The sequence below is a fragment of the Triticum aestivum genome, chromosome 2B (assembly GCF_018294505.1).
Source record: "Triticum aestivum cultivar Chinese Spring chromosome 2B, IWGSC CS RefSeq v2.1, whole genome shotgun sequence".
Classification (NCBI taxonomy): Eukaryota; Viridiplantae; Streptophyta; class Magnoliopsida; order Poales; family Poaceae; genus Triticum; species Triticum aestivum.
Genome location: NC_057798.1, coordinates 493548925 through 493621013, shown reverse-complemented (window position 1 = coordinate 493621013; position 72089 = coordinate 493548925). Strand labels below are relative to the sequence as shown.

The following is a 72089-nucleotide window of genomic DNA, read 5'->3' as shown; positions in this document are numbered from 1 at the left end:
GGCACACGATCTTCTTGGCCTCATCAACACTAGTAGGACATAGATTACCTGCGGGAAGAACATACTTTAGGTACTTGAGATGCTCATCGAGGCTAGTGTCGGTCCATTTGTTTTTAGCCTTCGTCTTCAGGAGTTGGAGCGTGAAACTCAAGCGGGTCACCTCAGGATTGCAACCATCATACAATGGAGTGTTCGAGTCTACCACTAGTTGCTCCAGCTTAGCCTCCTCTCTAGAAGCAGCTCTCTCAGTACTCGTCTCCTTGCGAAGCAATGCTTGAACATGAGGGTCCCGCACAATTGAACCTAGTACCAACGAACTCTGCTGCATGGAGTCCATGTCATTCTCTCCGCCGCCATGTCCGGCCCCTTCTCCTCCGCCATGTCCGGCCCCTTCTCCGCCGCCATGTCCGGCCTCTTCCCCGCCGGCATTATCGATCATCTCTTCGTCTTGCCCTGTGTCATCATTGCCTGCCCCGTCGGCATCCTCAACATCGTCATTCTCATCTTCAGATATCCACCGAGTATAGCCATCCATAAAACCAGTCATGAGGAGGTGCGCTTCGACACGACCATCATCATAGGGGTCGAGCCAAACTATTCCTTTGCATTTTCGACATGGACATAAAACCTCTGTCAGGTTATTTTCTTTCATGTCCTGCACCGCCGACCGCAACCACCTGTCCACCATCGTTCCACTGACCATCATGAACGTCTGCACAGTAATAATAAAACAAACTGATTATAAAAATGTGTGCATGCATCAAAGTCATACAAAAATTCGGCATGACCTTCCCTAAAAATAGGACATATATGGATCTACAGTTTGCCCGGAATTCGTCGAAATAGGAATAAATCGACATTTCGGCAAAACATAGGCAACTCAAAAGCACAATTTGGCATCAACTCATGCCACACACATAATTTCCACAAACATATCACACACACATAAACATATTTCCATTTTTCAAAAGCATGAAAATTTCATCACCTCTATCTCGAGATCGAGCACGGTGATGAGATGATGATGTAGGGAGATCAAAAGTGCCCAAAGCTCTTCTTGACAAAGATAGATCTAGTTAGGGGGCAAATAGGTCACTTAAATAAATGCCACATCTACCTAGCTACGTAATTTGGGAGGAGACAACTTCAACTAGTGGAGGGGGAAGGAAAAAGAGAAAGGAGATGCATTAATGGAGATGGTGTAGTTAGGTAGGCGTAATGAAGAGAGAGAAAGGTAGGTAGAAGAGGGAGAGTAATGGGGGAGAAGTGTTGAGGAAGAAGAAGAGTGAGAGTGGGAGGATGTGGGAGGTAGGGGAAAGGGAAGAGAGGAGGGGGAGGGGAGGGGACGGGTGGGGAAAAGGTGGTGGGTTGGTGCGGATTAGCAGTAGCGCGGGACGTAAAACGCGCTGCTGATAAGAAAGTAGTAGCAGCGCGTTTTCGGCAGAAGCGCTACTGCTAACCGGGACAAAAAGTGTGTCCCATTTGAAAATTAGCAGCAGCGACCTCAGAAAAAGCGCGGTACTACTAAATCCATAGAAGTAGCGCGGCTCGCGGAACCGCGCTGCTACTAAATGGAGTTTGGGGGCACTGTCGGTCGATATTTGTAGCAGCGCGGTGTAACGCCCCGGATTCGATGCACCAGGTGTCTGCCAGTTATTCACCGTCGTTGCCATGTCATTTGCTTGCGTGTTCCATTTTATCATGTCATCATGTGCATTTCATTTTGCATACGTGTTCGTCTCATGCATCCGAGCATTTTCCCCGTTGTCCGTTTTGCAATCCGACACTCCTATGTCCTCCGGCGTTCCCCTTTTTTCTCTCGTTGTGAGCGGGTGTTAAACTTTCTCGGAATGGCCCGAGGTTTGCCAAGCGGCCTTGATATAGCACCGGTAGACCGCCTGTCAAGTTTTGTGCCATTTGGAGGTCGTTTGATACTCCAACGGTTAACCGGGTAACCGCAAAAGCCTCTTTTGTTTGCAGCCCAACACCCCTTCCAAAGTGGCCCAAAACCCAGCAAACTCCCCTCCATGCTCTCGGTCATTCGATCACGATCGTGTGGGCGAAAACCGCTCCTCATTTGGACTCTCCTAGCTCCCTCTACCTATAAATATGTGCTCTCCCCGAAATCCCGCAGTCCAACCCTAGATTTTTCCCCTCCGCGCTGCCGGACACGTCCGTCCCAAGCCGGACGTGCCCACCACCGCCGCCACGTCGCTCCGACTAATCGGAGGACGCCACATCACCCCCCCGCCGCCCGCAGCCAGTGGCGCGCTGCCACGTGGCCGCCGCCGTCTCTCTCCTCCGCGCGGCCCGCGGACCCGAATCGGGCCCGCGTGAGCCCGCGCCGCCGCCTCCGTTCGGCCTGCGCCTCCGCGCCCGGCCCGCAGCTCCGCCGCCCTGCCGCCGGCGCGCCGCCGCGCCTTGCCTCCCGCCGGCGCCGCCCGAGGCCGCCACCTCCGGCCACGCCCGGCCCCGCGCCGAGCTCCGCCGCCCTTCCCCGCGGTCGCCGCCTCCGGCCGCGCCCGGCCCCGTGTCGAGCTCCGCCATCAGCGCTCGCCGGCCGCCGCCCCGGCCTCCTCGCAGGCCGAGTGTGCCCCCCCCTCCCGTCGGCAGCCCCTCCTCCTGCCGGATCCGGTGCCCCCTCGCCGGCCCCCTCCTCTCCGGCGCCCTCTCCCTCATCTCCGGCCGCCGCAGCCCGTCTCCAGCGAGCTTCGAAGTCCATGCCCCGATCTAGAACGAGGTTGACTTTTTCCCCTTCCCCGATTTTGCTTGTCCCTAATATTTTGCATAATCATGCCATGTGCATCGCATCGTATCTCTGCATCTGTAGCTCCTTTTAGTGCGTGTAATATGTCAAATTGTTTGCCTCAACGGGTACTTCATTTCGTTCCATTGCATCATTTTCATTTGAGCTCATCTTGATGCCTGAATCATCGTTGCAAGAGTGCTTGTTGCTGTTAATCTGCTGAAACTGTTATAACACGCTCATTTGTCGTTTTTTCCATGATTGATGTGTGCATCCTATGAGGTTGATGTCTACATGTGTTTTTATATATGCCATGTCTTCTTTACAGAGGTGCTTACCATGTATTTTTGTGATCTCTGTGGTGACTAGCACAAGCATGCAAACTAGGCCTCGTGATGTTGTTGATTTTAGTCCCTGTTCTGCTGTTATTTTGATGCCATGTAAACTTGATGCTATAGAGAGATCCATGCTTATTTTGAGATACTACAGTAAGGATGTTTTGTACATATGGTTATAAGCTATCCATTCATGCCCCTGGTTGCATTTATAGCTTGACGTAGATTATTCATATCTTGCTCCAAAGTTGCTAAATGATGTTGCTGTTAGCCTGTTAACATGAAGTTCAGTTTTGCCATGTGATTTCCTAGTGATCCATGCACCCTATGAACTTGTTACTGCCATGCTTAGCTTCATAAACATGTATTCTTACTGTTGGTTGCCTTGTCATACCATGTATTGCTCTGTGGTGAGTGGTTCAAGCTCACCAACATGCCTACTTATTGTTGTTCCTGCCATGTATGAATCTGTCATATAACTTGCCATGTTTACATGGGTTCCATCATATTTTCTGTACGTTTTTGGCTCTTGGTCAGTAAGGGACTTTTGTTCTATGCTATTAGTAGATTCATGCCATGCCTTTGTTTGTCATGATAAGTTCCTGAAACATGTTGTTTGATAGCTCTAAACATTGCAACCTGATGTTATTTCTGCTAAAGTCTGGAACTGTTAATATATGCAATCTTGCCATGTGTGTTTGAGCATGTTCTAGTGATTTCTGGAGATAGTTCGGTGTTCATGTTTTGTTATGCTTTACCTGTACTTCATGCCCTTGCCTTTTGTTATTACGTTGAGATGTTGTAGCTTGTTGTTTTGGTGCTTGCAAGATGCCTAGTTGCTGTTTTGGACAGATTGTTGTTATGCCTTGTATAGAGTGTATGTGTTGCACCGTTGCTCCGTTTTGAGTGTGCTCTATATGAAACTTGCTTGTTTTTGCATGTAGCTTCATATTATAATGCTGCATCCACGTTTTGAGAGTGTTTGCTTGATGTTTGTATGCATTTTGCATCAATGCCATGTTTAACTTGTTTTGCTCATATCTTTTAGGTCGTAGCTCTGACCTAAATGAACTTTATATGTAACTTGACTAGAATTTCGTGTAGATCATCTTGGTGCATTTTAACTTGCTGTTTAACAACTTGAACATAAGGTTTATTCAGATCTGGACCAATTTTGCATATGAGGACTTACCTGAATTGTTATATGTTGTTCCCGGCCTCATTTAAACTTGTTTTGATGTGTTGTTCTTGTTTGCATCATCTCTTGCCATGAGTAGCTTTATGTAGCCTTGTCATGCATCATGCTTGTTGTGCATCATGTCTTGTCTATGTGTGGTGTGTTTACTATGGTGTGTACTTCTTCTCGATAGTTCTCGTTTCGTTGCGATCGTGAGGATTCGTTCGTCTACGCTTGGTTCGTCTTTGTGGCTTCATATTCTTCATGGACTCGTTCTTCTTCCTAGCGGGATTTCAGGCAAGATGACCGCTACCCTGGATCTCACTACTATCATTGCTATGCTAGTTGCTTCGTTCCATCGCTTTGTTGTGTTACCTATCTTTTGCTCTTCAAGCCTCCCAAATTGTCATGAACCTCTAACCTTTGACACCCTTCCTAGCAAACCATTGCTTGGCTATGTTACCGCTTTGCTCAGCCCCTCTTATAGCGTTGTTAGTTGCAGGTGAAGTTGAAGATTGCTCCATGGTGGACAGGATTATGTTGGGATGTCACAATATCTCTTATATTATTAATGCATCTATATACTTGGTAAAGGGTGGAAGGCTCGGCCTTATGCCTGGTGTTTTGGTCCACTCTTGCCACCCTACTTTCTGTCATACCGGTGTTATGTTCCCGGATTTTGCGTTCCTTACGCGGTCGGGTGATTTATGGGACCCCTTGACAGTTCGCTTTGAATAAAACTCCTCCAGCAAGGCCCAACATTGGTTTTACCATTTGCCTCACCACCACCTACTTTTCCCTTGGGAGTAATTAAGCCGAGGGTCATCTTTATTATAGCCCCCCCCCCCGGGCCAGTGCTTGTCTAAGTGTTGGTCCGAACTAGAGCCCTTTGCAGCGCCCCCTGAGAGAAACTTGAGGTCTGGTTTTAGTTGTACGGATTGCTCATCCGGTGTTGCCCTGAGAACGAGATATGTGCAGCTCCTATCGGGATTGTCGGTGCATCGGGCGGCTTTGCTGGTCTTGTTTTACCATTGTCGAAATATCTTGTAAACCGGGATTTCGAGTCTGATCGGGTCTTCCTGGGAGAAGGTTTATCCTTCGTTGATCGCGAGAGCTTATCATGGGCTAAGTTGGGACACCCCTGAAGGGTATAATCTTTTGAAAGCCGTGCCTGCGGTCATAGGCAAATGGGAATTTGTTAATGTCCGATTGTAGATAACTTGACACCAGATCTGAACTAAAACGCATCAACCATGTGTGTAGCCGTGATGGTCTCTTCTCGGCGGAGTCCGGGAAGTGAACACGGTTTTTGGGTTATGTTTGACGTAAGTAGGAGTTCAGGATCACCTCTTGATCATTGTTAGCTTCACGACCGTTCCGCTTGCTCTCTTCTCGCTCTTATTTGCGTATGTTAGCCACCATATATGCTTATTCGCTGTTGCAACATCACCACTGTACCCCTTCCTTTCCCTTTAAGCTTTGCTAGTATTGATACCCATGGTAATGGGATTGCTGAGTCCTCGTGGCTCACAGATTACTACAACAATAGTTGCAGGTACAGGTTTATGCAATGATCATGACGCGAGAGCGATGTTTGCTTGTTTTGGAGTTCTTCTTCTGCTTCTTCGTCGATCAGGGGATAGGTTCCAGGTCGGCAGCCTGGGCTAGCAGGGTGGATGTCGTTTGAGTTTATGTTTGTGTTTCATCCATAGTCGGATGGTGCTTTTATGTAAGATGATGTTGTATTCGTGTGGCATCGTATGCCTTTTGTATGTAACCCCATCTATTATGTAACGTTGATGTAATGATATCCACCTTGCAAAAGCGTTTCAATATGCGGGTCTATCCTTGGTGGGACCTTCGAGTTCCTTTTGGATAGGGTCGCATATTGGGCGTGACAAGTTGGTATCAGAGCCTCGACCGACCTTAGGAGCCCCCTTGATTGATCGTGTAGTTTGGTCGTTGTTGAGTCTAGAAGAAAACTGTTTTCTGAGTCTAGTTATATCGGAGAGTAGGAATTCTTTTTACTCCTCAGCCCCTTCGTCGCTTTGGTAAGGAATCTTGACATAGGTGTTTTGAATTACTCCTCTTCCCCTTCAAATTTTTCTTTAGGATCACGTAGTTGGTTTTCCGATCGTTGTTCCTCAGCTCTTTTCATCGGGTGCATTTCTCGTCAAGTTGACTCGAGCCTCTTCATCTTTGCCAAGTTCAATCCTCAGTTGTTTTCTTTTCCCACCCGCCCACCCTTCTTCCTCTCGGAACCGGAGTCCGTAATCGAGTATCCATCCTACTCGTGCGAAGCCTTTGCTTTCTTTCCTCAATGATTTCAACCGGTGTTGTCTCTTCAAGATATTCGTCGATTTCCCCTTCTAAGTTGCCTTTGTTTTTCCCGCCCTCCCACCCTCTTCTTCCTGGAGTCTGAGTCTCTTTCGACCATCAATTTCATTCGTGCGGAGCCTCTTCAGTCTTCCCTCAATTATTTCAACCGGTGAATTCTCGTCTCGTTCATCATTCTTCATCTCTTTTCCGGTGGCATCAATTCAAGTTTTTCGGGTTGATCATATTCTTTTCCTCGGCTCAAGTGTTTTCCCTGCTCGTTCTCCTCTCGCCATTTTATCCTTCCGGAGTGTTCAAGACGTGTCAGGAGATTCGTTTGTGTTCCAATTAATTCGAGGTTGTCACCTCATTCAAATATTTCAATTGTTCCGGTGCTTCTTCTATCTGTTCAACAATTCTTTCCAACGGTGTTTTTCTTTAGTGGCCCTAACCCACAGGTTTTTTCCCAGGATCTTACCTGACTCTTCTAATTCCCACGGAGTTATTCTCAATTCTTTTCAAGTGTGACGTAAGAATGGATTCCATCACTCACATGCCTTCTCCAAGATCTCTTTCAAATTCTTTTCATTGTTGGCTCAACCTTTTCGGTTTTCATTATTCCGGAGTTTCTCAACAATTTATGTGGTGTTTCTTGTCGTCATTCTCAGCTTTGAAGGTCGAAGAAGAGTTTTTCCTCTAAATCTTGCCCGTTCTCTCGAAGATTCGTGGTTCTAGCTTCATGTTATCCTCTCATATTATTTCGTTTGTCAGATATTCTTTCTTACCCACCCGGAGTATGTCAGGAGTTGTTTTCCATTTCTTTTCACCGGAGGCCATCATTTCAGCTACCGTTACCCAATTATCCCGGTGCTTCATTCAAGTGTTCTTTAATCAGCTCATGATCTCTTTGTTCGTTTGCATCTAAATCCCATCAAGCATACTTGGTCTTCTAATTCTTCTGGCGATTCATTCTCTTTCGTCAGTCATTTTTGATTTCTAACGGTGGTTCGTTCAAGATTCTTTTTCCTTGATTATCATTTTAATCCTTTCGTTCTTTTAAATCCTACCGGTGGTTCATGAAGACCTTCTCAAGTTTGCGATATGTCACTTCTCAATCCTTTTCAAGAAGAATAAGTAGTATGCAAAAAATCCTTTGCTTGTCATCAATTTAATTTGATGAAGGATAAACATACAATAAATCTTATTCTTATTCCATCCAAGTGAGTAATCCCTCTTCTTCGGAGTTTGTTCTTGATGAATAAATTCTAGTTCCAACTGTTTTCATCTTTTCTTTTTTGGAGTTCAATTTCCTCGGCCATTTCGTCGGAACCTCCATCTAAATCATCGCAAGCTTTAATCTTATTCTTTCATCCTTTATTCTATCTAACCACCCTTTTGTCACTGGAGTTCTTCACAGTGGTTCTTCATGATTTAATTCATTCTTCAAGAGTTCATCAAGATCTTGTTGGTGGAATTCAAGTATCTATTCTTCTCGCATCTCGAAGTGCAATTAATTCTCCATATTCTTCTGAAGTGGATTTTTGCATTTCTTCGTTCCTCTAAGCTATCCAATCATTTCCGTTTGTGGCCGGTTATCACCTTATGATCTTGAGATGTTACATATAAGACCACAACTAGCTTATTCTTTTCGTTGTTGATTTTCTCAACAACTCCGTTCAATCCTTCCTTCTACGGATGCTTTCAATTTCATTCGTGGCACAAGTTGTCATTTTCGTCTCTGTTCCTTTCATTCAACTATTTCAATTCTTTCCGGAGGTTTTGTGTCATGTCTTCATTAAGTATCATTCCAACCTCTCTAGCTCCTGTTCTATTCATCCATGTTTTAGCCGGAGTGCTACCTAAATCCTTTCAGTCTTATTCGTTTCTTATCTCGTTCTAACCGGAGTGGTTTCATAGTCTATCTGATTCCGTGAGCTTTCGATTCCCGTCATTCTCGTCGTTCTCCTCTTCTTCTCGAGTGCTCTCAATTCTTTGCTTCTTCTCTTGAGTTCTTATTTCACCTTATCCCTTTTTCCCTTCCGTCTCGGTCCTAAGATCTCGGGACGAGATCTCTTGTTAGTGGAGGAGTGTTGTAATGCCCCGGATTTGATGCGCCAGGTGTCTGCCAGTTATTCGCCGTCGTTGCCATGTCATTTGCTTGCGTGTTGCATTTTATCATGTCATCATGTGCATTTCATTTTGCATACGTGTTCGTCTCATGCATCCGAGCATTTTCCCCGTTGTCCGTTTTGCAATCCGACACTCCTATGTCCTCCGGCGTTCCCCTTTTTTCTCTCGTTGTGAGCGGGTGTTAAACTTTCTCGGAATGGCCCGAGGTTTGCCAAGCGCCCTTGGTATAGCACCGGTAGACCACCTTTCAAGTTTCGTGCCATTTGGAGGTCGTTTGATACTCCAACGGTTAACCGGGTAACCGCAAAAGCCTCTTTTGTTTGCAGCCCAACACCCCTTCCAAAGTGGCCCAAAACCCAGCAAACTCCCCTCCATGCTCTCGGTCGTTCGATCACGATCGTGTGGGCGAAAACTGCTCCTCATTTGGACTCTCCTAGCTCCCTCTACCTATAAATATGTGCTCTCCCCGAAATCCCGTAGTCCAACCCTAGATTTTTTTCCCTCCGCGCCGCCGGACACGTCCGTCCCAAGCCGGACGTGTCCACCGCCGCCACCACGTCGCTCCGACGAATCGGAGGACGCTACATCTCCCCGCCGCCGCCCGCAGCAAGTGGCGCGCTGCCACGTGGCCGCCGCCGTCTCTCTCCTCCATGCGGCCCGCGGACCCGAATCGGGCCCGCGTGAGCCCGCGCCGCCGCCGCCGTTCGGCCCGCGCCTCCGCGCCCGGCCCGCAGCTCTGCCTCCCCTCGCCGGAGCTTCGTGCTCCGCCGCCCTGCCGTCGGCGCGCCGCCGCGCCTCGCCTCCCGCCGGCGCCGCCCGAGGCCGCCGCCTCCGGCCGCGCCCGGCCCCGCGCCGAGCTCCACCGCCCTTCCCCGCGGTCGCCGCCTCCGGTCGCGCCCGGCCCCGCGTCGAGCTCTGCCGCTCGCGCTCGCCGGCCGCCGCCCCGGCCTCCTCGCCGGCCGAGTGCCCTCCCCCCCGTCGCCAGCCCCTCCTCCTGCCGGATCCGGTGCCCCCTCGCCGGCCCCCTCCTCTCCGGCGCCCTCTCCCTCATCTCCGGCCTCCGCAGCCCGTCTCCGGCGAGCTTCGAAGTCCGTGCCCCGATCTAGAACGAGGTTGACTTTTTCCCCTTCCCCAATTTTGCGTGTCCCTAATATTTTGCATAATCATGCCATGTTCATCATATTGTGTCTATGCATCCGTAGCTCCGTTTCGTGCGTGTAATATGTCAAATTGTTCGCCTCAATGAGTACCTCATTTCGTTCCATTGCATCATTTTCATTTGAGCTCATCTTGATGCCTGAATCATCGTTGCAAGAGTGCTTGTTGCTGTTAATCTGCTGAAACTGTTATAACATGCTCATTTGTCATTTTTTCCATGATTGATGTGTGCATCCTATGAGGTTGATGTCTACATGTGTTTTTATATATACCATGTCTTCTTTACAGAGGTGCTTACCATGTATTTTTTTGATCTCTATGGTGACTAGCACAAGCATGCAAACTAGGCCTCGTGATGTTGCTGATTTTAGTCCCTGTTCTGTTGTTATTTTGATGCCATGTAAACTTGATACTACAGAGAGATCCATGCTTATTTTGAGATACTACAGTAAGGATGTTTTGTACATATGGTTATAAGCTATCCATTCATGCCCCTGGTTGCATTTATAGCTTGCTGTAGATTATTCATATCTTGCTCCAAATTTGCTAAATGATGTTGTTGTCAGCCTGTTAACATGAAGTTCAGTTTTGCCATGTGATTTCCTAGTGATCCATGCACCCTATGAACTTGTTATTGCCATGCTTATCTTCATAAACATGTATTCTTACTGTTGGTTGCCTTGTCATGCCATGTATTGCTCTGTGGTGAGTGTTTCAAGCTCACCAACATGCCTACTTATTGTTGTTCCTGCCATGTATGAATCTGTCATATAACTTGGCATGTTTACATGGGTTCCATCATATTTTCTGTGCCTTTTTGGCTCTTGGTCAGTAAGGGACTTTTGTTCTATGCTATTAGTAGATTCATGCCATGCCTTTGTTTGCCATGATAAGTTCTTGTAACATGTTGTTTGATAGCTCTAAACATTGCAACCTGATGTTATTTCTGCTAAAGTCTGGAACTGTTAATATATGCAATCTTGCCATGTGTGTTTGAGCATGTTCTAGTGATTTCTGGAGATAGCTCAGTGTTCATGTTTTGTTATGCTTTACCTGTACTTCATGCCCATGCCTTTTGTTATTACGTTGAGATGCTGTAGCTTGTTGTTTTGGTGCTTGCAAGATGCCTAGTTGCTGTTTTGGACAGATTGTTGTTATGCCTTGTATAGAGTGTATGTGTTGCACCGTTGCTCCGTTTTGAGTGTGCTCTATATGAAACTTGCTTGTTTTTGCATGTAGCTTCATATTATCATGTTGCATCCATGTTTTGAGAGTGTTTGCTTGATGTTTGTATGCATTTTGCATCAATGCCATGTTTAACTTGTTTTGCTCATATCTTTTAGGCCATAGCTCCGAACTAAATGAACTTTATATGTAACTTGACTAGAATTTCATGTAGATCATCTTGGTGCATTTTAACTTGCTGTTTAACAACTTGAACATAAGGTTTATTCAGATCTGGACCAATTTCGAACTTTGCATATGAGGACTTACCGGAATTGTTATATGTTGTTCCCGGCCTCATTTAAACTTGTTTTGATGTGTTGTTCTTGTTTGCATCATCTCTTGCCATGAGTAGCTTTATGTAGCCTTGTCATGCATCATGCTTGTTGTGCATCATGTCTTGTCTATGTGTGGTGTGTTTACTATGGTGTGTGCTTCTTCTCGACAGTTCTCGTTTCGTTGCGATCGTGAGGATTCGTTCGTCTACGCTTGGTTCGTCTTCGTGGCTTCATCTTCTTCATAGACTCGTTCTTCTTCCTAGCGGGATTTCAGGCAAGATGACCGCTACCCTGGATCTCACTACTATCATTGCTATGCTAGTTGCTTCGTTCCATCGCTTTTCTGCGTTACCTATCTTTTGCTCTTCAAGCCTCCCAAATTGCCATGAACCTCTAACCTTTGACACCCTTCCTAGCAAACCATTGCTTGGCTATGTTACCGCTTTGCTCAGCCCCTCTTATAGCATTGTTAGTTGCAGGTGAAGTTGAAGATTGCTCCATGGTGGACAGGATTATGTTGGGATATCACAATATCTCTTATATTATTAATGCATCTATATACTTGGTAAAGGGTGGAAGGCTCGGCCTTATGCCTAGTGTTTTGTTCCACTCTTGCCGCCCTAGTTTCCGTCATACCGGTGTTATGTTCCCAAATTTTGCGTTCCTTACGCGGTCGGGTGATTTATGGGACCCCCTTGACAGTTCGCTTTGAATAGAACTCCTCCAGCAAGGCCCAACATTGGTTTTACCATTTGCCTCACCACCACCTACTTTTCCCTTGGGAGTAATTAACCCGAGGGTAATCTTTATTATAGCCCCCCCCCCCGGGCCAGTGCTTGTCTAAGTGTTGGTCCGAACTAGAGCCCTCTGCAGCGCCCCCTCAGGGAAACTTGACGTCTGGTTTTAGTTGTATGGATTGCTCATCCGGTGTTGCCCTGAGAATGAGATACGTGCAGCTCCTATCGGGATTGTCGGTGCATCGGGCGGCTTTGCTGGTCTTGTTTTACCATTGTCGAAATGTCTTGTAAACCGGGATTCCGAGTCTGATCGGGTCTTCCTGGGAGAAGGTTTATCCTTCGTTGATCGCGAGAGGTTATCATGGGCTAAGTTGGGACACCCCTGAAGGGTATAATCTTTCGAAAGCCGTGCCTGCAGTTATAGGCAGATGGGAATTTGTTAATGTCCGGTTGTAGATAACTTAACACCAGATCCGAACTAACACGCATCAACCGTGTGTGTAGCCGTGATGGTCTCTTCTCGGCGGAGTCCGGGAAGTGAACACGGTTTTTGGGTTATGTTTGACGTAAGTAGGAGTTCAGGATCACCTCTTGATCATTGTTAGCTTCACGACCGTTCCGCTTGCTCTCTTCTCGCTCTTATTTGCGTATGTTAGCCACCATATATGCTTAGTCGCTGTTGCAACCTCACCACTTTACCCCTTCCTTTCCCTTTAAGCTTTGTTAGTCTTGATACCCATGGTAATGGGATTGCTGAGTCCTCGTGGCTCACAGATTACTACAACAACAGTTGCAGGTACAGGTTTATGCAATGATCATGACGCGAGAGCGATGTTTGCTTATTTTGGAGTTCTTCTTCTGCTTCTTCGTCGATCAGGGGATAGGTTCCAGGTCGGCAGCCTGGGCTAGCAGGGTGGATGTCGTTTGAGTTTATGTTTGTGTTTCATCCGTAGTCGGATGGTGCTTTTATGTAAGATGATATTGTATTCGTGTGGCATTGTATGCCTTTTGTATGTAACCCCATCTATTATGTAATGTTGATGTAATGATATCCACCTTGCAAAAGCGTTTCAATATGCGGGTCTATCCTTGGTGGGACCTTCGAGTTCCTTTTGGATAGGGTCGCATATTGGGCATGACACGCGGGTAACACCAAGCGCGCTACTGCTAAAAGCTTGTCAGTAGCGAGTTTTACATACCCGCGCTACTGCTAATTAGCAGCAATGCTCCTTTTTGAGCTGCGTTGCTGCTAAGATTCTGTGTATAGGCTTTTCCCTAGTAGTGACGCATCGCACCTTGTTTCTATTAGTTCATTGCTAGGGGTAACATGGTCTTTTATCATGTCATTTAATAACCTCTAGTCCATGTTTAGTCCCTAGAACCAAGCAGGTAGGGACTAGGGAGTTTTTAACCAAACAGGGCCTTAGATTAACAACAGCTAATGAGTTGCACCGGACAGTGGACGCACCAGCACCATGTGCATCTACCGATGTACTGTGGTCATGCACAGTCTGTTGCAACAAAGAACAAACAACCAAGGAGCATATTTGTGTTGGTCCCAGTTTTGTTATCTTTAGACACCTTTCCCTATGTGAGCGCAGCAAATCTAGTACTGCTCAAACTCTACAGCCTTGTCCCTTCCTTTCCTTTTTGAACTAGGACTTTCGCCCCTTCCTTTCCTCTTTGAACCACGTCCTAGATTTATGCGATACAACTTTCCCCACTACTTTCCCCCATTCCTTTCCTCTTTGAACCACGTCCTAGATTCATGCTATACAACTTTCCCCCTTCATTTCCTCTTTGAACCACGTCCTAGATTCATGCTATATACAAGTTTTCCCACTACTTTCCCCCACTCCTTTCCTCTTTGAACCATGTCCTAGATTCATGGTATACATGCAGCTAGAGCAATGCATGTGGAGTAAGTAAAATATACCTTAAGGTTCTTGGGGCGTGGTTCGGTGGGCGACGCGACGGCAGCGAAGAAGAAGGGGTTGGAGGCCCTCCCGCGCCACCGCTGGGTGGAAAGTGAACAGCTGCGCTAGTAGTGGATTCCCTCCCTCGCCAACGGCGACAGCGCTAAGCCTCCGTCCCTTCCCGGCGGACGGATCCTGCTGGCTCTTTGAGCAGCAGTGAGGGGAGAGAGAGAGAGGCCAATGAAGTCTTGTTTAGATCTAGAGAGGGCGAGAGAGTGTGAAGAGAGCAACTACAAGCGTTGAGGCTCCAGCAGGAGAGGGCAAGAGAGTGTGAAGAGAGCAACTACAAGCGCTGAGGCTCCAGCGTGTATATATATACTGGAGAGAGAGAGTGAAGCGTGCAAACCCTAGAAAACATTTTGACCAGTCAAAGAATCCTCCTGGCAAAAATTATGCTCAAGTGTAGTTATCGAACCCGACACCTCAAGTTTGATGAGCGAATAGGCTAACCAGCTACACAACCCTCCGGTTATGTTCAACGAGAGGAAAATAACCTTTTATACATTCCTGCATTCGTGTGACAGGCATGCCATGTTTTTTTTGTGTGTGTGGGAGTCATTAGGATTTCAATCATAATCGTGTCATGTGGCTTTGGTGGTAAGACTATCCATAGTGGTGCAGAAATAATGCAGCCTTAGTCACCTTACCTCTCTCCACGTAGTACGTTGGGTCCCACCAGTCAGAGGGTGAAACAAACAAATTAATAAGAAAAATTAAAAGCGCCAGCGGTGTATCTTACTACCTCACGCATCTCGCTACTGCTCGGGAACACTGTCCAATTGATCCCTCTGTTCGCTCACGTACTATTTTAAGTGAATCCTTATTATAACATGAACACAAATTATGGGCACTTGTATTCGACTTAAGTCAGTGTGCCACCGTATCTCGTCTACTTACTACTCCCTCCGTCTAGGTGTAATAAGTCACGTTAGAAGGTGCAACGGGACCAAGGTGCGTGCGTGTGCGTGTGTGTGTTTAACATCATGTGTGTGTTAGAGAGTGCGACAAATCGACCTACTCCTATAGAGAGATGGTGTCTAGTGTACGATTTTAGCCGCTAGAGTCGGTGCATCCTCTCATTTCCGGGCGTGTCCGGTAGGGACATGCAGACAGCTGCCACGCCCGCTCCTGACCAGCCTGGCCCACCCAAAGCCCCTCCATCGCCCGCGCGCGCTTCCCGCCCGAAACGGTCAGCGCCGCTCCAAAGAATCGGTGCCGCATTCATGCCCGGGTAGAGCGGACGCGACCTCTCACTGGCGCAATAGTGATGGTTGCTTCGTCCGTCCAACTTACTGCTGGGTCTATGTGATTTGACGGGTCATTGGTCTTTATTACTGAGGTGGTAGGACTGCTGGATATCCCACGCTTTCGGTGAAAGGAGGTAGTAGATTACAATTTTCTCCATTCTTACAGCGGAGGAGTGCAAGAGCAGTGAAAACACGCAGGCTCAGTGATTACATGGCCCACCTCACACTATCACCGTGCGATACCTAACTCTTTACATAGTACTCCCTCCATTCTTAAATATTACTAGATGAGTCCCCGCGTGTTGCCGCGGAACAGCGGTATATCTCTCTGCGCAAAATTATCGATTTCATAGAACTAAAAGAAAAACTCTATAACCGCATGACAAATGTGGTAGCCAAACTAAATAAACTCCCATCATCATTTAGATCATCCCACGTAAGGAAAAAAGACCAGCCAACTCCTACTGCATAAGGCTAGTCATAGTGGGAGTAACTTAGCAAGTAACATAGCGCATTTCAAGACAGGTTTGCTTATGTGGCATAGAGTTAATGTGGAAAGAGGTGTTTGGAGTAACATAATATGTTACTGTGACATAAGGCAACCCAAAGCAAAATGAGTCTATAATGTAATAAATGTTATCATCTATGATATTGCACTATGAAGGTAGTAACAAAGACTAGTGTCATATGCATGACACTAGTCTAAGTTACTCCCCACTATGACTAGCCTAATGGGATTATATTTTTCTTTTTGACATGTTAATGGGACTTAAAAGCTCACTTACATGCATGCTACCGGTGCATGCTTGCATGCAGACATGTTGATGTGATTTAAAACCCACTCACATGCATGTGCCACGGTATTTCTGCATGCTTGCATGTGGCTTAGTGCAGAGCCTCTCAACGTCTAGATCAGACGGCTATTATGATTGATTTACTTCATCTAACGGCTACGTGAATTTTGATGATGTGGCTCAAGGAGAGGATAGAGAATTCCTAGTAGTCAGGGCTAGCTATTACTAGTAGAGAAGTCTTTGTAGAGATTCCACTAGGTGAACTACATACGGAACAAAATGAATGAATCTACACTTAAAATGCATCTATATACATCCGCATGTGGTTCATGGTAAAATCTCTACAAAGACTTATATTTAGGAACAGAGGAAACACTAGTATAGTACTAGTACGTACTGTAATTTATCAGCGAGATAAATTTGTACAATGCTATGAAGCTTCCAGCTCTTGTTACATGTATCTTGCGTCCAAGGTTGCCCGTTGCAACATTTCATCAAATACAAAGGAGACTAACATGCATGCTATTGCATCTCAATGATTGACAGATCATAGCAAATATGTACCCCCGAACTTTCCAAAATAAGTGTCTCAACTTTGTGCAAACTTTAGTACAAAGTTGTACTACTACTAAAGTTGACACTTATTTTGGAACAGAGGCAGCTAAAGAAAAAAACGATCCATGCAGTCCCTATCCCTTGAACCGTGAACCCTGACCAGGCTTCAATTTGCTGGCAACGTTCGAGCTTCCTAATAAATGAAGTTTGCAACCTTTTGACCATCGGATCATTTTGTGCAGTTTCACCAAAATCGAGATGAGCATCCCTGTGGCAAAGAAATTGAAGAAGCGTGATTAGAATAAGATTACTGGGACTATTTGATGAGACATAAACTCATCACAAATACAGTACGTAGAAGCCAGTAGAGGTATCAGGTATGTGCGGGGCAAAGAAGTAGAGAAATATCCACAGGGAGTGATGTGGGCAGCTGGAGCAGTGGTGCAAGCCGGCTGTAAAGGGAGTTCTACCTGAGGGACGTAGCTCAACCTTGAGGAGGGCGACGGGAGGCGGCAACTGCCCATGTCATGACAGTGAGCAAGGGATGAAGGCAACCTCACCGGCTTTGTGAGAGAGAACGGCGGGGACCCCTAATCGGGACGTGCCGACAGTGGGTTTTCACCATCGGCGACGACCACCGCATCTACACTAAGCATCCAACCCTTCCCCCAGCAGACATGATCCGCCGGGATGTTAGAGATGTGGCCACAGTCGTTTTGTGTGAGAGAGTGTGAAGAGAGCAACCCCAGCAAGCAACCGTGTAGGCTGGCCCGTCCTGACTATGTATATAGTGGAGCGGTTTCCTTTTCTCTCCATATGAACCTATCATATTGCATACGTGCCACTGAAGAAAAAAAATTATAAATGACGCGGCACCTACTACTCGTTCTCCTATAACCTTGCGCTTGGCATCTCCAAAATATTAACCTTGCGATTGGCTCTTCGCCTCTTCGGGAAGTCGAGCAATAATGGTAGTGCAGTATATATTGTTCTGGCTATATGAGACCGACTGAGTTGTTGCACGTCCACCACGTGGGCGAGTGTCGAGGGGCGAGGGAGAGTGCTACTCCCTCCGTCTAGGTGAGTAAGTCATCTTAGGCTGTGCACCGTGACCAAGGAGGAGAGAAAAATGAGAGACATTAATGTCTATTTGCTAATTAATAGTATTGCATGCAATGAACTAACCATTGCATGTCGTGTTTGATAGTCTCAAGTCACTAAAAGCATGCACACCCTCATCTCTTATTGGTTGATATGTCAAGAAACAAGAAACGAGTTAGAAGTTAATGCACCGCGCCTAAGTGTTTTGGGATTATTTGGTTTTCGTAAGACGACTTACACACCTAGACGGAGGGAGTACTACATACGGAGCAAAATGAGTGAATGTACACTCTAAAATACGTCTATATACATCAGTGTTTGGAGTATGTACTAGTAGTTCATATTGAAATCTACTAAAGGACATATATATTCCAAACAATATGATATAATCTCTATAATCAAGGTAGTAGGGACGAGGAGTAAACAGAGGGAGTAGTAAATTTTTCTCCTCGTCCTGCGAGCCACCGCGCGCATGGGCGAGGGAGCGGGCGTAAGGCGGAGCAAGCTTCACCTCATCCTGCAAGCCACCACGCCCGTGGGCGGGGGAGACGGCATACTAAGCAAGCTTCTCCTTGTTCTGCGAGTTGACGGGACACATCAAAAGTACTCCAATGTATAGAGCCTTGCCTCTAAGGTAGGCCCCACATGGTTTGCCTCTTTTTTTAATTTAACATAACTCGTCAAGTCGCAATTTGTTTGTTCACCCATGGTAGACAATCCCCCCTCCACCAAGTGGACAACCAGTACACGTGCCAAATTACCACGTGGGCTGCCTTTTTCGTACAAAAATGAGCTCCACCGTGTACCCGCGCGGGTGTGGTTGGGAAAGAGACGGGAGTACGTGCACCGTGCATGCATCTCTTCTCTTCGTGCACGTCCCCCACCTACGTGGGTGTGGGTGAGAGATACAAACCGCGTTCGTAAGTGTTTTTTTGTGGTGGGGCTAGGGGTGAAAACACAGAGCTACAACAAGATAGTGAGGGGAAAACACCATATGATCCGGCTATATTAACAAAGCCCGTGATACATCAAGATCATCATATCTCAAGAACACGGGAGAGAGAGAGAGGGATTAAACACAGAGCTACAGGTACAAACCCTCAGCCCCGAGGGTGGACTACTCCCTCCTCATCATGGTGGCCCCCGGGATGATGAAGATGGCCACCAACGATGATTCCCCCCTCCGGCAGGGTGCCGGAAAGGGGTCTAGATTGGTTTCTCGTGGCTATAGAGGCTTGCGGCGGCGGAACTTCCGGTCTAGGGTCTCCACCAGGGTTTTTGGAATATTTGGGAATTTATAGGGCGACGAGGGGGTGCGGGAGGCCACCGAGGTGGGCACAACCCATCGGAGCGCGCCTCGGGGCCTAGGCGCGTCCTGGTGGGTTGTGCCCCCTCGGGGAACCCCCCTCCCAGGTGTTGCTTTGGCCCATTGGATGTCTTCTGGTCCATCAAAAATCCACAAAAAGTTTCACTGCATTTGGACTCCGTTTGGTATTATTTTCGGCGATGTAAAAAACAAGCGAAAAACAGCAACTGGCGCTGGGCACTATGTCAATAGGTTAGTCTCAAAAAATGATATAAAGTTGCTATAAAATGATTGTAAAACATGCAACAATGATAATATAACAACATGAATACTTCATAAAGTATAGATACGTTGGAGACGTATCACTTTCCAAATAAGTCTGGAAACTCACTAGAGAAGAAAGTGATGACAGTGAAGCCGGTCACATCCCAGAGTATAAAACTTTTTCTTTGCATGTGTCCCTTTGCGTCATAATCATGGACAATCTTCATCATTTAACTGGATGCTTGGGTCAGTCTTCACTATGAAGCGAGTAATTTCATGAAACTTTTCATAATCTTCTGACATGTCTGTCTTGTCCTCGACTCCCACGATGTTTCTTTTCACTTAAAGAACTATGTGGCTCTTTGGCTCATCGTATAATGTATTCGCTTCCTTATCTTTTATTTTTCTCGGCTTAGTAGACATGTCCTTCACATAGAAAACCTAGGCCACATCATTGGCTAGGACGAATGGTTTGTCTGTGTACCCAACATTGTTGAGATCCATTGTTGTTATTCTGTACCGCATGTCTTTCTTTACTCCGCCTCCTGTCAGATTGACCCATTTGCACCGAAACAAAGGGACCATCAAATCATGTCCATAGTCAAGTTCCCATATCTCCTCTATGTAATCATAATATGTGTCCTTTGGCCTATTGGTGTTTGCTGAATCAAAGCGGACACCACTGTTTTGGTTGGTGCTCTTTTTATCTTGGATGATCGTGTAAAATGTATTCCCATTTATCCCGTACCCTTTTAAAGTTGATATAGTTGAAGATGGTGACTTGGCCAGCAAGTACAACTCATCTCCAACACTGTCGTAATGCATGAGACATGTTTGCAACCAACCGCCGAATGATGCCATGTGTGTACGTTTGATCTAGGGCTCAGACTGCTCCGGATTCTTGGAGTGTACACTATCCATGTGTTGCTCGATATACGGAGCCATCAAGATGGAATTTTGTAGAAGTATGTAGTGTGCTTGCGCCCAAGAATGCATGTCCATACATATTACTGAATCCTTTCCTAGCATGCCTTTTCCACCCAGTCTGCCCTCATGCCGCGATTCAGGAACACCAATCAGCTTAAGGTCGGGAATAAAGTCAACACAAAACTCAATGACCTCCTTTGTTTCATGGCCCTTGGAGATGCTCCTTCTGGCTTAGTATGGTTGTGAACATATTTCTTTAAGACTCCCATGAACCTCTCAAAGGGGAACATATTGTGTAGAAATATAGGACCCAGAATGGCAATCTCGTCGACTAGGTGAACTAGGACATGCGTCATGATATTGAAGAAGGATGGTGGGAACACCAACTCGAAACTGACAAGACATTACACCAAATCATTCTATAACCTTGGTAGGATTTCCGGATCGATTACCTTCTGAGAGATTGCATTGAGTAATGCACATAGCTTCACAATGGCTAATCGAATGTTTTCCGGTAGAAACCCCCTCAATGCAACCGGAAGCAATTGCGTCATAATCATGTGGAGTCATGAGACTTTAGGTTTTGGAACTTTTTCTCTGACATATTTATTATTCCCTTTATATTTGACGAGAAGCCAGACATGATCTTCATACTGAGCAGACATTCAAAGAAGATTTGCTTCTCTGCTTGGTAAGAGCGTAGCTGGCAGAACCTTGATACTGCTTTGGATGCATGCCGTCTTTTTTGTGCATATGTTGCTAGTCCTCCCATGTATCCGGTGTATTTGTCTTCCCATACACGCCCAAGAAGCCTAGCAAGTTCACACAAAGATTCTTTGTCACGTGCATCACGTCGGTTGCGGAGTGGACCTCTAGGTCTTTCCAATAGGGTAGGTCCTAAAATATAGATTTCTTCTTCCACATGGGTGCATGTCCATCAGCGTCATTCGGAGAAAATTGTCCGCCAGGACCCTTTCCAAAGATCACTTTTAAATCCTTGACCATATCAAGTATATCATCACCAGTACGGTGGCGAGGCTTCTTCTGGTGATCTGCCTCACCTTTGAAATGCTTGCCTTTCTTTCTTAAGAGATGCTTGATTGGAAGAAATTGACAGTGTCCCAGGTACACATTCTTCTTACATTGGGTCTCATCTAAATAGTGCGTGCATGTGTGGTATCCCTTGTATGTCTGTCCTGGAAGGTTACTAAGAGCAGACCAATCATTGATGGTTACAAACAACAACGCTCGTAGGTTAAATTTCTATTGTTTGTGCTCGTCCCACAAACGTACACCTTTTTTGTCCCACAACTGTAAAAGTTCTTCAACTAATGGCCCTAGGTACACATCAATGTCATTGCTGGCTTGCTTGGGGCCTTGGATGAGCACTGGCATCATAATGAACTTTCTGGTTCATGCACAACCAAGGAGGAAGGTTATAGATACATAGAGTCATAGGCCAAATGCTATGATTGTTGCTCTGGTCCCCAAAAGTATTAATGACATCTGCACTTAAACCAAACCATACGTTCCTTGCGTCATCTGCAAAGTCCCCCCACTTTCTCTTGATTTTTCTCCACTACGACCCGTCAGCGGGTACTCTCAACTTCTCGTCTTTCTTACGGTCTTCTTTGTGCCGTCGCATCAACTTGGCATGCTCTTTATTTTGGAAAAAACGTTTCAACCGTGGTATTATAGGAGCATACCACATCACCTTGGCAGGAATCCTCTTCCTGGGGTGCTCGCCCTCAACATCACCATGGTCATCGCGGCTGATCATATAGCGCAATGCACCGCATACCGGGCATGCATTCAAATTCTCGTACTCCTCACCGCGGTAGAGGATGTACTCATTAGGGAATGCATGTATCTTCTGCACCTCTAATCCCAGAGGGCAGACAACCTTATTTCCTTCATACGTACTGTCGGGCAATTCGTTGTCCTTTGGAAGCATCTTCTTTAACATTTTCAGTAACTTTTCAAATCCCTTGCCAGACACATCATTCTCTGCCTTCCATTGCAGCAATTCTAGTGTGGCACCCAACTTTTTCTTGTCATCTTCGCAATTTGGGTACAACAATTTCTTGTGATCCTCTAACATGCGATGCAACTTCAACTTCTCCTTTTCACTTTCGCAGTTTCTCTTTGCATCAGAAATGGCCCAACCAAGATCATCAGCAGGCTCATATGATGCATCTTCTTCAGCTTCTTCCCCCATTGTAGTACCATCGTATTCAGGGAACCCAAGTTAGCTGTCATCATTCTCTTCTTCTTCATTCTCTTCCATTAGAACCCCTCTTTCTCCATGCTTGGTCCAACAATTATAGCCGGACATGAAACCAGACGTAAACAGGTGGATGTGAATGACTATTGAGTTAGAGTAATTGTTATCATTCTTACAGACAACACATGGACAACACATAAAACCATCCCGCTTATTAGCCTTAGCCACAGGCAGAAAAGTATGCACGCCATCAGTGAACTGGGGAGAGCGTCGGTATCATACATCCATTGTCGTCTCATCTTCATTACACAATGCCAAAAAGACCAAATTAATACAAGTTCATACATAAAGTTCATACACACTTATTCTCATAAAACAACATACAACTATCTAGCTAAAGCATTTAAATGCAACAACAAATGCGATCAAGATCGCAACTAAGGTAACAATTGATCCGACAGCATAGTGATACCAAGCCTCTTTATTAACGACATATTTTCTAATCTTTATAATCTTCAAGCGCATTGTATCCATCTTCATCTTGTGATCATCGACAAAATCGACAACATACAACTCCGGTTTCATCTTCTCTTCTCCAATTACTTTCAATTTTCCTTTCAAATACTCGTTTTCTTTTTCAAATAAATTTAACTTCTCGACAAGAGGGTCGGTTGCAATTTCTGGTTCACATACCTCCTAGATAAAAATATCTATGTCAACTTGATGGGCATAATTGTCATAAAGACGAAATGCAACAAATAGTTATAAAAGAGAATATATATATACCACATCCGAATCATAAACCGGACGAGGGCCGACGGGGACGGATATCAAAACCATGCCACTATGTGTAACAAACAATCACACACGTAAGAAAATTATACAGATAACTATCTAAATCATACAAACATAATTTTTTATATATAAATGATAAGAACAAGAGGCTCACCAAGGTGGTGCCGGCGACGGGATCGTGCGGGCGATCGACAGTGGTTAGGACGGGGACAGGAAGGCACTAAGTAAACCTCACCTACACATATGCAAACTAAGAAGTTAATTTGAGCTCAAATTGCATATAAATCAAATAAACTCCCACATAATTACTCCCAAACTAAAACCCACAAATCACTGTACTTATAGAAAATTGCACGAGCTAATCTAGCAATGAGAGATGAAAGGACAAAGTTGCTACCCTTTGTGAACACTTGGATAGATGGTGTGCATTCAAATCTTGACAAATCTTGGCAAAAATAGAGGATGAGCTCGAGCAAAGGGAAGAGAACAAAGGAGAGAAAGGAGAAAGGAGAGCTTGGGCTTGTGCTGGAACAAGGAGGAGTTTATATAGGGACATCTTTAGTCCCGGTTTGTATCACCAACCAGGACTAAAGGTCCACTTTAGCCCCGATTGGCGAGACAAACCAGGACTAAAGGGGCCCGTAGGGGCCCCAGCCTGACGCCAACCTGCAACCACCTCTTTAGTCCCGGTTGGTATCACCAACCGGGACTATGTGTCACAAATGAACCGGGGCTAATGATGCCCGTTCCCTCATCCGCTCCTTGCCGTTGGAACCGGGACTAATGGTCACATTAGTCCCGGGCCGTAATCAAACCAGGACTAAAGGGGTGGACGAAAGGTCTGTTTTCTACTAGTGAGAAGAAGAGGTCTACGAAGACTTTTAGGAAAACGTCAACGTTTGCTGGCTTATTTGGCAAAGAAAATAGAGCACGTTATAAGAAATTAATCGGTTAGTTGAATATTCAGAAGTAACTTAATCGTTCAAATTTTTATATGACAAAAATCATGTTGTTAAATTCATATTTGAGAGAAGTTTTTAATAGTATAATTTTTAAGTCACAAAAATGGTCAAAGTTTATTTTTGAAATCTGTGTGCGCCAATTCATTTGAATGGAGAAAGTAGATTCTTGCGTTTTTATCATTCTTACCTAATTCAAAGATGCCCTAAGGGCATCACCAACACCGACCCTCAAACCTCCTGCAATTGTCGTGACCGCCGAAGCCATCCAATGGGGTCCTGTATCAGTCCGGGGCTCGGTCCGGACGCGTTTTGTTCCTTAAACCGGAGAGAAATGTGGGGAGATTGGCAGGAGTCCGGACCGCTGTAACTCCCGATTTTGACCGCTTTGGCCCACCCAATACCACTCCCCCACCCACGCGTGCTTCCTGCCCGTTGCCTAGCTACCTGCATTCATGCCGCTATAGAGTGCGCCGCTCCACATTGAATGCGGCTCAGGGCGAACACGACCTCTCACTGCCTCCTCCATTGAAGCGGCGTGCCGATCGAAGGCACCGCCTGCTGCACACCCGGCTAAACACGCCTCCTTGCTGCATTAAAATGCCTCCATTAAACCCGCGTGGAAGTCGAGAAACCTACTCCAGCAACACATTCGTTCACGAGCGGGCCGACATTAAGCGCAACACCGGTCAATCTCCTCCCGCCCGCCCTCTATTTAAACAAGGCCAGACGCCGGGCAAGAATCGCACCACTCCATCGCTCTCCATGTCCTCCTTCACCATTTTCTCCACTCTTTCGATGGCATCCGATGAGCCGGGAAAGTAGTTCTCCGGCATAAAAGATGGATGGGTGGTCCGCCAAGCCAACCAGATACGAGTGAGCCATCTCGCTGCTCCACCTCCCTCGCCTAGCCCGACGGAACCAGTTGTCACCCCAAGCCGGCGCGTGGTTCAACAACTCACCGCTCGAAGCCAGCTCGTGGAGGAGTGGCGAGTTGCTCCATCCCAGCACGACGAGGAGAACGGCGGCACGGGCATGGTCGCCTCCAGTGCCTACGACCGCACCATCCGCCATCGACGTGCATAGCCGCTCCATGCACACAGAGAAAGAAGCTGGCTGCACAGATGTCGATGAGGTGGAGACCAACACGTCCGCACCTGCCGCCATCATTTAGGTGAAATAGAACACGGGAGGCCGCCGCCGCTTGTATCCCATGGAGGCCACCGCTGGGGCGTCGCTGGCTTCTACAGCTAATGACTTGTCAGGTATTTATCTCAAACCATCCTGGACACACCCGTTTGGGATTCATGGAAGCACCTTCCCCTCTGGCTGAAGCCCCCTCTTTGCCACTTCGATGAGCGGCGTAGCCGGACATAGGGAAGATACAGGGAAGGAATATGCCTCTGGGGCTCAATGCAGTCCAGTAGGGGGCTGCCGGACATGGGGAAGACAAAGGGACCCGTTGCGACCGGTTGTAGACTAGTGTAGTGTATCCTTGTCGTGGGAGTGGAGCTCCACACGACTATATATGCACATAATTTTACTTTTTTAGTTAAAATATGTCCAAAGTGCAACCATTCTTGTCTGACTTGTGATCCGACCGTGTTTGCATGAATTTCATCCGGTTTGTTAAAAAAGAGTTTGAAATGTACGCGGTCAGCATTGGATGACATCCACCCGCATATGTGTCCGTGAAGTGACCCCTGTCAGTGGACTGATGCGCAAAGAAATTTAAATGTTACCATTGGATATGCCCTAAGGAGTTGTGCAAAACCAAAGCTTCTTCCGCCGATTCATCCAAATATTTTTTTCATTGACGCACCCCCAGTTTGCGAAAGCATTTCTTTGATGAGGTAAAAGCACTAGAGGTCCTAGAACTTGCGCACAATGTGATGGTTTAGTCCTAGAACTTGCAGAAGTGAACTATATAATCCTAGAACTTGCACACAATGTGCAAGTTTAATCCTGAGCCAATCAAACGCAGCCAAGTGGCGCCAGCTGGCTCTATCGGGTCATCACTGGATATTTGCAGATACCCCCTGCCATTTTGTGATTTCAACCTGCGGTACAACCATAGAAACAAATTTCCTGCCATTGTCAATTGATTGGAACTCTGACAGTGTCTGCTCGTACTAGCTAATTTGCTATTACCACCATTGCTGCCATTCCTACATGCACTACTACAGTTAGGACACTTCATCTTTTAGTGTCAATGACAGCTGATATCTTATCTCATCTGTTTTCTTTGTTTGTTTCCTTTTAACACTGCTCACTATTTGCGATGTTACATTTTTAGAGTAATGCTTAATTTTTCAAGCATACGAGGATAGGAAAATTCGGGTCCATGAGAATTTGAAGCCAGGTGGTGGAACTGCTCGTCAACTCCTTCACCAAGGTCAGCTGGGGTCACATAGGATACTAACTCACTTTGGTAAATAGCAAGATCTAGAGTACTGCTCGTAGTATACAATCTATCTTTCTGTGCTTGCTTGTTTAGAATCTATTCATGCATGTTTGTAACTGTAGATGAAATGATTTATTCTACGCAGGTTGAAGAAGATGAAGCATCGAGAGATAATTCTAGCACTTTACATAGAATGAGCAGCTTTTTTGAAAAGGCATGCCAGTCTTCTTGTGAGGGTATAATGTTGAAGACTATTGATATTGATACTGGATACTCTGCTTCCAAGTGCTGTGATTCATGGTTAAAGGTGCAAACTGATGTTGTATGCTGAAGAAGCATTTACCTTAATATCTCACATTTTTCTGAAACATCTTGCGTGTGAAGCGTGACCATGTGGAAGGCCTAGGTGATAGCCTTGACTTAGTTCTAATCGGTGCATGGTATGCAAATGGACGGAGAGCTGGATGGTAAGTTCTCCACTTCCCGGTGCATTGAGTCAAATGCCCCTAGCTTATCCTTCAGTTTGTTTTCATAGGTACAACCCTTTTCTAATGGCATGCTACAACCCTGAATCTGAAGAATTTCAAAGTGTATGTAGTGTTATGTCTGGTTTCTCAGATGATTTCTATAAGGAGGTATATTTGAATTGTTATTTCGTTTAATCGTGCCACACCTGGCATCTTTAAGAACACATGCCCGCAATTGCTTACATGCGTTTTTTGGAAAAGGAGGCCTGCCCCGGGCCTCTACATCTGAACGATGCATACGGACATCTTATTAAAAAAGTCTCAAAAGTAGCACAAAGTTATAAAGGGATTACAGCTCGTAAGTGGAGTAAAAGAGGGGAAAAATGTAAATGCTCAATATTACAACCGGTATGACAACATAAAGGACAAACTCCCTAGACTCCTATCCTTTTATGCGACCGCCATCCAAACCGGTTAAATATAGCCCGTGCTATCATCTTTCACTGGTTGCATCCAGTAACCAATGTCTCCCTAGAGTCCATAGGAGTGAGTAACCAATAGCTCTAAAAATTACATGCAAGAAAGTTAAAATATGTTGTCTGTTAAAAATCATATCATTCTTGCAATTCCATATAGCCCAAACAAGCGTACATATTCCAATCCGAATACGAGACGCAGTAAGATGATCAACCCAGCTAACCACGTCCCAAATAATGATTCAATGCTAACTGGAGGAGTAATGTTAAAGGCTATATGGATCATTCTCCAAAGTAATTTCGCGAGAGGGCAATCTGTGAATAAGTGTTGTATTGTTTCATCATGATCACAAAAACAACAACGTGAACTGCCTATCCACCATCGCCTTAGTAAATTATCTTTGGTGTGGATCACTTTCTTATGGACAAACCACATAAAAAATTTAATACGCAAGGGAACCTTATTCTTTCAAATATATATCGATCTTGGGATTGGGCCAGAATTAGTTAGATCCATGTAAAAAGAGTTCACTGTAAACACTCCGTTCCTAGCCAACTTCTAGTGTATCAAATCGGGTTGGTTGGATAATTGAACATCTATCAATCTTCATACCAAGTGCATCCAAGCATTCCAACGCTCCCCAACTAACGCTCGCCTGAACTGAATATTCAGAGGTATCGATTGAAATATTGTGCCCACGTAATCCTCCTTACGTTGCACAATATTATACAGGATGGGGTATTGTAAGGCTAGTGGCGTCTCCCCTAACCATGAATCCTCACAAAATCTTGTTGACATCCCATTGCCCACCAAGAATTTGACCCTCCGAAAAAACAAATCTTTCGTTTGCATGAGCCCCTTCTAGAATGGCAAGTCAGTTGGTCTCGTGGTGACCTGGGCTAGCGTTTTCGGTTGTAAATAATTGTTGTGTAATATATGTGACCACATACCATCCGTCTCTGCTGCTAACCTATAAAACCATTTACTCATAAGGCATTTATTCTTAATTTCCAGGTTTTCAACACTGAGACCCCCCTGGTCCTTGGGTCGGCATATTATACCCCATTGTGCGAGGCGGTATTTCTTCTTAGTGACATCTGACTGCCAGAAGAAACGAGATTGAAAGAAATCAAGTCTCTTCTGCACCCCCTTCGGAACCTCGAAGAAAGATAACAGGAACATCGGCATACTAGTAAGTACTGGGTTAATAAGTACTAGCCGACCTCCATATGACATTAGCTTGCCCTTCCAGCAGCTAAGCCTTTTGTCAATTCGATCTTTGATGCATTTCCATTCTTTATTAGATAACTTACGGTGATGAATCGGTATGCCCAAATAACTAAAGGGCAAAGAACCAAATTCGCAGCCAAACAATTGTCTATATGTGTCTTGCTCCTCTTTGGCCTTACCAAAGCAGAACAATTCGCTCTTGTGAAAGTTGATTTTAATCCACACAATTCTTCGAAGAGACATAGTGTGAGTTTCATATTCCGAGCTTTTGCAATGTCATGTTCCATGAAAAGGATAGTGTCATCAGCATACTGTAAAATGGAAACTCCCCCATCAACCAGATGAGGGACAAGTCCATCCACTTGGCCGGTTTCCTTGGCCCTGCCGATAAGAGTGGTCAACATATCTGCCACTATATTGAATAAGAGAGGAGACATCGAATCCCCTTGTCTCAATCCCTTATGGGTGTGAAAATAATGACCGATATCATCATTAACCTTAATTCCGACACTACCTTTTTGGACTAGCGAACCCACTTGGTTCTGCCATGCCTCATTGAAACCTTTCATGCGCATTGCCTGTTGAAGGAAAGGCCATTTAACTTTATCATATGCCTTCTCTAAATCCACTTTGAAGATAACCCCATCTAGTTTCTTCGAATGAATTTCATGCATCGTTTCATGAAGGACGATGACCCTTTCTAGAATGTGTCTCTCGGGCATGAAAGTTGTTTGACTCGGTTGCACCACCGAATGGGCGATCTGTGTCAATCTATTGGTACCCACTTTCGTGAATATTTTGAAACTCACGTTGAGAAGACATATTGGCCTGAACTACTCAATCCGAACTGCCTCTTCTTTCTTTGGCAACAACGTAATCATGCCAAAGTTAATATGAAACAGTTTTAAGTGACCGTTGAAAAAATCTTGAAACATAGGCATAAGATCGTCCTTAATAATATGCCAACATTTCCTATAGAATTCCGCAGGGAACCCATCTAGTCCCGGTGCTTTATTCGGTTTCATTTGTGATATTGCATCTAGAATCTCTTTCTTAGTAAACGGTGCGGATAGAATATCATTCTCCTCCGACCGAAACTGAGGGATATCTCCAATAACAGACTCGTTAAGGGAAACCGTGCTCTCTCTCGGAGGCCCGAAAAGTTGTTTATAATAGTTAGAGATATATGCTTTTAGGTTCTCATGACCCACTGTAGTCCCTTCGTCCTGCTCAAGCTGGATTATTTTCTTCTTCCTATGTTTTCCATTCGCAATCATGTGAAAGAATTGTGTATTATCATCCCCTTGGACAACCTTGAGAACCTTAGCACGCAATGCCCATTTGAGCTCCTCTTCTCTAAGAAGAGCTCATAAGCGTTGCTCAGCTTCAGATTTCATGGTCTGCTCAGTCACATCAAGAATATTCACTTCTGCTTTTATCTTGAATGTGATTTTTACTTTAACAAATTGAAAGTACAAAAGAATGACGATCAACTGTGAAAATTACATATACAGGAATGATTATGTAGTGATATAGAGGATGCTATGTACATCTGCGAGAGGCTGACTCTAGCAATTCTAGTGAATCTGTACCTAAAGGGATAAATTCTTGCCATGCCATCTATTAGTTTATATTGTTTTAATTTGAATGCAAAATTGTATCTACAATCAGAATTCTGAATATTTGATGTTATCTATGTTTATGCCTCGTGATCTTGGAAATTTGATCTGCAGATGAAGGAGTTTTATTCCAGTGAAAAGATATTGCCCAAGAAACCTTTTTACTACAAAACAGATGAGCTGCCGGAGTTGTGGTTCACTGCTGAACAAGTTTGGGAGATCCGAGGTGCAGGTAAAATGTGAAGCCCTGTCGTGAACATCTCCACTTGGAAACTACAGTATAGTGCATTAGAGAACCTACGTGCCACTCATTCACGGAGGTTCCTCTTCTTTTTTGTGTGATATACTAATTCTTCCAAGGACCAGCCTAATTTTGTTGGGCTTGTACTACAACGTAGTACTCCCTCCGTTCTGATTTACTCGTCGTGGTTTTAGTTCACACATGCCTTGAAGAAATTGACGGATATCTCGCAAGCACGGCGTGTCTAATTTCCTTCTTCCTGGCAGATCTCACACTATCCCCTGTCCATCACGCGACCATCGGTATCGTGCATCCGTCGCGTGGGATCTCCGTGAGGATGCCGAGGCACATACGATGCGTTCCAGATCGGAGCCCAGAGGATTGCAGCATTGCTACCGACGTTGCTAGCATGTCCAGAGCCCAAACCAAGAAGATGGAGGTGAGCAGCGATGGCCAGGTGCAAGTCACCAGTGACAGACATCAGCCTCGCAGTGCGTTTTGTACATATACATTAGCAGGAAAGTTTGTGGCAAACGCCGCAGTAGCTTTTCACCTTTTTTGTAAGTATCAGCAGGTTGAATTAAAGAAATAGGAGGGGCTATCTGCAAATGTTCAATAGTTGACCAGCTCAGTCCCGTTGTCGCCACTTGGCTGCTTCTGACTGGCTCAGGACCAAACTTACACATTGTGTGCAAGTTCTAGGACTAAATAGTGCACTTTTGCAAGTTCTAAGACCAAATCATCACATTATGTGTAAGTTCTAGGATCTCTAATGCTTTTACCTCTTCTTCGATGATGCACGATAATTAAGCGATGGCGATCGAAGTCGGCAACCGGCGCGTGCGACGTGGCGCAATAACCTGAGCAGTCAAGCTCGGCGGCCATGATAGAATGGGTTGGAAGCGCTGGGAATGAACTGTAAACAAATCACTGTGCGTTATCATTTGACAATTCATAGCACAGCACTAACTCGTTAATCTTGTACTACTCCTACGTTATCCAGATGTAAATTAACACGGTGCGTTCAAGGATTCGAGACGACTTTGACCATTCGCCGAGAGCCACCTGCCAGCGGGCGTCGGGTCGGTGGTCCGCGCATGGAGCTATTAGAGCATCCAATAGGTGCCCTACAAGAGGGCAGGATCACTGGGCAAAAACGCTACTCAAATAGGTGCTTTATATGCACAAACATTACTTCAAATTTACAGCACCAGCAAAATAAAAACATCAAGTGTTGTAAATTTGCATCACTTGGACGCATGGAACAAAATTGAAAAATGCCGCGCGAATGACCAACTGTTGCATGAACCTTCCCCTCCCCACTCCATGTGACCGCCGCACCACCTCTGCGCCGCCACCTCCAAATCCGACGACCCCCCCCCCCCCCCCCCCACCCCCACCCCCAACGCATCGTCGCGGCCCTCCGCACCTGGTGGAATTAGCACGCCACCGGCTCGCCCTCCTCGTTGTCTGCTACAGCCGCCTTGTCCTCATCGCCACGTCTTCCTCATTCTCGACCACCGGCTCTTCCTCGTTGGCGCACCCGCGCTACTGCCATGCTTGGAAGTTCTCTATTCTAGGGCATCTATTGGAGATGGAGGTTTGTTGGTGCTGTAAAAAGCTCCTTTTGGTGTTGCAAAATTTTCTCTAAACAGTTTTCCATGCCCTATTAAAGGGCACCTATTGAAGATGCTCTTAGCTTGTTTCCTTCGTTTCCTACCAACCCTAAGCGGCTAGGGCAAACCATCCCCTGCAGACTATACTGGCGAGTCCATGGATTCTCCTCTGCTTGCCGCTCATGCGGCCGGTGGCGGGGAGGAGATTCCCGGTACCTCCGCTTTGGTTAGTAGTTTAGGTCAGATTTTTTAGTCTTCGCTGTTGCGGAGCTCGGCCGGATGGCGGCGCTTCTTCTTCGAGTTGTCTTCCGGGCTTCAACCCGCCTCGAGTTCATCTGTTTGTCAGTAGTCGACAAAGCTCCGGCGAAGATACCTGTCATCTCCTTGGGGTGGTGAGGTTAGGGTTTCTCGCCATGTGGTGAGATTTGTTGTCACGTGCGTTAGTTCTATGCAAGGATTTAACGACAATGATGTGGCTCCAGGGCATTGGTCCTTAGGGGCACGTGCACGAACACTTCTCGGCTATCATCGACAAGATCAAGCCGGCTCGGTAGGGGGAGCGACGACAAGGTGCGTCGGCGGCTCGTTCTGGCGGCAATATTGGTTGTTCGGTGGTCTCCGAATCTCGATGTAATTTTAAATATGTTTAAGATACTTTGTACTTTCGATGAACTTTTGTAATAGAGATGATCCTTTCCGGAAAAATAAGAAGATGCTCTTAGCTTCTTCTTTTCGAGAACCAGGAGATGCTTTTAGCAATAGCTGATTGTTGTCGGTGCATACCATAGCGCGTTGGAGAAATAAGGGCATCCACAATGTATAGAAAATATCATTGCCAAATTGACTTTTGGCTTCTGGCACCCCCATTACGCATTGTGGAGACTAATGCCATAGCCAAAAAGATGGGAACCGAAGCAGTGAAAAGTAAAATGTGATTTTTGTGGAATGATAAGTGAAAGGTAAAATATGTGTTCTGAAAATGAAAACAATATGAAGCTGAAATGCTAACTTATGTGAATTCTGTTTTAAAATGTTTGAAATCTGTTTTAAAATGAGTGAAATATGTTATATTGAAATCCTTTTTGAAAAGGGTGCAATATGTTATTATGAAATCTTTTTAAAATGAGTAAAATAAGTGAAATATGTTATATAAAATGAGTGAAATATGTTTTAACAGGTGTGAAATTTGTTTTAAAATGATTGAAATATGTTATTATGGAATATTTTTTGAAATGAGTGAAATATGCTATTATAAAATACGTGAAATGTGTGATATAGGTATTTTAAAATCGTTCGAAATATATTTAAGGCCGGTCTTGTTTTAGAGGTCTACTCGCCATGAATTTATTTTTTTTGTGAAAAAACTTTCGATCTATTCATCTTCAATCATGGCAGTACAACGAACACCAGAAATAATAAAAATTACATCATGATTCGTAGACCACCTAGTGATGACTACAAGCACTGAAGCGAGCCGAAGGTGCATCGCCGTCAACGCCCCTCCCTCGCCGGAGTTGGGCACAACTTGTTGTAGTAGATAATGAGAAGTCGTCGTGCTAAGGCCCCATAACACCAGCGCAGCAAACAGCAACCGTCGATGAAGAGCAACGTAGATTGAAAGGATCCAACCCGAAGACACACGAACATAGACAAACAATAACCAGATCCAAGCAAATCCACTGAGTGTAGATTCGGCGGAAACACACCTCCACATGCCCACCAACGATGCTAGACGCATTATCAAAACGGGGGCTAGGCGAGGAGACCTTTATTTCATCTTCAGGGAACCGCCGCCGTCTCCCCTTCCTGAGCAGAACACAAACCTTAACAAAAATCAAAGTGACAACTAACAACGGAGCCCTCCCGTCGGCCCTTGCCAGGATCCACCGCGCTCCCATGGCCCTAGGGCCACCGGAGGCAAGGCGGACCTGTGGCGGCGCCGGAGAGAGGCACGGGCCCTAACTTTTTTTGAGGAGGAGGACGAAGAGGCGGCAGCTGCTTTTCTGCTCGCCATGAATTTAAATATGTAAAAGTTTCAAAAATGATTTTTTTGATTCAAAAAGTTACGAAACATTTAAAATGATATAAGAAAAATGAAATGTGAGTCTTAGGTTGGAGAGGGTATCTATACGCATGCAACACTTCTCTCCTCTCTCTCTCAGCTGACACGAAAAACTATTGTTGTGACCCTCTTTGTTTGTACTGATGTGTGTATTTATCTAAAAAGATTGACAACTCATAAAAAAGTAACACTAATTTTACAATGCTAGACCTACAAACAAATGCGGAGTACATTACTTTACAAGCTCTTTCCATCTCTTAACCAATCACAATTTTCACTCCCCCTGATTTTCTGAGGGTGAGCCACCTCCCTCATTTATTGACCAATCAAGTTAACCCTTTTTGTATATCCTGTAACTCGTTAGTACCTTTAGCATTACTGCTAATTTTAATGTAGAGAGGAACGACTAAGGATGTCCCGGTATACCGTGCAATTTTCCGCATTGCCATAAGTATCGCTTCCACACCGCCACCGCAATCGTGATTCTAACTGAGGCGCGCGCATCATCACAGGCCAACCAGCCAGCCACTACACTAGCTTTCCTAGGAGCTAGTAGTCCCATGGCCATGGCCAACTCGACTGTACCTCCATGCCTCTTGCTGCTAACCATCGTGTCCCTTGCCGCCGCGAACGGCGGTGGCAACAACTCCACCGACTCCGGGCAGGTCCGCCTTAGCTGCGGCGCGTCCGCCTCAGCCACCGACTCCGACGGTCGTGCGTGGGACGGTGATTCGACGTCCAAGTTCTTGACATCGACGAACGCCGGCGTCGCGGCTCGTGCGTCGTATCAAGACCCATCGCTGCCTTCTTCCGTGCCTTACTTGATGGCGCGCGTGTTCGCGTCGAGCCACACGTACACCTTCCTCGTCCGCCCCGGCCGCGTGTTCCTTCGCCTCTTCTTCTACCCGACCGACTACGGCAACCGCAACGCTTCGAGCGCCCTCTTCGGCGTCACGGCCGGCGGCGTCATGCTGTTGCGCGACTTCAACGCGTCCCAGAGCGCGCTCGCGCTCGACGCCACCTATCTCGTCCGCGAGTTCTCAGTGATCGTCAACTCGAGGGGGAGGCTGGATGTCACCTTCGCGCCGTCCACCGCCGCCTCCTCCCACTACGCGTTCGTGAACGGCATCGAGATCGTGCCCACGCCGGACGTGTTCACGGCGCCCGTGCCGACCTTCGCCAACGGGGGGCGGCCGGACCCGATGCCCATCCGCGCCGACACGGCCTTCCAGACCATGTACCGCCTCAACGTCGGCGGCACGGCCGTCTCCCCGGCTGACGACTCCGGACGCTTCTACCGGACCTGGGACACCGACTTCCCTTACATATTCGGCGCGGCCGTCGGGGTCTCTTCCAAGAAGGACAGCGACGTCACCATCCGATACCCGCCGTCCGTTCCGCCGCACATCGCGCCGGAGGGCGTGTACGCGTCGGCGAGGTCCATGGGCCCGGATCCGCAGATCAACCTGAAGTACAACCTCACCTGGATCCTGCCCGTGGACGCGGGGTTCTACTACCTCCTGAGGTTCCACTTCTGCGAGATCCAGTACCCGATCACCAAGGTGAACCAGCGCTCCTTCTACATCTACATCAACAACCAGACGGCGCAGGAGCAGATGGACGTCATCACGTGGAGCGGAGGGATAGGGGTTCCGGTGTACACCAACTACCTCGTCGTAACGACGGGCTCCGGCCAGACGGACATGTGGGTCGCGCTGCACCCAGACCCCAGCACCAGGCCGCAGTACTACAACGCGATACTCAACGGGCTCGAGGTGTTCAAGCTCCAGACGTACGGCAGCAACAACCTCGCCGGGGCCAACCAGCGGATCCCACAGAAGCAGCTGTACCAAGGAGAGTTCAAGAGGAAGAGTGCCGTTGCTGCGGTCGTTGGTGGAGTGGTCGCCCGTGCCCTCCTCGCGGCGTTGATCGGCTGCGTCTGCGCGTGCGCTATCTGCAGGCGGGGAAGGAAGTATGCGTCGGTGGTCGTGTGCGACCCAGAGTCCATTCCTGAGCAACCAGCACATGGTCTACCTAGCCCAAAGGAAAGGGTAAAGGTATGGTAGATCCCGGGACAGAGCCTCTTCATCCTGTCCGTTCAACCCTGCCAAGATTTGTGCGGCTGTCTGCAGCTAATAAACCCTGTCTCTAAGCACGAGTAGGTCGTAGCTTCACTGTTCACTGATTAGATATGCATCTCACTATTCACTGAATCTCACATGCAGGTGTTATTTTTACTAAATCCCCCAAAAATCTCATATCATCCACTGAACACCCAAAACTTATTTCGTCGTCTGATCCCCTTCATTCGCGCCTTCCTGATAGGAGCCTAATCTACACGTAAAGCCACCATACGCCAAGGTTTGTTTACCCGGTCATGGACCATGGTTGTTGATGGCGCCGCTAGCATGGCATCCGCCTGACGCGCATGGGAAATGCCCCACACGGCATACAAACTAGAACATCTGACTTTTTTGTAATGCCGACCCTCCTCACGTCAGTACATCTGGTTTCCCTCGTGGATAATCCGACCTATGCCTGAACTTTGAGTGAAACTAGGAACCCATGATTTATTACTGTAACATTGTTCATGAATTCAAGCAACATACACATGTGAGACTACATTGAGGTAACTTGGTTTTAACTAAATTCAAATGACTTGGTTTCATGTACTCCCTTCGTTTTTATTTATTCTGCATATTAGGTTTGACTGAAGTCAAACTTCGTAAAATTCTACAAGTTTAGAGAAAACAATATAGTCATTTACCACAAAAAATCTATATGATGTGAAAGTACATTCAATAAAGAATCTAACGGTATTAATTTGTTATTGTATATGTTAATATTTTTGTGTATAAACTTTGTTACTTTGATCAAACCTAATACGCGGGATAAATAAAAATGGAGGGAGTATGAGTTTATGGCTTTCTATCTGCCAGACAATTAGTGGCTATCTGGTGAAGCTCCATGTGTCATTGCCGAAGAACACAAGCTGGTCCAAGTTTGTGTTAGTCAAAGCTACATTGATATGTAAAAACTTCCCTTAAATTCATAAAAACATCGAAATGCCACCACAAGATCAGTTGTGATTTGTAAGTATGGAGGAAATAGCAGTCCTCAATGGGTACTTGTGATTTATGGCCATATTTGTTGTTTAATTTATATTGGATTAAAGTGTCATGTCATACTGGTTCCCTCCCATCTAAAGACAATCATTGTTTTTTTTGAACAAAAAAGACAATGATTGTTGCTAGTAAGTAGAGTTTGTGAATTGGTGAAAGTCACTGTCATATGTATATGTAGATTCATACATTTGTCCTCTACCTGTTTTGCCAATATATATATTTTGAAACAAGGCAAAAGACTTGCCAATTTTATTAATTAAAGAGAAGGTTTAGACAAAAGCTGCAAAGCGGCAAAATAATAGACTGCTCTCGCGACATAGCTGCACTCACGTCTTTGGCTCCCGCCAACACCCAAAGATGGGCCTCCTCTTTGATCTTGGCAACAATAATAGTGGTCAACGAAGCCATCTTGCGAAAAACTCTTGCATTTCACTCCTTCCAAATTTCCCACACGACGAGCATTAGAACAAAGCCAATAGCTTTCTTGATATGCCCTCGCGTGTTAACCGTCTTCAGCCACCAATCTTGAAGCATGCCTTCATGGTGCCAAGTCAATGGTGAGTGGTCATGAATGCCAAGCTAGACGGCCACCTCGTTCCTGATGCGGGCAGCGAATCTACATTGGAAGAGAAGATGGGCGGCATATTCTTGGACTTGTTTGCATAGGGGACAAAGTTCGGAGTTTGGCCAACCTCGCCGCTGTAACTGATCTGCCGTTCACACATGGTTTTGAATGATAAGCCAAGTGAAGAATTTGCATTTTGGGGGAGCCCAATTCCTCCAGATTGTGGGTGAAGTTGAGCTAAGAACTTGGCCCTCGAACTGCGCCATGTACGCCCTAGCCGCCGAATATTCGCCATTGGAAATGAATTTCCATGATAGTCCTTCCTATCAGGATTGAGAGCAACACCATCACTCATCTCCCACAGAACCACAAACTCCTGGATATGTGGCAAAGTGAGTCCCTGTGTAATGTCGATTTGCTGGAACCAGAAGTTGTTGTCAAGGGCCTTGTTAACCAAACCGGCCTTCTTCTTGGATACTTCAAAGATTTTGGCGCGATGCCTTTAGGCCGAAGTCCATTTAGCCACGGGGATTCTCAAAATTTAGCCTTTTTGCCATCCCCAATGGTCAAGCCAAGAACAAATCTTTGTCACTGTCAGTACAACGTGTTTCCATCCCCACACAAGTCTTAGGAGGGTCGGCCCATTCAAACCAAAGCCAGTGAAGACGAAGGGCAGTCGCAAACTTCCCAAGATTAAGCACACCCCGGTCGCCAAAAATCTTAGGCTTGCAGGCAAGCTCCCAATTGACCTTGCACTTTCCACCAGACACCTTATCACAACCAACCCAAAGGTAGGCACGTCGCAGGTTGTCAATCTTTTTCCAAACCTCGGCGGGGAGCTCCAGCGGCGTGAGATGGTAGATCGCAATGGCCGTGAGGACCGCTTTGACAAAGACAATACACCCGGGGACAACAACATGCATAGCCGACCACGGCGGTAGTTTGCCCGCAATCTTGTCCTCTGGGTACTGAAAATGTATGCGCTTAAGTCTAGTGACTGGCAGGGGAAGGCCGAGGTATCACAAGGGGAATGAGGTCCAGACCGCCAGGAAGGTTTGAAGAATGTCGCCAAGGTCAATGTTGGCACATTGAATGGGTGTGACTAAGCTCTTGTTGTAGTTGGTAACTAACCCAGTGACATCACCAAAGACAGAGAGTGTTGAAGCGAGAAACTATATATCTTCATTGATTGGAGCAACAAAGATGGCTGCATCGTCAACATATAAGGAGGCCTGGATGGGGTTGCCACGGAGGGGCTGGAGATTGCCTAGCGTAGTAGCCTTGGCTAGGATATGGTGCAGTGGATCAATGAGGAGGACAAAGAGCAGGGGAGAGAGAGGATCCCCTTGTCGAAGCCCACAGCGTGCTTGATTGGGTCGCCAGCAACACCATTAAGTAGAACTCTAGAGGAGCCCGTGGAAAGAAGAGCAGATATCCAATCACAGAACCGACTCGAGAAGTGGTGGTGGCACAACAAGTCCATAAGGTAATCCCATCTAACCGAGTCAAAGGCTTTCTTGATGTCCAGCTTGAGAAGCAAGGTTGGTGATTTTGTGCGATGTAGGCGGCGGGCCAAGTTGTGAAAGTACATGAAGTTGTCGTGGATACTTCTTTTCTTAAAGAAGGCACTTTTCGTTTTGGAGACAAGCGTGGGCATGTGAGGGGATAGTCGAGTAGCCATCATCTTAGCAATGATCTTGGCAACCGCATGGATGAGACTGGTAGGCCGGAAGTCGGAGATGTCCTCCACCCCATCTTTTTTAGGGATGAGTACAATGTTAGCCGAGTTGAGCCAGTGAAGGTTGTTGACATGAAGATTGGAGAAATTATTGACCGCAAGCATTATCTCGGGCTTAATGATGTCCCAATATTCTTTGAAGAAAACTACAGTGAATCCGTCAGGGCCCAGAGTTTTGTATCCTGGAAGCTCTTGTATCGCAACACATACCTCCTCCTCATTGAAAGGAGACCCAAGGTCCGAGAGGTCGTAGGAAGACGGCGGGATGCAACCCCATTGAAGTCTTTGGAGCACAAGGGGCCCTTCCCAATGGATTTTCTAAAGTGACTCTGAATAATGTCTTTTTTCTTATCATGGCTCGTGATCCAACCATTATTGTGCTTAATACAGTGGATGAAGTTCTTTCTCTGTCGGTAGTTGATTCGAAGGTGAAGAAAACGAGTATTTGTATCCCCTTCTTTGAGCAACTTAGTTCTTGAGCTTTGTCGTTTCCTTGCCCTCTCGAGAACCGCCAATGACACAATCTTTCTCTTAAGATCATTTCTCATATTCCCTTCGCCCGTTGAAAGTGCCCTATGCTCTTGCGCAATGTCCAGACGGAGGATGATCTCAAGGGCCATGTGAAGTTGGATTTTGTGGTTCGAGAAGATGGATCTGCTCCACTTGCCAAGGCATTGGCTTGTTCTCTTAAGCTTGTGGAAAAGCACCTGATAGGGCTCAGAGTGGCTGGTTTCCTCAGCCCAGGCGTCCTGGATGATTTTCTTGAAGTTGGGCATTTTAATCCAGAAGTTTTCAAATCGAACCCCCCTCCCCTTTTTCAGAACATGGAGTGAAAATAGATTACATCTTGCTGCATTGCAAATCTAATTTGTCTAGTTGGATTTAGTTCGTTAGCTCTATTTCATAAGGATAGGAGCACGGTAACTGGTGATAAATGGAAGCATTCACATTAAATTTGTTCAAACATTGATTCTTGTAAGTGCATCTAGTGCCACCCCTAGTTGGTTTTAGAGTATTGACGACAAACATGGTTGAGGGACTAATGTGTTTGTGAAAATTGCAGGATAACACAGGTAGTAGTCCCTCATTGATTCGGTTTACCTACCAGAGATGACCCCTAAAAATGTATGAAGACATTGAAGACAATGGTGGTTCGTGAACACATTCACGTTGAAGATAATGATGATGAAGACATTCACTTGAAGACTATGGAGTGCGAAGACATAGTTCCTTTCGTTTTCCTTTTCTTCTTTCTTGAGTCATAGGAACCACTGTACTGTTAAGTGGGGTCCAAGTGAACAAAGTCAGATGAATGAAGTGACGCTCAACCAAAATTCTATGTCTTCGAGCGAAGACTATGAGAGAAAATCTTATCCAGAGTTGGATAAGTCAGCTTTGCTTGTAGCCCAAGCCAAGCTGCCGTGTGTGTTTGAAATCCGACCGTTGGACACGTGTCGGTTCCTTAGTGACCTAGGGTCATTTCGGACATATCATGTCGGGTTGCCTCCTTGCTATAAATAGACCACCTCCTACACCATAAATTTGTGGCTACTCAGAGTCAGTGCACGGCTTTTGTTGTTTAAGAGCAACCCACCTCCGAAGCCTTTGAGAGAGAGATCCTTGCGAGAACAAAACCCAAAACACCCACAGCCAAAGAGTGTTAGGCATCACTGAAGTCTTTCTGTCTGCGTGACCTGAAGACTTGTGTCACTTGAGGAATGTGCATCCTCCAGCCGGTTAGGCGTCACGTTCTGAGGATCCAAGAGTCATTGTGGATCGCCGGTGAACAGAGTCTGTGAAGGTTTGGAAGTCTACCTTGAAGACTTATCAAAGTGATAGGGTGAGGACTGGGTGTCCTTAGCTCTAGGGGAATAAGGTGAAGACACAGTCTTCTGAGTTCAATCTCAGCCTCCCTAACCAGCCGTACAGTTGTCACAACAACTGGAACTAGTCTACCAAATCCTTGTCTTCACCAAGAAACTAGTTCTATCCCCTACCTTCCCTACTTTTCAGTTTGTCTTCGTGAAGTCATTGCTTGCTTGCCTAATCTATTTGACTTCATTGTGTGAAGACTTGTCATTGTTTGGCTCCGTACTGTCTTCCTTTCTGATCCTTTCTACCCAGCTGCTGTTAGTCTTCGTGCATTCACTGTATTGCTTGCTTGACTATTGCTTGTCTAGTGTAGTTTATCTTCCGCTGCATATCATATAGGTTCAGATTAATAGTTTGTCTTCAAAGACCTCATTTTTTGAAGGCTTTCATAAAAATCGCCTATTCACCCCCCCTCTAGTCGATAACTAGCACTTTCAATTCTGAACTACCAAAATCAACACAATACCTTCAAAAAGAGAGAGGGGGGGGGAACATTTCAACATGAGCTTACATCACATGGATTTTTAACAATTTATTACTCTTCATATCCTGGTTACAGGTATCATCTGCTCTTCATATTTTAGAGCATCTCCAACAAAAGCGCGATTTTAGCGCCGCGCTGGAAAAACGCCTTTTTTGCGCGCACGCAGCCATTCCGGGCGCTCCAGCGGACGCGCCAACAACGTGCGCGTGCTATAGTTGGTTCAGTGCGCGGAGCAAAGTGGCATCGTGCGCCGCTTATTTCGTGCACCCGCTCCTGGGCGCTGGACAACGGCGACTCGCGCGTGACTTCCACCAACTGCCGGATCCAGCCGCCCGCACCTCCGCATTTACTCCGGCGGCCCGACGACGCTTCCCCGGCCTATCCCCATGCGCCGCTGCTGCTTCCTCCACCTCATCTCGTCGCCGCCGGCCCTCAAGAACGCCATTCCTTCGACGAACAACACCCGGCCGCCCACTGCCGCTCGGCACCCACAAGATGTTTGACAAAATGCTTGTAAGGTGTGTATTGCTTAAACTTCACATTTTGTAGATGAATTTGATGCATGTTGTTTATAGTTTTATAGACTATTTTAAATTCAATATTGTAGATGAGTTCATCATATGATTCTTCCGATGAAAAATTTGATATTCAGGAGAATGACCTTGCAATGATCCTAGCTATGCACGTTAATAAAAAGCCGAAGCACGGTGGTTCGGTGACGGGTCGTTAGAAAAATTGGAGGGATAAGATTGATGCCGACAATAGATTGATGAGGCATTATTTTGTGGATAATCCCGTATACCCTGAGTCATACTTTCGGCCTCGTTTTAGGATGAGCACCGAGTTGTCCAAATGCATTGCAGAGAAACTGGCGAGCCATGATCAGTTTTTCAACATTGGAATGTCGCCGGAGAACTCGGGCATAACACCTTTCAAAAGGTGGCAGACGCTTTGCGTATGTTGGCATAGGGTATTTCGGCTGATCTAGTTGATGACCACTTAGCCATGGGTGAGAGTCAAGCCATCATGTGTGTCAAGCACTTCGCAGACAAAATTGTGCAAGTGTTTGGTCCGAAGTATTTGAAAGCTCCCAATGCTGAAGACGCCGCAAGGCTTTTGGAGATGAACAAAGCTCGCGGGTTCTCAGGTATGCTTGGCTCAATATATTGCATGCATTGGAGTTGGAAGAACAATCCTAATGCATGGCATGGACAATTCCACTGCCAGAAAAAGGGTTCCACTATAATCCTTAAAGCAATGGCTGATCAAGAGACTTGGATTTGGCATGCTTTTGTTTGGAATGCCTGGATCTTTGAATGGCAACGTTCTTAATTGGTCACCACTGACGAATAGGATTGCAAATGGTGAACTGCCACCGGTGCAGTTTGTAGCAAATGGCCATACATACAACTATGGCTACTATCTTGCGGATGACATATATTCAAAGCGGCAAACATTTGTGAAGCCGTTCAAAAAACCGGAAGGTAAGAAAAATCTTGATTCACGCGGCGGCTAGGAAAGATGTGGAGAGAGTTTTGGAATTTTGCAAGCCCAATTTGCTATTGTGAGAGGACCGGCTAGATTTTGGGATCAAAAGATCCTTTGATACAACCTGAACACTTGTATGATCATACATAACATGATCACCGAGAATGAGCGTGGGCAAGATTTAGACTACTCCTAGTATGAGCTCTTGGGACGTCTAGTGCGACGGAGGGCTGAGAGTGTCGCCTGATTTGTTGCCTCCTATCATGCCATTCGACGTGCCGAGACGCATGACGATCTTCAGAACGATCTAATCGAGGAGTGGTACGGTGGGCATGGAATGGCTGACAAACTAGTGATTTGTATGTTTGATGTTGTATGTTTGATGTTGTATTGTTGAACTATTTGTTGTATTGGAAGATAAACTATTTGTTTGAGTTGTAATAAAATTGAACTATTTATTGTTGATTTATTTTTATGTGTTTGATCTTTCTGATTTTGTTTGAGTGGCAAATGTTGTTTGTGCTGGGCGCGCGGGCTGTTTTTTGCAGCGCCTGCTGGAGCGGCTCACGCGTGCAATATTTTGCGGCGACCGTTGGAGTCAGTGCTATGCTGCATGGCGCAAAAAGTTGCTATTTCTGCGTTGTAAATGTTATTTTAGGCGGCCGCGCGCCTGTTAGAGATGCTCTTAAGAGAGTTGCATTACACGTTGGAAAACAATTGTTAGGATCTCAGTTACATCATGCAGCATTTGGCTGTTACACAGAATAGATAGGGTCTTCAACTCCTAACAAGTTGTATCTATTCATCAGCAAGAGTAATTGTATCTGCTTTCCCTTGTTCCCTCCAAAAAACAAAAAGAAAAAAAGAACTTTTCCCTTGTTCAAGTGGACGGCACCTTGGCGTGTAAATCATCAGTGTTGAGTCATATGTTGTCACAAGACGCCTTGTCATTTTTTTGAGTCTCGCTGTCGCTGTCATGTTTTTGCCAATGTTCTAGCAAATTGAAGTTAACAGACCTTCCTCTTCTTTAGACCCCACAGTTAAAGTAGATTCATCATGTTACTTCGCACGGTAACTGGTAAGCAATGTAAGTATTCACATTAAATTCGTTCAAACAACGATTCTGAACCACCAAAATTACAGCACAGCTCCTTAAAGAGGAGAAGAAGAGAAAAACCATTTCAACATGGGCTAAATGATTATCTCAAGAGAATTTGCATTATTTATATATATGCTAAAAAACATCGTTCTCAGGTCGCAATACAATGGATTCTCAATCACATCATGAAGCATTCGATTGTTACTTAGAATAGGTAGGGTTCTCTTACTAATTACCAACTCCTAACTTGTAGGTATTCATCAATAACAGTTATTTCTGCACGCAGTACACTTGAGCACTGTCTGTGCCTGATTATAGCTGTTTTCCACAGATCATGACGCCTTGTCCTGAATCATCAGTGCTATCTGTGTGCTGCTGCTAGAAGAGGAGCACGTCATTTCTCTTTTAAGTCTCGCTCTCTGGTGAAGACCCGATTCTGCCTGCCGCCGCCGCCCTCTTGACCGGGCTCGACTCGGATTTGCCGGAATCATCGTCGGGGCGCTTCCTCTTGAGACGATCAGTGGAGAGAATCTGCTCCAGCACATAGGGCGGCAGGTCCTTCCTTCGGGTGTGCGAGACGTCCAGCTCCATGCCAGGCCTCCAGAACGCGTACGTGTACACCTCGTCCTTGAACTCCTGCGTCGTCAGGCGCAGGTCGAACTGCGGCGGCTGCTGCTGTTGCTGTGGCGACGGTGCCGGCTTGGACAGGCCCACGAAGAAGGAGGACGACCGCCGCCGATCATCATCATGGGGCTTGGCGGCGTAGGCGTGCGGGTGCGGATGGCAGAGCAGTATGCCGGCCGTGGCCATCTCGACCCTGACCACCAGCTGCCTCAGCCGCGACTCCACCCACCCCTTCCACTCCCGGAGATCCTCCTCCCCGCCGGCCACCTTCACGTCCACCCGCAGGTAGCTTTTGTACGCCTTGAAGAAATTGAACGGCCTGAACAGCGCGTCCCACGCGCCGGCCACGGCGATCTCCTGGCAAACCTTGTGCGCCGCCTCGAACTCCGCTGTCATGGTTCGCAGGGTGGCGCGGGAGACGTTGTAGCACGAGTTCATGCACGGGTATGCCGGCGTGATGACGGGCATGAGGTGGCTCCCGTCCCGGGGGTTCCTCCGCGGGTCCCACACGGGGAGCCCAAGCGGCATCTCGCCGCCGTCGTCGTCGTGCTCGATGTCCCGCAGCATCACCGGGCTGGGCCACTTCCACTGCGAGAAGATCCGAAAGAAGCGCGGCACGAGCATGCTGGGCGCGGCGTTGGGGTAGAGCTGGCACACGCGCGCCACGAGGATGGCCCACCCCACGCCGCCGACGAAGCCCATGGCGTTGGAGTAGATGCCCCTCGCCTCGGCCCAATGCTTGACGCAGCGCAGCGTCGTGCGGAAGGCGCCGGCGTCCGGGACCAGCCGCATGATCTCGTCGGCAACGCGGACGCCGTTGAGGCTGCGGACGGTGGCCATGTCCAGGCCGCGGAGAACGGAGCGGCCGCGCAGGTCCAGGTCGCTGGGCACCGCCGGGAGGCAGACGCTGGCGTAGAGGAGGTCCACCTGGACGCCGCGGAACCTCATCTTGATGACCGGCACGTACGCGCCGGGAACCAACTGTAGCTCCGTCACCGCCTCGGTCTCGGCCAGCACGCCGCCCAGCACGTCGAAGAAGTCGTGGTGGCGGTCAACATAGGCGGGCCCGACGACGAGGGCGTCGATGTCAGAGCCGCGGCCATGGACGCCGAGGCGGTACGAGCCGAAGGGGAGCAGCAGGGCGGTCGCATGCTCGGCCATGCCGTCGGGGTACTCTCGCTGAGCCGTGAGCCGCTTCACCCAGCGGTCGACGATGCCCTGGAGGTCGCGCAACACATCCTCGCGGGCAGCCGTCTCCTCAGCGCTCTCGTGCAGGCCAGCTTCACACAGGTGCTTCTCGAGCTGCGTCGTGCTCTCGTGGTCCGCCGGCGTCGGGCCAACCAGGAAGATCGGGGACGCCATTGTTTGTAGGCTGCTAATAGAGCAGAACTAAATCAATCGACTTGAACGAAGATGTAGAGAGGTCTTGCTTTTATCTGCGTGGTGATTGATGGGAGAGGGAGACGGTGTGTAGTCGAACTCGGATTGCAGCGTTCGTTGCAGTCCGAAGCCGTTTCCGGCAACAGCTCGCATTTGGTAGGAACGAAACTAAAACACGTTCCGCAAAGGATTTGATTTGGTGGGATTTGGATTCCAAATCTAATTTCCTCGTTTGCAGCCACATGGATTTGTGAAATGAAACCCTATTTGTGAAGGACGCCGATAACTGCCACACGAGCGGCATTTAGTGGGGTTGTGCCGCACGTCCTGACGGAGACGACCCCGCCCCCACCACCAGACCAGATCTCTAGCGCCTCCCCACCCCCACCCGCACCGCCACCCCCACCCCCGCGACGACGAGCTAACAGGTTGATCTCTGATCTCCTCCTGTTTCTCGTCCTTCTTCTGTCCAGAAAAGTGAAATTGCAGATTGCCCATGAACATGGCGACTAGATCCACACTATCATGACAAACACACCACGGATTTGTGTGTATTCAAATTTGTCCGTCAAAGTACACCAGATCTGCCATATTCTATCCTAGAGTTGAGCTAAGCTTCTGGGTTGGGTTGGTGCGAGTAGTTGATGCATAAGAATGCGTAGGAATCACTAAAAATAGGGAAAAAGAAAGAAGGGGATTTGGGTGATGCATAGAGAGGGAGGAAAATAATTGCCACATGTTTTTTTTTTCTCGAATATGCACGAGTGTGCATATCATATATTAAAGAAGGAAAGGCAAAGATGCCTCCACCGGTCAATTACAAGCGTGGCGATTGCTCACACATATGTACACACCACTCCACCTCGTACACACAAACTCCTACTCCCCATTAATCCACCTCGCTAAACCCGCAAACACGAAGTCTACATTTGCTTTCATGAGTCCCGAACGCGCCCAAGTCCTTCCTTCCGCCTCTACTCTACGCATGAGCTGGTGAAGCGATGGCAGCTCTCCATCAAACACCACCGCGTTCCGATGCTTCCACAGCTCCCATAGTGCCAATAGTAGGATAGCATGCAGATCTTTTGTGCCCATCGTATTCAACCGTTGCTTCGTACATAGCCAAGATTTGAGTGAACCTTGCGGCGTTGGTGTCCACTCCGGCTTCCCCAACGTCGTGCAGACCACCTCCCACATCGTTCTGGCGAAGACACATGTTAGCAGCACATGGTCTATTGTCTCCTCTTCTTGGTCACAAAGTGGGCACTTGTCCTGGTGCGGCAACCCTCTTGTAGCGAGCCTGTCTGACGTCCAACATCTGTTGCGCAAAGCCAGCCACGTAAAGAACTTGCATTGCGATGGAGCTCTTGATTTCCACGTTAACTCAGCAGTCGGAATCACCTCCCGGCCCCAAAACTTGGCAGCATATGCTGATCGCACAGAGTATTGCCCACTTGCTTCCCAGGACCAAGTGAAAGCGTCCTGCCCAGTCTCCATAGGTTCCCATACCTGCACTCTTTGCCATAGCTCCAAGAACTCCTGCAATGCATTTGGGTCCAGATCAGGGTTGATGCAGGAAGCCCAAGAGCCATTCGATGCCACCTGCCCTAGCCGGCTCGTCCTCCTAACACGGCTTGGGACCAAGCTGTAGACGGTCGGTGCTACTTCCTGAATCCTCCGCCCATCAAGCCATCTATCCTCCCAGAAAAGCGCGTCCTCACCATCATGCGGCGTGCACCTTGTTGCCGCTTGAAAGATTTGCATCGAGTCCTTCGGCACTTTGATCTGAAACTCACTCCACTGTCTATCCTTATCCGTCCTTTGCAGCCAGAGCCATCTAGCTTGCATTGCCACATTCAACCATCGCAGATTAGGCAACCCAAGGCCTCCTGCCCATTTGGGGGCACACACCACATCCCAAGCAACCGCACAATTTCCACCATTTGCTTCCCCTTTCCCACACCACAAGAAACCTCGACACACCTTATTCATGGCTGTCACTGTCTTGGTAGGAAGGTCCAATGCCATCATAGCATGTATGGGCATCGCACATAGAACAGATTGCACCAATGTAAGCCTACCACTTTTAGGCATGAGGGAAGCCTTCCACTTTGGGAGCTGATTCGCCATCTGATCCACCAAAAATTGTAGCGGTGTTGCTGATTGCTTCCTTATGGACAAAGGCAGCCCAAGGTAGCGCACCGGGAAAGCTCCCACTGGACATCCAAGCTCCTCACTCGCCATAGCTATGCATTGTTCCGAACACCGTATCGGAAGGACAGCTGACTTCCTCATGTTTATGCGCAAGCCTGATGCCTCACCAAAGATATCAAAGATGCATTTGCAGATCGCAAGATCCATTGGTTCTGGCTTGCAAAACAGGACTACATCATCCGCAAAGAACGAGAGTCTCTTCTTCATGCCCGATGGCCCCAACGACTGCAGAAAACCCCTGCTGGCTGCCCACTCGAAAAGCCTGTGAAGTGGCTCCATGGTGAGGATGAATAGCATCGGTGAAATAGGGTCCCCCTGGCGCAACCCCTTGCAGTTGAAAATTGTGCGACCCGGGTCACCATTTAACATTATCTTGGTGGTGGACGTTGCCAAAATCCCACACACCCAAGATCTCCACCTCAAACCAAACCCAAACCGCTCCAAAACTTCCAAGAGAAAAGGCCATTGCACCGAGTCAAACACTTTTGAAATGTCGAGCTTCAAAAGGACAGCGGGGTTCTTCAAAGCATGCAATCGACGAGCCATGCTCTGAACTAACATGAAGTTGTCGTGCAACGATCTACCTTTGACAAACGCACTTTGATGATTCCCAACAAGTTTTGGCGGCTCCACCACAAGTCGGGAGGCTAGAACCTTCTCAAAGATCTTAATAGCTCCGTGCACAAGATTGATAGGCCGGAAGTCTCCCACATCCAATGCCCCATCCTTCTTGGGTAGGAGAGAAACCAACGATTTGTTGATTGTGGCCATTCCTCTCACATCTCCATCATAAAAGCATGCCATAACTGCCATGAAATCCTCCCGAATGATATGCCAACACGTGGCATAGAAACGCCCCGTGAACCCGTCCGGCCCAGGTGCTTTGTCTTGTGGCATCGATTTCAGGACCTTCTCAACTTCCTCGACGGTAAATGGCACCTCAAGATGCTCAAGATCAAGTTGCGGCAGCTGAAGAGCCTTCAGGTTTAGCGCATGTGTCTTTGTAGCACAGAAGCCAAAAGCTTGTCCAAAATAATCATCCACAGCGTCCGCCACTTGTTCCTGACCTGTGAACAGGTTGCCATTGTGTCGCACAACCCGAATAGTATTCTTTCTTTGCCTATGACTTGCTTGTTGATGGAACAATCTTGTGTTGCCATCTCCTTCGCGCAAGTGTAGCATGCGAGACCGCTGCCTAGCGATGGACCATTCAAGAGAACACGGGCCTAGCAGTTTCCTCTTCAAACACTTGCGGAGCTCCACTTCCGCGGCCGATAGAGATCTGGTGTCCATGGCAACATCCAGTCTGTGAATCACCTCCAATGCTATACGTATTTGCAGTTTCACATTACCAATCCACCGATCGCTCCACTTTTGAAGAGCCATGGCCGTTGCTCTTAGCTTGTTGTGAAGTGTAAGATATACATTAGATGCCACAGGCTCCGAGTTCCATGCCACTTGCACCGTCTCCATAAAGCCCTCCGCCTTAACCCAGAAGGCTTCAAACTTGAAGCGCTTACGTACATGCACCTCCAAGTTCATGTCCAGCATGAGTGGACAATGGTCCGAAATTGCCGTCCCCAGTGTCGAAAGGAACCATGAGGGGAACGCCTCATCCCACTCGTTCGAGACAAAGACGTGATCGATCTTCTCAAGAGTTGCATTCTGCCTTTCATTTGACCACGTATATCTCCGAGCGTTGAGATACAACTCCTTCAACTCCAGCGAATTAAGCTTTGTCCGGAATCTGCTCATCATTCTGCGATTGATCCGGTCATTGCTTTTGTCCTCCTGATTTACCAGCAAGTTAAAGTCCCCCGCAACCAGCCACGGACCCTCATGCAAGTCCTGAATCTCCACAAGCTCCTACAAGAACTCCACCTTCTCCCTTCTTGCCACCTATCTTTGCCGTCAGCTGCCACAATATTGTGTTGTTAGTTGCCATCATATTATGTTCGCTGTTACCATTGGTTCGAAATGATAGTTGGCATCCAGATTTTAGAAAAGAGAATAAATGTGCATGTCCTACTTGCCATGATGTGTTGGTTGTCTATGCAAGAAATGTGATAAGATTGCCGTATTTTCTTGTATGTGCAAACATAAAGAATGCATTTTGCGGATATTGATCCGTTCTTGTTCATGCAGTGACTGAAAACAAAGTGGGAGAAAAAAAGAGGAAAAATGAATCATGAAGACGACACTGATCCTTGGTTTTTTCAAAGGCCAGAAACGCCCCCTTGGGATGCAGTAGAGTACAATCAACTCATTTCCGCAGGGCCGTTGCTGCCACTACTAGAGCAGTACGCAAGCATCGGTAGGATGCATCATCAAAAAAGGGACAGTTGCCATATTTGTGACGAGGAAGATGGCATTCTAGTTATGTCCTACAATGTCATTTTTCGCAGGTTCTTATGACCCAACCACACACACGGGGATACCATGGCAAGTATAGGCACAGGGCGCAAATGCTGACAGATGTATGGGGGACCAACTTCAAGTAGCCAATGTGGCAAATCAAGGTAACATGTATGGAAAAAAACATACTGGTGCCGACATGAAATTAAACTTGCAAGGATGGCAAAGGCTTACGAGTTATATGAGAAAACACAGGGCCTTTATGTAGCGTGTGGCAACAGGTGGCAACTATGTACCTGCCATCAACGTCGTATACAGGTGAGACGAATGAAGTGAATTTGTGGATAGTGATTCAGGAGAATAAACATAGGACAAATGCATTTGCCATGCCTGGACAACTACATTTGCCATGCTTGGACAGGTGCAGTTGCCATGCGTGCACAACTGCGTTTGCCATGCCTGGACAAATGCAGTGCTATTCCTGGGTTGCCATGCATGCACAACTGCATTTGCCATGCCTGGACAACTACGATTGCGATGCCTGTACAGATGCAGTTGCCATGTCGAATCAATTGTAGTTGCCATACCTAATCAAATGTGATTCATGTGTCTAAACAACTGTGCTTGACAAGTGTGAACAAAAATTTGTGTGGCATGGTTGAACTACTACATGTGCCATGTTGTACAAACTACAGTTGTCATGCATTGACCAACTGCTAAATGATCACAGGTTGTTATGGTGGAACCACACCAGCAAACATCTCATGGCAAGCTTCACAGTTGCAGTCCAATGCTATTGCAGATAGAGCACATCAAATTGAAATTACAAACCAGATGCGATTAGCACATGCAGCACCAAGGTAAAAAATATGTGAACTAGCAAAACAATAGTGCATTTGCTTTTGTGGAAAAGCATGGGGGGAAATGGATTTGTCACGGCGGTGGCGGAAAACAACAAAAATGCTACCAAGTGGACACGTGCACCTAGAATGCATGTTTTGATGCTAAAGGATGTTGGTTGCCATGCATTGGCAACAGTAGCTGCCATGGTTGTTGAACTGTAGCTACCATGGCTCAAAAACTGCAGTTGCCATGCATGGCCAGATGCAGATGTCATGACTTGTTGTATGAATGATATTTTGCCAAATCAGATGCAGTTGCTATACTCCATTACAATAAACCTGCCATTCAAGCAATGCTTACATACGTATCTTCTTTTGCAGGGCCTTCGACTACAATCAATAGCGGCGCAGGGACATCTACTTCGGGAACCTCTAAGCACACGAAAGAAGCGTTCCACCAGCCAGTCAACAGTCCTGCCACAAACAATGCAGAATCAGTGTCAGAAATGGCAATCGTTCCAGCAATGCCGACAAGCACACCTTTGCACACTAGGACAAGCAACACTCAAGCAGATGAAACAGCCGCCAATACTGAAGTGAATGATGAAACTGATGAAGGAGCACAAGGGGATGAAGAAGATGGGCAATCAGAAATCATGGTACCTCAGCCACCATATGTTGGGCAAAGATTTGATTCGTTTGAAGATGCCAAGGAATTCTACCAGACATATGCAATGTTCCATGGGTTTACGGTGAACACCGAATACCATAGGAAAATTAAAAAAAACTAACGAGTACAGCAGAGGTGAGATAAGGTGCTACAAGGCACAAAGGAACAAGAAGGGGAAAGGTGTTTCCCCTGTCGTGCCGGAACAAAAGAGAGGTATCATTGTCAAGACAGAATGCCATGTCCGGTGTAAGCTAAACGCAGATGGAGCACAGTGGGTGGTCACTGACTATTTCGACGAACACAACCACAAACTCATAAAGAAGTCTGATCTGGTAAAATTTCTGAGCGCTAGGGATGAAAATGGAGTGGAAAGTTCCGCTTTTCCGGAGGAAAAATGGAAACGGAGAGGAAATATGAAAATGGAAATGGAAATTTTCAAAACGGAAACGGAAATGGAATTTTTATGCGGAAACAAAAACAAAAATGAAACAGTCTTTTCTGGTGGAATAGACGTGGAAACGGAACTTTCCGTTTCTGTAAATATGGAATTTCCATTTCTACTATAGGTCTATGGCTGCATTGTAGCCCAACTACCAAACAACACACAATGACACAATGAGTAGAATGAGCACAATGTATCCTTTGAGGAGCAACTTTTACTACCAGACACGTACTCAAATAGACCCTATACGGAATTGTCATGTACTACTACAATACTATCCTATGTTGCTAACACAACCATATTATTTTGTAGTCATGTTAACAATTCATTTGTTTGGATTTTTGTCTATATTTCTCTACGATTCAAGGGGTTTTTATGTTCTAGTCGACAAACCGTTTTGTTTCCGTGTCCGCTCTGTATTCGCTCCATGTCTGTTTCCGATAGTATTTTTTCCGTATTCGTTTTCGCGGTTTCTGTATTCATTTCCGCTTTTGCAAAAAAATATGAAAGAAAATATGGTAGCACCCAGTTCCGTCCGTTTCCGCGCCATTTTCATCCCTATTGAGCGCCCACAAAGGATTCAGCCCCCTCGAGAAGAAATTCATAAAGTTGCTACATGATTGTAACGTCGGTCCGTCAAGAATGGTCCAAATACTGTCCATGATCCACATCGGAGATGGTAGACTGAGTAACATGCCCTACATACCAGCAGACGTCACAAACTTAAAGGCAAAGTACCGTAGAGAGAGCAGGTTGGCTGACATAGAAGCCATGATAGCCTACTTTGAAGAGAAAGCACAATCAGATGCTGATTTCTTCTACATGATAAGATTGGACGATGAGGACCGTGTCAGAAACATGTATTGGGTGGATGGTGCTGCAAGAAGGGCCTACAAACATTTCCGTGATTGCATATCATTTCATGCGACATATCTCACTAATATGCACAAGATGCCCTGTGCTCCATTCATAGGAATAAATAACCACAATCAGTCATTGCAGTTCGGTTGCGGTCTCATTTAGAACAAAGATACGGATGGTTACACTTGGCTATTCAAAACCGTCTTGGAGTGCATGGATGGACTTGCTCCGATGAACATAATAACAGACCGGGATTTTAGCATGTGTGCAGGCATAAGGGAGGTCTTTCCGTTAGCAGTGCACAGGCACTGCAGGTGGAATATTATTAAAAAGGCCGAGGAGACGCTAGGACCATTTTTTGCTGACCGTCTAGAGCTGCACAAGGCATTTGAGTTATGCGTGGACCACAGCCCGACGGTGGAGGAGTTTGAACGGAGTTGGATGGCTATGATTGAAACATACCAAGTGTAAGACAACGAGACACTTACTGGCCTGTGGGAGAAACAAATGTACTGGTGTCCACCTACTTCATGCAGTGCTTCTTCCCATTTCTGCAGACTACGCAGCACAGCGAGGGGTTCAACATTGTTTTGAAGCGGTATGTGAGCCCTGGCAACTCATTGCTGCAATTTGCCAAGCAATACACAGCTCTGCAACAAAAAAATATTGGGATTTGAGCTACAGCAAGAAGCGAACACCGCACTCAAGCAGCCTAAATTGCTAACATATTTTCCAATGGAGAGGCAGATGAGCAAGATATAGACCAACAAGATTTTTAACAAGTAAGTCGATTATGTTACCCCTTATTTGCACAAAGCATGAAGATAGTAGGTGCCATATAGAATGCAATGCTGTTGCCATCTTTTTTGACTTGTCAATCTATTGAAAATAGCCATTGAATACAGTGTAAGCATGATCTGCAGTTGCCATGTGGGTTGAACTATAGTTGCCATGTAGGTTGAACTGTAGTTGCCATGTGGGTTGAACTGTAGTTGCCATGCGAAAATGATATGTAGTTGACATGTGGCCCAAAACTTCGTTTGCCATGTTTTATAGCCATGTTAAATGAAATTCATTTGCCAATTCAAAATGTTATACATTTTGCCATGTGAAAAATATCATGCAGTTGCCATATGAAAACAAAAAACACAAGAATAGATGTAGGAAAAGAAACAAGATTTCCATGCCATTATTGGGTTTTAGATATACGTGTTGCTATGTTACGGCCTACATAAAAGTGAGTTGCTACAAACATAATATAAGAGTTTAACAAACACACAAAAACATGAAGATTCCAGGAAGAAATAAAGCATGCCAGCATGTACACGGCTTATCAGGTGGACGAACATACGTTCAAGGTGTGTTCACTATTGGGCATGTCGGAGTCAGAACCTGAAGACCCGGACAAGGGAAGGAACTACTATATGAAGGCAATGATAAACGAAGATGAATACTACTGCCAATGCTGCAAATTCGAACATGACGGGATTGTGTGATGTCACATACTGAAAGTAATGGACATGCACGCGGTCACGCTATTGCCCCGCCATTTCATAAGGCGGCGATGGACTTGGGATGCTGACGATGTGTTGGGGCCACAAACATCAAATGCAGTTTTGGCTGTGTATGACGAGAGACCGGAGGCAACCATGGAAGCCGTGAGGCACGTTGTGGTAACCAAGAACTATGTTGAACTAATAGATGAAGCATGCAAGAGTGATGAGATAGCGAGGGTGGCAGAAAAAATAGAAAAGCCCTGAAAAGGGAGCTTGATGAGATCAAAAAGAGAAAGGCTGAAGAAGCCTTACACAGGTTCCCCCGCACATCAAGTGTGCCTTCGTCCATGGGTCCGTCATCTGAAAACTCAGAGGTAGGGTCTGGAATATCAAGACGCAAAACCAGGCCAGGAACCCGCTCCGTTCCATCACAAAAGGGCATGCAAAAGAGATAAGATACAAATCGGGGTTGGAAATTCAAGCAAAACACAAGAAAACAAAGAAAGGGGCGGGCAATCCATAAAAGCAATTGTGGAGGATTGTAACTTATGTGCCGATGAAATTTTTTGTAAGGTATATGGTCAGGATTTTAAAAATTCAAGAATGAATGTTGGCCGACAACAGGATGTGAAATAAATGGCATGTATGCCACGTATGTGATGCTAAATCTGCCATGCAGCTTCCATCGAATCCGCCATGTGATTTCTACTGAACCTGCCATCGCGTAGATTTTTCGTTTTCAGGCCACACATTTTGTTTATGTTTTTTGACATGCTGATCTATTGAAAAATGGCAACTGGGTACATTATAAGCATGAAAAAAATCATAGTTGCCATGTGAAATCACCTATAATTGCCATATGTAATGAAAATGCAGTTGCCAGGTGGAATGATATCTACTTGACATGTGAGACAGAACTACAGTCGCCATGTTTTATGAACTGCATTTGCCATGTTAAATAAACTGCATTTTCCATGTCAAATGTCGTGCAGTTGCCAGGTCAACATGTAGTTGCCATGTCAAAATATCATGCAGTTTCCAAAAAAACAAAAAACAGAACGATTACTTTCACTAACCGTGTCTGATCAACTATATTTGCCATGTTTTCAGGCATCATAGACACATTCAAACACCCAACTGGTACTACCAACCACGAACACATAAATAGTACTGAAAAATAAACGTAGCTGCTGTCAAACCTAAGTAGGTTCACATCCACACATATATTACAAATATTTTCAATGCCACTCACACGCCACCACTATATACTAGACTACGAAAGGGTTGCGGTCATAACATAGTACACGAACATAGTTTTAAAAGAAAAAGTTGATACCTTACATTCATCAGCCACAGAATGTAAGGTAGGCGTGCAGTATGGAGAACCACGTGATCACTTGTACTTCTTGTTGGCTTTTTTGACAACTTCCTCTATGAACTCTTATGCGTTGGCTCGCATGTTGAAATCTTCAGTCATCAACCAGTACCATGTGTATATTTTGCGAAGCTCAACGACCATTGCAGCTGTGACGATAGGGACCCGTCGGCCTTCCCACTTAGCAAGGTATTCCAACGTGTGAAACCCACAGTCATGCCTATAAAATAAAAAGAATCAGGTCAATTCGATAGAACAGAAAAAATCATAAACTTTGATGCACAGGAGACAAAAGGGTTTAGGATTGGTGTGGAGGACACATGAAAAAAGATAGTAATTACCGATTTCCTTGCTTCGTAGTCACGACATACTCGATTGGAAAATGATTCATCTGGACCCTTGAGTTTTCGTAGTGACGGGTCCATGTATCTTTGAGGTTGTTGATGAAGAATTCAGCATTTGTAGTAAGGTCTGTATCAGCTTCTGAACGCATTGAATCGAGCACCTCAAATTGTTGGTTCTTCAGGTCAAGGCAAATCGCGTAGTGGTGACCACACTTGTCATGTGGGTTGATAACCCGCAAGTATACGTGATAGTTGTAGCCTCTTTAGATAAGTAAGAGTGTCGAACCCAACGAGGAGCTAAATGTAGAACAAATACTCTCTTAAGTCCTATCGGCCACTGATACGACTCTACACACATTCGCTTTACCTAGAACAAGTATGAAACTAGAAGTACTTTGTAGGTGTGATAGGATAGGTTTGCAAGATAATAAAGAACACGTAAATAAAAAGTAGGGGCTGTTTAGATAAAGATGCAATAAAGTAAATATAGCGAGTGTGGAAAAGTGGTGGTAGGAGTTGTGGAATTGTCCCTAAGCAATTGACTACGTTACTAGACCGATAGCAAGTTTTATGTGGGAGAGGCCACTGCTAGCATATCATCCCTGACTTGGAATTCTATGCACTTATGATTGGAACTATTAGCAAGCAGTCCGCAACTACTAATGTTCGTTAAGGTAAAACCCAACCATAGCATTAAGATATATTGGTCCCCCTCCAATCCCGTATGCATCAATTTCTATGCTAGGTTGAAGCTTCTGTCGCTCTAGCCCTCCAATACATAGTCCTATCAACATACAACTAACCCTATGGTGTGATGCACGCGCACGCTCATATAATGGGCACCAAAGGACAGCAACATAACCACAAGCAAATTAAATCAATCATAGCAATTCATCAACCACCAATAGGACAACAAAAATCTACTCAGACATCATAGGATGGCAACACATCATTGAAAAATAATATGAAGCATAAAGCACCATGTTCAAGTAGAGGGTACAACGGGTTGTGGGAGAGTGGACCGCTGTAGATAGAGGGGGGGAAGGTGATGGAGATGTTGGTGAATATGACGGTGGTGTTGGTGAAGATCGCGATAATGATGATGGCCCCCGGTGGCGGCATTCCGGCGCCACCGGAAGCAAGGGGGAGATCCCCCCTTCTTCTTCTTCTTCCTTGACCTTCTCCCTAGATGGGAGAAGGGTTTCCCCTCTAGTCCTTGGCTCCCATGGCGTGGGAGGGGCGAGAGCCTCTCCGAGATTGGATCTATCTCTTTGTTTCTGCGTTCTCAAATTCTGCCCCTTCACCGTTTCCTTTATATCTGGAGATCCGTAACTCCGATTGGGGTGAATCTTTCGCCCAGATTTTTCTCGTAAAATTAGTTTTCTTGCGGCAAAATAAGAGCGTCATCTGCCTTACGAGTGGCCCACGAGAGTGCCAGGCGTGCCCAGGGGGAGTGGGCGCCCCCTGTCTCGTGGCCACCTCGGGCACTGTTTCGCGTTGATTCTTCCTCCAGAAAATCCCAAATATTCCAAAATAATTCTCCATACGCTTTTATCCCATTTGGATTCCGTTTGATATTGGGTATCTGCGAAACATAAAACATGCAACAAACAGGAACTGGCACTGGGCACTGGATCAATATGTTAGTCCCAAAAATAGTATAAAAAGTTGCCAAAAGTATATGAAAGTTGAAGAATATTGGCATGGAATAATCAAAAATTATAGATACGACGGAGACGTATCAGCATCCCCAAGCTTAATTACTGCTCGTCCTCGAGTAGGTAAATGATAAAAAAGATAATTTTTGATGTGGAATGCTACCTAGCATAATCTTGATCATATGTCTAATCATGGCATTAATATTAAGACACGAGTGATTCAAGGCAATAATCTATCATTTGACATAAAAACAATGATACTTAAACCATACCAACCAAGAAATTATGTCTTATCTAAATAACATAGACAAAGAAAGCTCATCCCTAAAAAATCATATAGTCTGGCTATGCTCCATCTTCATCACACAAAATACTCCCATCATGCACAACCCCGATGACGAGCCGAGCAATTGGTTCATACTTTTTAACGCGCTTCAGCTTTTTCAACTCTTATGCAATACATGAGCGCAAGCCATGGACATAGCACAATGGTGGTAAAAGATGGTGGTTGTGAGGACAAAAAGAGGGAGAAGATAGTCTCACATCAACTAGGCGTATCAACGGGCTATGGAGATGCCCATCAATAGATATCAATGTGAGTGAGTAGGGATTGCCATGCAACAGATGCACTAAGAGCTATAAGTGTTTGAAAGCTCAAACTGGAAACTAAGTGGGTGTGCATCCAACTTGCTTGCTCATGAAGACCTCGGGCGTTTGAGGAAGCCCATCATCGGAATATACAAGCCAAGTTCTATAATGAAAATTCCCACTAGTATATGAAAGTGATAACTCAAGAGACTCTCTATATGAAGAACATGGTGCTAATCTGAGGCACAAGTGTGGTAAAAGGATAGTAACATTGCCCCTTCTCTCTTTTTCTCTCATTTTTTTATTTTATTTTATTTCCCTTTTTCTTTTTTTCTTTTTGGTGGGCTTCTTTGGCCTCTTTTTTTTATTTGGGCTTCTTTGGCCTCTTTTATTTTTCATAAAGTCCAGAGTCTCATCCCGACTTGTGGGGGAATCATAGTCTCCATCATCCTTTCCTCACTGGGACAATGCTCTAATAATAATGATCATCACACTTTTATTTACTTACAACTCGATATCTCAAACAAAGATATGACTCTATATGAATGCTTCCGGCGGTGTACCGGGATGTGCAATGATCTAGCATAGCAATGACATAAAAAAAACAGACAAGCCATGAAAACATCATGCTAGCTATCTTATGACCATGAAAAGCGATATGACAATGAATACTCAAGTCATGTATATGATGATGATGGAAGTTGCATGGCAATATATATCGGAATGGCTATGGAAATGCCATGATAGGTAGGTATGGTGGCTATTTTGAGGAAGGTAAATAATGGGTTCATGATACCGACGAAAGTTGCACGGCACAATAGAGGCTAGCAAAGTGGAAGGGTGAGTGTGCGGATATCCATGGACTCACATTAGTCATAAAGAACTCATATACTTATTGCAAAAGTCTACTTAGCCCTAAAAGCAAAGTACTACTATGCATGCCCCTAGATGGATAGATTGGTAGGAAAAGACCATCGCTCGTCCCCGACTGCCACTCATAAGGAAAGCAATCAAAGAGCACCTCATGCTCCAACTTCGTTACATAACGGTTCACCATACGTGCATGCTACGGGACTTGCAAACCTCAACACAAGTATTTCTCAATTTCACAATTGCTCAACTAGCACGACTCTAATATCACCACCTTTATATCGCAAAACTATTGCAAGGAATCAAACATGTCATATTCAGCGATCTACAAGTTTATGTAGGATTTTATGGCTAACCATGTGAATGACCAATTCCTATCATCTCTCTAAATAGATATAAGTGAAGCAAGAGAGTTTAGTTCTTTCTACAAAAGATATGCCCACGCTCTAACAAATATAAGTGAAGCAAAAGAGCATTCTACAAATGGCGGTTTTCTATATGAAGAGAATCAGGCAATCTAGACTTCAAATGTTATAAGTTAAGCACATGAAGCATTCTATAAAGCCATACTCAAAAGATTTAAGTGAAGTGCAATGAGCATTCTATAAATCAACCAAGGACTATCTCATACCAGCATGGTGCATAGAATAAAAATGAAAACTAAATGCAAAATACGCTCCAAGATTTGCACATAATGCATAAACGAAACAAATACGAAAACAAACCGATACTTGTTGAAAAAAGAGGGGATGCCTTCTGGGGCATCCCCAAGCTTAGAAGCTTGAGTCTCCTTGGATATTTACTTGGTGTGCCTCGGGCATCCCCAAGTTGAGCTCTTGCCTCTCTTCCTTTTCCTCATATCGAGACCTCCCCGATTAGACACTTCATCCACACAAAACTTCAACAGAAAACTCGGTAAGATCCGTTAGTATAATAAAGCAAATCACTACTCTAAGTACTGTAGCAAACCAATTCATATTTTGTTTTTGCATTGTGTCTACTGTAATAGTTTTTTCATGGCTTAATCCACTGATATAAATTGATAGATTCATCAAAACAAGCAAACTATGCATCAAAAACAGAATCTGTCAAAAACAGAACAGTCTGTAGAAATCTGAACATCCACCATACTTCTGGTACCCCAAAAAATAATACCAAAATTATAAAAAATAAACAATTTGTATAGCAAGACAGTTCAAAAGGAATCAGAACCAATTGACGTTCCAGTTAAAAATTTAAAATCGCGCACTACAGCCAAAGTTTCTGTCCTGCACCGTACAAACCAACAAGCATTGTAAACATCCTAAAGGCAAACCTTAGCACATTATTTTTATAATACAATGGAATTGTACAAGGGGGTAATTATTTTTGATGAAAAGTTTCTGTAATCAAGATTCACAAATTTTCCGTGAGCATGAACAAAGTTCAAGGAGCTCTTCCACTTCAACAATGCTTGTCTTTCTCACTTTCACTTTCCTTTTTGAAAAGTTTTTAGGTTCCCCTCTTTATTTTTTTGTTTTTAAACTATATAAAAGCACTCAACAGAAATAAATGACTCTCTAAAACTTCCGGGTTATCTCCCTGGCAGCACTTTCTTTAAAGCCATTAAGCTAGGCATTTAGTGCTCAAGTAATGAATCCACCCGGATCCCAAGCTATATCAAAGCCAATTTTAATTAAAAATGATTTGTAATTTAGTAGTGAGCACAAAGTAACATATATCATGAAACAATGAAGTCTAACTCTCTTCCTATGCATCGGCATGTCATAAAAGAACAATTCATGCACACATAGTAAAGGCCAATGCATAGTATAAACAATTTCTTGCAATTTTATCATATTGGAAACATAGAGAGGTGGAGATATAGTTCCTCTCTCATAATAATTGCAACTAGGAGAAGCAAGCACATGCATATTATATCTATCAAAATCATCATGTGTAGTAGTAAAATGCAACCCATCAATATAATCTTTAATAAGCACAAACTTCTCCGATATAGTGTAGTTTGGAGAATTCAAAAAGATAATAGGACTGTCATGCGTGGGTGCAATAGCAACAATTTCATGTTTAACATAAGGAACTATAGCAAGTTCATCTCCATAATCATAATTCATGTTGGCATCTTGGCCACAAGCATAGCAAGCATCATCAAAAAGGGATATTTCAAGAGAATCAACGGGATAATAGCAATCATCATAGCAATCATCCTTCGGTAAGCACGAATGGGAATTAAACAATGTATGAGTTGAAGAGTTACTCTCATTAGAAGGTGGGCACGGGTGATCAATCCGCTCTTCCTCCTTTTGTTCTTCGCTCTCCTCATCATCTTTTTCATCCAATGAGCTCACACTTTCATCAATTTCTTCTTCCATAGCTTCCTGCAAAATATTAGTCTCTTCTTGGACAGCGGGGACTTTCTCAATAAATGCATTAATATAGTAATTGTATTCATAATTTTCATAGCAATATCTAAGTATAGCAAGGTTTTCAGGCCTATAAACATCATCATCTAAAGCTTCATACTTTTCAAACAAAGATTCAATTTCATAAGCAGCCTTAAAAGCAACAAATTCTTCTATTTGTTCCACATCATAGTAATAATATATACCATTAGCATAAGAAGCTAAGGTTTCATTATCATTAAATTTGCATGAAAAGGGAAGGTGTGGAGCCTTCATCCTAGAGCAACAAGTAATATCATATCTCAAGCATAGATCCCGGGCATACCAACGCAACATAATAAATTGATCCCATAATAGTTTCCCTTTTTGTGTCGAGCGATAATCCCTAAAGTATTCACGTTGATCCAACATGTCTCCCATTATAAAGTTGAATGGGGTTTTCTCATAATTATCAAAGTAGTACATAATATCTTTCACATAATGAGAATCTAGGGTTTTAGGAGTTACCCCATCTCCATGAGTAGCAAGTACACCTAATTTTTTTGGTATTTTGCATTCCATATCCATAACTAAAGATAGAGAACAACTTAGAACAGCAAATAAAAATTACTTAGTGATAAAGCAAACAAACACACACGAGAATATTCACCCCACAGTATGACTCCCCGGCAACGGTGCCAGAAAAAGGTCTTGATAACCCGCAAGTATGCGGGATAGTTGTAGCCTCTTTCGATAAGTAAGAGTGTCGAACCCAACGAGGAGCTAAAGGTAGAACTAGTACTCTCTCAAGTCCTATCGGCCACTAATATGACTCTAAACATGCTTGACGTTCGCTTTACCTAGAACAAGTATGAAATTAGAAGTACTTTGTAGGTGTGATAGGATAGGTTTGTAAGATAATAAAGAACACGTAAATAAAATGTAGGGGCTGTTTAGATAAAGATGCAATAAAGTAAATATAGCGAGTGTGGAAAAGTGGTGGTAGGAGTTGTGGAATTGTCCCTAAGCAATTGACTACGTTACTAGACCGATAGCAAGTTTTATGTGGGAGAGGCCACTGCTAGCATGTCATCCCTGACTTGGAATTCTATGTACTTATGATTGGAACTATTAGCAAGCAGTCCGCAACTACTAACGTTCATTAAGGTAAAACCCAACCATAGCATTAAGATATATTGGTCCCCCTCCAATCCCGTATGCATCAATTTCTATGCTAGGTTGAAGCTTCTGTCACTTTAGCCCTCCAATACATAGTCCTATCAACATACAACTAACCCTATGGTGTGATCCATGCGCGCGCTCATATGATGGGCACCAAAGGACAGCAACATAACCACAAGAAAATTAAATCAATCATAGCAATTCATCAACCACCAATAGGACAACGGTAATCTACTCAGACATCATAGGATGGCAACACATCATTGAAAAATAATATGAAGCATAAAGCACCATGTTCAAGTAGAGGGTACAACGGGTTGCGGGACAGTGGACCGCTGTAGATAGAGGGGGGGAGGTGATGGAGATGTTGGTGAAGATGACGGTGGTGTTGGTGAAGATCATGGTGATGATGATGGCCCCCGGAGCATTCCGCCGCCACCGGAAGCAAGGGGGGAAGAGCCCCCCTTATTCTTCTTCTTCCTTGACCTTCTCCCTAGATGGGAGAAGGGTTTCCCCTCTGGTCCTTGGCTCCCATGGCGTGGGAGGGGCGAGAGCCCCTCCAAGATTGGATCTATCTCTCTGTTTCTGTGTTCTCAGATTCTGTCCCTTCACCGTTTCCTTTATATCTGGAGATCCGTAACTCCGATTGGGGTGAATCTTTCGCCCAGATTTTTCTCGTAAAATTAGATTTCTTGCGGCAAACGAAGAGCATCAACTGCCTTACTGGTGGCCCACGAGAGTGCCAGGCGTGCCCAGGGGGGTGGGCGTGCCCCCTGTCGGCCACCTCGGGCACTGTTTCGCGTTGATTCTTCCTCCGGAAAATCCCAAATATTCCAAAATAATTCTCCGTCCGTTTTTATCCCATTTGGATTCCATTTGATATTGGGTTTCTGTGAAACATAAAACATGCAACAAACAGGAACTGGCACTGGGCACTGGATTAATATGTTAGTCCCAAAAATAGTATAAAAAGTTGCCAAAAGTATGTGAAAGTTGAAGAATATTGGCATGGAACAATCAAACATTATAGATACGATGGAGACATATCATGGGTCATGCAGTGCAAGCTCCTGGAACATGGGAAACAATACCTGCAAGTAAAATAAAAGGAAAAGAAAAAGCAAATTTCACATCAAAAACAACAATGATGTAGTTGGAAAAATGATTATGTAAAGATATTGCCGGATGCAGTAAGAGGTACATGAATGACAAAGCAGCAAGTGACCAAAGATACGCCCACAAAGAATGTTTATTTCCGTGTGTAATTAAAAGAAGTTGCCATCCATGTATGAACAAAGTTGCCCAATATTTTAATTCAAGTTGCCACATAATTTGCATTAAAAACAGTCAAACTTAGTTTGCATGGCAGCTGTTGCCACATGAAACATCTGTCACAAAACAGTATGTAGCCCAAAGTGTGAAGCATAGCTACTAACAAAACATAGCATGGGAAAAAAAGATGTGCAAACAAGAAGGAACACCCACGCATTTCTTCAGTGTGAGCTTGAAATCACCATGCGTGGCAAACTTCCTCGGGATTTTATGGTGGAAGTCACCATCCCATACTTTGCAGGTCACACTGTACTGCATGATCGTTTTGTCGGGACCAATATCCATATGCCTGTTGATGAATTCAATCCCACACGCAACTACATTCTTTGACATTTTGCCAAGTGGCCTCACAGACTCGGCAAGATCACCCAGGTCGACGTATGTCGCATCACATTGTATGACTTTGGTTCTATCCAAACATGAGATGTATGAAAATGATATAAGATGAAAGAATCATGTCTACTAATTAAAATAAAAAATAAAACATAAACAAAGCATGGCTGGAATAGCAAAGAAAAAAATAAGAGAAAAGAAAGTGAGGGGTTATGTGGTGTGGACGTTACGCTTTCAGCTCCTTCATGTGCTTGCTGCTGGACCTCGCGTTTCCAAAACGCTTGACAATATCATACAGCTGGTTCTGCTCCTTTGTGGCCTTGACTTCGGGCTCATAGTCATCCATAGGAGGTGTGTGAAATACCATATGCTGCCTCACAGATCCAGGGGTGGCGCTTCTAATGGTATCTTCGGATACCGACTCAGCAGGCACGTTAGAACTTGATTGCCCTGACCCCGTGAGGACCTCCTATTCAATGCTTCATCCTCAATCCTGCGGTAAGCGGCATCAAGTGACGTCGAAATCTCATCAGGGGTGGCTGCAAGGATCGAAATAGTGGGTTAGGATACTTGGAAACAAACAAGTTATTGTGAAAAAAGGATGCAGAATATGAAATGTAGGTGCAAAAAATAGTGAGTTGCCATGTAGAGACAACTCCAGTTGCCTTGTGTAGTGCACTATAGTTGCCATGTGGCAACAACTGCAGTTGCCATGTGGCAACAACTACAGTTGCCAAGTACATTGAACTGAAGTTGCCATGTTGCAACAACTCCAGTTGCCATGTGCTTGGCGAATGGAATTGCAACATGGCAACAAACTGTAGGTGCCATGTTGCAGCAACTCCAGCTGCCATGTGCATCAGATCAGATTTGCCATCACCAGTGACAAACAAAAAAAGCTTGTCACAAACGTCAGACTAAAAAAATGTAGAAACCAAAATGATAAACACGCAAAAAATGTACCTTGAACTATCGGCTCTGCAAACTTCACAGCCTTCCTGCCCTCAGCCATTGGCTGCGCCATCATTGGGGCCATGCCTACCGGGAAAGCAAAGGCAACTAGCAGAGGATCTTGCGCCACTGGTTCATCTTGACTGCGATCAATGCCAAGGATACAGCTCGGTGGGGTGAAGGCCATTGGGTGCCTCTCCTCCCTGCCAGCCGGACCGCGAATGAGATGTCCGGCAGAATCCAGGGGTGACAGATTAACAAACATTTCTGCCTCATCTGCTGAAGTATCATCAGGCTTATTAGTAGGGCGGGGCGTGCTGCCAGCGGTGTCATCCACAGCTTTCTTGCCAATCTTCTTGTTTGGGTTGTACGGGACACCAATGTTGACTGGGAGCTTAGAAGTGCGCAGATTTAAGCTAGGGTTCTCCACGGTGGTGAGAGACGCAGTCTGCTCCAGACGTTCACCTCCGTTAGTCGTACCCCGGACTTCCGTTTTCTCCATAACATTGCTTTTGGTAGGTGGTGGGAACAGTGTGGAAGCAGGCACATAACCCGAGTCATCTCTGCTGCTCCTAGCTACATCTGGTGCATTGGGTATGTCTGCAGGTTGCTTGCGGGGGCTACGACGCCTAGGTGGAAGACCAACTCGCGCAACGGTCACCGTAGTAACCTCTCGGCCACCAGAAGCTGGAGCTGTTGTGCCATGAGTCTCACCTGTGGATGGCATCTCATTCTGAATTGTCGTCGTAGCCCCTTCTTTTGTGGATGCATAAGTACCAGCAACCACGTTCTTGGAATCCGTATCAGATGAGCAGGAATCTTCCTTGCCTAGGTTGATATCGGGAGCATCCACTTCAACACTTGCTGATCGGGTGGCAGGGGTCACAGTAGCATCCCTCATTACCAGCAGAGTGGGCAATATCTCGCCAGTCCTGGCAGATACTGACTCATCACTCCCAGATGTACGGATGCTTGTTGTTGTAGCCTGCACATCTTCAATCGGCGGAGATGGTCAGCCGCTTGCATCAGAGCTGGTGGGAACAGTGGACGGTGCAACAATAGTTTTCTCGACTGGCGCCTCATGAACATCTAAGTTGCCACTTGTTGACAGCTTTGAATGAATGCGTTCGAGTGGGTCTCTACGGTTCTGCTTGGTCACGCATGTAGTAGTCTTCTTCACCCTGCAAGAAAGCGCATGAAGAGTATGAAAATTTGAACAAAAATAGTTGCCATGGTAGTCATATTTAAAAATGGAAAAATGTGTGATGTGCCGGAGCTGCCATTTGAGAACAAGGTATGGATGAGCACACAAGACAAATGTCGGGGGGTAGAAGCTAGTGGAGAGCTGCTAGTTTCCATATGAGTGGTATAATAATTGCCATGTGACCTAGTTAGCAATTGCCATGGAGTACAAACAGGAGTTGCCATGAAGCAAAAAAATAAATCATGAGAAAAAAATAAGAAGTTGCCATGTGGGACTGATGGCAGTAGCCCATATGGCAAACTAAACAGCTGCAATGAAAAGCAGACGGGTAGTTGCCGCATAAATGTATCAACTGAAAAAGTTGTGTATGATCTAGAATGAATCAAACAAAAGAAGCACTATGACAAATACAAAAATAGGGAGAACCTACTTCTTGCTTGTCTTCCTCAAGTATTCCAACACCACAGGATCACCGGTGTTTGACGTCGACGTACAAGGATACGACCTAGTGGAAGTGGTGTCACCAATAGTGGGAGCACCCTTGTTCAATCGAGCAGAAGCGTGGGTTGGCGTTGGTGCTTGTTTCTTCTCAACTGCTCGTCCACCAGTTGTCGCCTTGCTGCACGTAGAAAATATGGCAAAAAAGGATACCAAGTGTGAGACACAAAAATCATGCCGCACTTAGCAAAACAATGAAAAAGAGGGTCAGTCTATTGAAAAGAGAGACAAACAAAACACTTAATAGATGCCGAACCTCCTCCTAGCAGCTACGGGATCGGTCCTAGACCTCTTGCCAACAGAGCCCTGCCCAACATCCTCTGGAGCTCTGCCCCTCTTTGATGGCGACACCCCCATGTCTCCCACAACTGTTTGTTCAACTACTTCCTCTGCTGGAGGGACATCTAGTGCAGCCTTATCCTTCGTACCACCTACACGAACTTCACCATGTTCATCTTCGTCGGTTGCATGTTGCACATTCTCCATGTCATCGCCATCGTCCTTGTCGAGACCCGCGTCTCCATCTAGATTATCTTGCGTGTCGAGAAGCTCCTGTGAGCTGTTGTAGTCGTACCGACCACGGCAACCAGTTGGTCGATGTGTCCGTTCTTCAACGAATGATGTGAACTGCCTCGCAACCGCATCACTGTCGGAGCGATTAAGTGTCGTCCAACCCTCAACCAACTTCCTAAGCAAGCTGGTCATGCCGGAGGCAAACTGCCCAACTAGATGCTCAACAGGTGCCCTCGCCTGAGCACAAAAGAAAAAAGTAGCAAAAATCAAAGATATTAGAGTCAAGTGCATAAGAACAAAAAAACCAAAACAACCATAAGATATATATCAAAAATGCAAAGAGAAAAACAATTTCAAAAAACAAAATAAACGTCCTTGATTACCTCAGTAGGACAAGATGGAGCTAAATGCACATCCATCCACTTGCCAAAGTTTTGTGGCCCACTAAACACACTGTAGTCTATAGCATTCTTGGCCATCAGCTGGTAACCAGAAAAAAACAACTAAGATGTGAGAGGGAAATAAGGTGCAGTGACTAACAATTCATGTATTGCAAAAAAGAGAAAATAAAAAAGGAGTTTCGACATGGATGGCGGAGTTGCCATATGGGGTCAGACATGGTTGCCATGTGCAGACAACCATGGTTTCCAAAGGTATTTATCTCTTGTTAGCCATAAATGATTGCCGTACGGCGATTTTTCACATGTTATGCAACATCCGAAATTGAAGAATGCCGTGCAAGAAATAAGGCAGAACTAACCTGCAGTTTTCCATATTTCGTATCGGTTATCCTGTCTTAGGCAAGCACAACCTTGATAGCAGCGTTCGTCCACGCAGAGACATCAAACTTATGTGCAGGCGGCGGGCCTCCTATCCTGGTAAAGTCAAGAGCATCGACGTACATGAGCTGGTATACAGAATAAAAAAGGAACCCATGTCAGTTTCAATCATGCTATAGTGAAAAAAGAAGCTTATGTAGTTTTCTTCAGTCATCAAGTTGAAGAGAATGAAAAGAAAGGATTTTCCATCTATCTATGTTAGTTGCCATCATGCTTGTGTTGGCAGTTGCCATCTTGTTATACTGGTAGTTGCCACCAGATCAGCATCATAGTTGCCATGCAGATTGTATAAGAGATAATGAATGTATGAAATGAAACATTTTTTGTGTTGTTGAAAAATGTTGGTATACATAATAAAAAAGGAAGCTATGTCAGTTGCAATCATGCTATGGTGAAAAGGAAGCTTATGTAGTTTCCTCGAGTCATCAAGTTGAAGAGAATGAAGAAAAAGATTTGCCATCTATCTATGTTATTTGCCATCATGCTTTGTTGACAGTTGCCATCTTGTTATGCTAGTAGCTGCCACCACCTCAGCATCATCGTTGTCATGCAGATTATATAAAAAAGGATTGAATGTATGAAATGAACACTTTTTTGTGTTGTTGAAAAATGCTATTGCCTTGTAGGCAACAACTACAGTTGCCATGTATTAAACAAAAGTCACTTTTGCATGTAAAAGATTCACATAAAAAATGAAACAAAGGGTTGCCATGCACGATCTTGTACGGTTGCCATGCACGATATTTTACGGTTCACACTCATCAACAGTTGTGATGTTGATTTAGGAAAATCAATGAACCGTGATAAGAGTATTTGCAAAAGAGTGGGGGGGGGGGGAATACCATTAGGTGCAGGTGACAACCCTTCTGGTACATCTTGTTTGAGAATGCATCATGCAGGAAGTCAGCGATGAATTTACACCAATTCATTTTCTTCACGTCTTTCAGCTTCGCCTGCACAACACAAAGTTCAGGACAAAAAAAGTTGCCGCATCAACATTCAAATGAAAGCATAAAAAACTGGCAATGACTAGCTTCCATATGACATCAAAATCAAAAAAATTGAACAGAAAAAATAAGTAGAGAAAGAGCATTCACCAGGATGGGGAAGCATTTGGCGGAGAGATGTGCTAGGCGCAAAGACAGCTGAGATCAAGTACATGAGCAGCTTCAGCTTAAATACCTCGCCATGGGTTGTCATGCCCTCTAGCGAAGTTGCCAGCACAGTCATATTCGGCATGGTTGACACCCCAAGAAACAAACGGGGGAACAAGCCTTCCTTAATCTTATTGTTCACATCATATGGGACTTTGATTTCTCCGCAGGGCACACCCAAAGTGCAGAACACCGAGTCCTCATCCAAAGGCAGTCTTCCCCGTCCCGGAATCACAAATTCTCTGGAGGCAGGATCATCAATCTCACCGAGCCAGTTGCACACAGGGTTCACTAGGTTCTTGCGACGAACATCCATCAAAGCCTGCATCCCCATCTCACCGGCAGCTCCCTTCTGCTCATCAGTAAATCCATCGTTCAAAATGGTCAGGCGTTCATGCGAAGCCCTATTGCAATGACGTTTCTTCTTCTGCATAACAGAAAAAGGATCATTTGTTGCCATGTTCAATGTCATGAAAAATTTAGTTCTAAATGAAGATTGAAAACACAATGTGACTTTGAAAACATATGGGGGTGGAAAGTGACCTCTTCGCCATCTTTTGCCTGACCAGTCGCGCGATTCTGTTGCGGTGCATCCATGAAGTCATCATCATCATCTTGATGGTCTCCACGAGCCATTGTGCTGCAATAAGAACAAAACACATGTTAGGGTGGAATGAAAACACAGCCGACGGATACGGAAAGAAATGCATAAATTAATTTCACTCGATATCTTCGATGAACAAAAAAAATGAAAACTCAAATGGTTGGCCCAAGGTTTATGCATTTTGAAGAGGGAAGTAATTGCCATGTGATGAACATGCGCAAAAAGGCGGAAAAATAATCAAAATGGAAAAGCAATTGCAAAAACATGGCAACTGGACGTGTATGTGCTTCTGAAGGAAGTAGTTGCCATCTAGCATAATCTTCTTGCCATATTGGCTCATTTGAAAGTGGCAATCGAGGCGCATCATAGGAACACCCACCCCCTCCCCCCTAGGACCGTCGAACATGAAATGTGGCAACTAAACACATTGGCTTCATAAAAATGTGCAAAACATAAGGCACTTTAAAAATGTTCAAGTTGCCATGTTAAACACAGGGCACTCCAAAAAAAGGGCGCACAACTTCCACTTCACAGCATGTAATAAGGCAACTCACACCCATGGCATCACATAAAAATGAGTTGCCATGTATTCACAAGCAGCAAATGTACTAGGTTCAAAGTTGCCGTGTCAAAACACAAGGCA

At 45.5% G+C, this 72089-nt stretch overlaps 2 protein-coding genes across 2 annotated transcripts; one reads left to right on the top strand and one right to left on the bottom strand.

Annotated features, from left to right (window-relative positions):
* The first annotated feature begins 34869 nt into the window (after positions 1 to 34869).
* On the top strand, positions 34870 to 37103 carry LOC123041478 (receptor-like protein kinase FERONIA). The gene has a single exon (XM_044464079.1). The coding sequence runs from the start codon at positions 34926 to 34928 to the stop codon at positions 36429 to 36431; it is 1506 nt and encodes a 501-aa protein (XP_044320014.1). The 5' UTR covers positions 34870 to 34925; the 3' UTR covers positions 36432 to 37103.
* A 7746-nt stretch (positions 37104 to 44849) lies between these two features.
* Positions 44850 to 46749, bottom strand: LOC123041476 (nuclear poly(A) polymerase 4). Its single transcript, XM_044464078.1, has one exon. The coding sequence runs from the start codon at positions 46720 to 46722 to the stop codon at positions 45142 to 45144; it is 1581 nt and encodes a 526-aa protein (XP_044320013.1). The 5' UTR covers positions 46723 to 46749; the 3' UTR covers positions 44850 to 45141.
* Positions 46750 to 72089: the final 25340 nt, after the last annotated feature.

Coding starts and splice junctions, on each gene's coding strand:
- LOC123041478 (XM_044464079.1), top strand. CDS start 34,926: ATGGCCATGGCCAACTCGACTGTACCTCCATGCCTCTTGCTGCTAACC.
- LOC123041476 (XM_044464078.1), bottom strand. CDS start 46,722: ATGGCGTCCCCGATCTTCCTGGTTGGCCCGACGCCGGCGGACCACGAG.